We start from the raw sequence: 52,677 nt of genomic DNA on the forward strand, positions 1-52,677 counted from the left end.
TTCTTGTCTGTATGAGAGGATCTGATCCCACCGTGACAAAGATGCAATAAGTAATTCTGTATTAACCCACTCAAAGTAAATGTTCCTCTGACCCTCTGTTCATCATGCTCAGTCCTTGTAGTTCAAACCCAAACCCCCTCACTACTTTTCAACCCAATCGTGTGTTGGCAAAGTACAGGGGTTTTTAACCTTTTTTTTTAATTATCTTTCCCTAAGACAGCTTTGTCTGTTCAGTGAGTTTATTTGTGGATGAAGGGTACAAACCAGTACTGTTTCTGTATGAACATGCCAGCAAGTAATCATATTCAAACATTATTTAAAGTAAAGGGTTAATTAAGACCAGCCACGGCAGCAATCCCAATAAGTTCTGTGGTGATACTACTGATTTGCACAAATTATGTCCTGATCCAGTTTCATTGACTTCAGTATTGATTTTCATCTGGATGAGTGCACCATCCCAGATCTTTAGCTTTTCAGTTCTCCAGGGTGATTGAAATGTCACTGGAGAGCCAGTCCTGCCAAAAAGGGATTAAGTGAGCCAACTCTGAGCCAGTGTCTTTAGTTGTTCTCCTTGAGATGAAGAAATTCCATCATGAAAAGGGCCTGAAGGACAAAGGGTTTTCTGGTGAAGGGGATGAATGGCCAGCACCCCAATTGACTCACCAGGCAGAGCAAACTAAAGACTGTGAGAGATGAAAGCATCCACTGTCATGGCCTCAGAAAAGGAGTCAACTCTGCAGCTCCTCCAGGAATAGTGCCACAGCCTCTGATCCACTCTGAGAGGATCAGGGTGTCACTGCCACTGTGCTTCGTGTTCATTAGACAGACCTGGAAACTCCAGCTCTGCTCTCACAGTGGTCAGCTCTGATCATAACAAGTTCCTTGGCAAAGAGGAGAAAAAAACCCAACTGTATGATCAGAAAGATCACAGAATGCTGCTGTGGCTGTATTGCAGGCTGTGTAATGTAAACTCTATCAAATAAACACTCCCAGATATTTTCCTACTCTCCCATTACTGCACTAGAAATGCTCAATAATGTTCAACAAATGTACGAAAACAGCATATGTCAATCCAGCATTTTCTTCAAACTGTTCTATTTTCAGTCCCTGTTTTGTTCAATTAACACTGCTATCACTGACTCACTCTCATTACAGCTGATCCTCTTCAGGAGAACAGAAGGAGTTTTCTTAGCACTGAAAATCTACAGTTCACAGACTACTCTGAGTTGGATGGGACCCACAAGGAGCATCAAAGTCCACGTCTTGGCTCTGCACAGGAAATCCCAAGAATTCCACCCTGTGCCTGAGAGATTTCCAAACACTTGTTGAACTCTGTCAGGCTGTGCTGTGACCACTGCCCTGGGGATCCTGCTCAGTGCCCAGCCACCTTCTCCTGCTATCCAGCCTAAGCCTCTCCTGACACAATTTCAGGCCATTCCCTTGGGTCCTGCCACTGGTCACCAAGAGCAGAGATCTGTGCTGCCCCTGGTGAAGATATTGAAGACCCCAGTGAGGTCTCCCCTCCTCCAGGCTGAACTAACCAAGTGCCATCAACTGCTCCTCATTTGGCTTCCCCTCCAGACCCTTCACCATCCTCATGGCCCCCTTTGGGTGTTCCCTAATAGCTTAATGTCCTTCTTATATTATGGTGCCCAAAGCCTCAGGGTGAGGCTGTGCCAGGGCAGAGTAGATTGGGACTGTGTGCTTGAAATCATTTGTAAAATTATTTTTTCAGTCCTAAAGACAAATTCATTTTATACCAGCCTAGAAGACTCTCTTGCTATTAAATCATCATCACTGAAAACATCACTGAAAGGTCATTTTGTCAGTGTTCTCGTTCTATATTGCCAAATTTCCCTGTGCCTGCCTGGATCTCTCTGCCTGAGGCACTTTCTTTCCTTGTTGCTCAGGTGAAAGCAGCTGCTATGTGGATATACTTTACAATGTGTTTTGAAATTATTCTCTAAATAAAAATTGGATTCTGTAGGCTGCAATAGGCAAGTATAAATAAAGAATGTGTCTGGTTTAAATAGAGTGACTAAAATACACAACCCTAACATAGACTAAGAAACACTTCTGGATAGAGGCGGGAAGGTAAACCATAGTGTTTAAGTAAAAGCTAACACTAATGAGCACTTCTAAGATGGATTTATATTAAAATTATCCTGAAAAGATTTTTAAAACTAGTACATTAAAATGCTCATGTTAAATTGTTATGAATTTTTGTCTGAGGAGCAAGTTGTCTTAAAGGTTCCATTTTCTATCACAGAATTGTATTCACTCTATGAAATATTTTGCATTATATTTTAATTAAAGTTATAATTACAGAACTAAATATAATTAGCTTCTTTCTTCAAAAGAAATTGGAAGTGAACTTACTTTATTAAATTTTCAATTTGTTTCCTGCAGTGTTACATAGTTTATTCTAATTAATTGAATGAGATCTCATAAATATTTTATCAACATAGGATGTGATTAACAGCTCGAGTTTTGTGTAGTTTTCTTTTTTCTTTCCAGCTTTCTTCTTTGCATTACCATTTCCCCAGTTTTCACGTTGACTCTCCTGCCTTTGGTGATAATTTAAGTATGGGAGTCCTGCCAGAACACCCCTCTTCCACAGCAAAATGCTGCATTTGGGCTGTAAGAAGCCATTTTTACCTTCTCTTTGGGAGTGTTTGTTATCTAAGGAAGCCCTCATATAACACAGGCCACGGAAGTGACAGTCATTTCTTGGGTGATTTATGACTTCCACACTGAACAGCTTCCTGCAGAATCTTCTCTGCTTTTGGGGTGTGTGTGCAGCATATTTGTGTATTCCCTGAGCAGATAAAGCAGAAAGGAGTAAGAGAGACTGTAACCCCCCATTAGCACAGCCTACTCCAGAGATGACAAAATGAAGCAGAAGGTGCATTTCACACAGTTCCCTGGTGCCTGTTGTGTTGCAAAGGGCTCGATTTTCACATGGCACCAGAGATTTCGATGTGGGAGCTGAATGGAGTAATTGTGGTTTGAGCTCTGCCTCACCTGTTCAGCCTCCAGCCTGCATGGGGACATTGGGGACATTCAACAGGACAGAATATGTTGTACAAAACTGGGCAGTCTTCAAAAACTGGGCAGTCTTCATCTGTATGCACAGTAATGCTGCTTTTGAATTGTGAAATAAATGAATGGAAGTCATGTTGACAAGAACCTTTCACTGATGATTCAGGGATTCTGTTGTACTGTTAATGTTGTTTTCTAAAGTCTAACACTATTTCCCAATCAATCCAAATTTTGATTGATAGATGAAGTTAACCCTGATGTTTGCAGGCACTTCTTACAGAGGCTGGAGCTGTGACTGTTGATGCCAGACCCGGATTTGACCTGAGATTTACTCTACATTTATGTCTTGTAATGACTCCAAAGTAGCTTTATTGTGCTTGGATCTTCATCTTCTCTTAATTTACTTTGCTTGTCTGAAATCAAGTTGACTGTTACTTGCACAGCTGCAAAGGCAATAACAACAGCAAATGCAATTTTTATGTGGAGAAAGTCCACATTTCTCAGCTCCTAATATACCAGGAAAGATGAAAAGGCCAGAAAAGTTGTTCTGCTGTTAAAATGACAAGATTATGGATATTTTCCAAAACTATTACAAGACAGGGCTGGGATTCACATGTAATATTTAAAGCACATCCAACATACTTTAGGCAGCACATTATTAATGCCAAGTGAAGTATATTCTCCAAGTATTTATTTACAACTCTCAAGTGTTACAGCTCCAAGTGGGGATTCCTTCCCTGGCCTGTATATCCCACTGAGGCAAACATCTTGCTCCTCCTTAGAGTAATGCAACCTCCCACTTTCCTAATTCAGAATTTCTGGCCCTTTATTAGTTGGGTGCTCTCCTGGTCAGAATGACATTTATATGATTATTTGACATTTATATATTATTTATAATATATAAATATTACTTTATAATATTTATATGTTTATTTGATTATATGATTATTTTAATGTCATATATTTGACATTTATATGATTATTTGCTGATATTGTGTAATATCAGCACCAGCAAAGGCAGCTGGGCCAGGTTCCAAACTCTTAAAATTCCCTTACCACAATGCTTCAAACACACTGTGGTATCACAGTATTATCATTTTATCTGGTAAAAAGGTGTTTTATCTCCTTCTCTTGTTTCAGTTTGCTTTCACAGCTGTGGTCTCATCTTTGACCTTGTAACGTAACTTCAAATACTTTTCCCTTTACCAGATTCTTTATTGACTGCTGCAGATTTTTTTTTCTCAACATATGTGGGAAACACTTCACACGTTCCTTTCCATTCCACATCCTTGACATAACAGAGAGTTTGAACAGTTTGCATGTGTACACACAATGGAGAGGGGGATCTGTGCTGACAGAGATGGATGCTTCAAGCATTTTGTTGAAACAAATTTTAGAGAAGGTTCCACTTATCTTTTTTTTAAGGTTTGGACATGATTTGTCCAGATAATATTAATTTATTCATAAAGTTAACTCTCAGCCATTGTCAACAATGTAATATTTCGTTTCTTGCTTTTCACCCACTCATGAGGGAAATACCAGCAGAGATCACTGTGTTTGGCACGGGGCAGGCAGGTGCTGAGACCCCTCTGTGGCAGAGGCTCCCAGCTTTGTGGGCTCAGGTGATCCCTTTACCCACTCACAGCAGAGGGTCACAGAAGCTCCATGGATCTACAAAGCCACACTGAAAAGAGAATTACTGGTTCAGGGAGCTGCCACAGGGCACACCACACCAACTCTGCTGCATCCTAAAGAGATGTTGAATTATGAGATGGAGAATAACTCATGTCATACTTTTTGCTACCCATTTCTCCAGAATAGTTTCTATTTCATATCTCCCTTTTTTTTTTCACAGCAAATTTATCTATGATAGAAATACTATGAGCTGGGCTATGCCAAGTTGGAATATTCTAATAACAAAGAGTCCTTGGAACAACTGCAAGGACTTTGAAGCAAGATGTAATAAAAGTAGTTCTGAATGTTTCCAGGTTGTGAGCACTTTTGTAAGAGAAGATAAGGGAACAGATATTTTGATGCTGGAACTTAGATGAGTATCATTTTTAACTCTAGCTGTAACCAAACCACAATCTGGATTTTTCAGCCTTTGGGGTTTTGTCACAGCATTCACGTGGCATTTGTACCACAGTATCTTGATCAGCAGGTAGCATCTGTCTTGAGTTTTGTTCTATTTAATGTGATAAAAGTGGACCTCATGCAAAGACAACTAATTGGGGAACTGAATACACAACCTACCACCCACCATGTGTCGTTACTGGAAATAACTCCACAAAGAAGGCACATTTGGTGCTGAAAAGCTAAGACAGCTTTAACTTCTGAAAACATTCTCTATTTCATTATCTCTCTGTGACTTGGGATGCTTTGTTGTGACACCACCACCCACACACACACCCCCCGTGCAGCAGAAACTGGTCCCAGAGGCATTCTGAGTCAGGGACCACTGAAATCCTGTAACTGCCTTACCCCTGGCTTTACATTGACTTCAGGAGTAGGAAGATTGGCAACAAGATGCAGTCAGAGCAAAAATCGTCTTCCTCTGTATCATTTGGCACTATGGCACCAAGATGAGTATTGGACCAAAAATGTAGTGAAGAGAACCCCCTGGTCTGGTAAAACACAACCATTGTTTAATGCACACAGCAATTCCTGTGCTGGGGCCTACCTCTGTGGGACAGAAGACAGACATGACACTAGGACAGCAGCCAATAAAAAAAACCTGATGGCTCCAGGGTCACCTCTTATCTCCTTGGAGAATGATAGAGGGAGGCTCTTGTAACTGCTCCAAGCCAAGTTCCTTTCAAACTGTTGGGGAAAGTATTGGCTGGTCTTGTCCATCCTCCTGGGCCATCACAGACTTCTCCCACACCTCGGCAGGGGACTGCACGGCTCGGCAGGTTCCACTACAAGGATACACGAGGTCTTTACAGCACTCTTGAGAGAAATGAAAGAAGAAAGAATCCATATCTGGCTTTTTCAAAAAGCCTCTGCACAAGAGTGTGTCTGTGCTCATCCAGGACAGATCACCTGGGGCAGTTATCCCACCACAGTCAGTGTGTTGGCACAGTTGTGGCTTTAAACAAACTGCCAGGACCAGCCAATACTCTGTGCATCCATCCTGACTTTTCACCCAGGCACTCCTGAAATCCTTACTTTGTAGCTGTAATTCAGGTCATATCCCAGTTCTGTGTCTTTTTCCCAAATCAATTAATCTGAACAGTTCTGTCTCCACAAAGACACTCTCAGTGTGTTATTTCTCTTTGGGTTTCTAAATGGGATCAGTGTGGCAGTTTCAGAGTGATGCTGCGTTTTATTGTCACCTAGAGAATGCCACATCTCTTCTCCTCCTTCTGATTTACATAAAACAATATGGGATAAGTGGCAAGTGCAAAGGTTTTATTTTAGAGGCACTATCATTAAAATGTCTTTAGAAACTTCCAGAACCATAAGATGTCATCCATTTCTTTTGGGTTTAGAACTTCCCAGTTACAGAGCTAAAAGCTGTGGGTGAAGCCCATGCAAAAGAATATCCTTTTTTCTGCAGAGATTTGCTTCACTGAGGATCGGCACCCCTGGCCTTCCACACCTTGAATCATCAGTGATCTACTGCTGAAGAGCTAGACTCAGAAATAACTAGAATCACTTCAAAAAGGAGATTAAATCTTCAATGGATTATGTCCTTGACTCTTCACTGCCCACCCAAATTCTTGTAACTTTGTATTTAGGTATTTCTCAGGTGTCATATTGATTTTAAGAAAGAACTTCCTGAAAATTAAAAATATCTGCATATTTTTTTCACTGTTACCATGGAGATCCTTGAATGACCTGCTATCAATACAGGCTAGTTAAGCAGGAATTTCCATTCTTCACATTACTCACACATTTGGTCCAATTGTTTTGTCTCATGGAAGTTTCCCTAACTCTTAACATATTTTGCTCATTTGATGCAATTAGAATTCAACATAGGTCTCAGAAAGCAAGACAATAAAATCACATCTCTCTGTAACTTTAAAGCTGTCACAAAAGCTCAAATTCTTTTCCAAAATCTTTATTTTTCTCCAATTAACTATGATATACTTACTGCTTATTTTCCAACATTAAATACTTCAAAAATGCACTAAGCAAATAAGTAATGTGCAAGGCTTTTTAGCATAACTCAAAGGAAATCCTGAGAACCTGCAACACACTATTTCTCAGTAAGAAGAAAAACAGATGATTGTGGATAATTTAAATAAGACTACTTTGTAGATTTTTGAACACCACAATTCTAATTCTGTAGCCATAATTTTCACTTTACAATGTACTTTCCAGAAGCCAAAATGAAAATTTTAAGAGTTTTGAATACATGTGGGTGTGAAAATGCTATCAAGGGAAACATAACTTTTTTACTGATTTCTAGAAGCTGCATTGCCATATCAGAGTTGGATTTTTCCATCAACTTGCTTTCACCAAGCAGCTGAAGGCATGAAGTAAAAAGAAATGGAGGAGAGTAGTTTTGTAATCAAGTAGATTATGTGGGAATGTGTAAGTTCATAAATGAATTTGATTATTTTGCAATTAGTTGGTGTTAGACACAAAGAGACATTCATCACAATGACCATTGTGAAAACCCAGTATGGCCAGTGGCCTTCAATGCTTTGTGGGAAAGTGTTTGCAGTAGCTTTTAATGCCTTTTCTTTTGGATGTTTTCAGAAACCATATGATGTAACATTTTTTTACTGGCAAATGTCAGTTATGCAATATGAAAGAGTTCACAAGACAGGGTTAGTTTCAATATATTTCCCTCCACACATTTCTGACTCACACAAAATACCGAAATTAGCAAATACCTTGTTTGCCAAGAAGTTTCATTTCCTGGTCTAATAGACTGTCAGTGTTTTCAGAATTATTGAAACAAGGAACTTAAGGGAGACAGCATGAGATGATCAATCACTTTGGATTTTTCCATTTTCTATTTTATCCTTCAAAATTATTATTCCTAAAATTTTACAAACTGCTGCAGACTGGAAAACCCATTTCCCACTCCGGAGCAGTGTCAAATTCTTCTGCTTCCATCCAGGTGTTCCTGCAGAGGGAGATATTCTGATTCTGCTGCACACTCTCATTTGGAAAGGATTACAAATTGCTTGATGCTTTCTTCCTCTCACACTGGAAAATGTTGGTTATTTAGCACTGCACATTCAGATTCTTGTGGGCATGTTTGACCCATGCAGGTGTAACCCAAGGCTGAGACATTAGGGAACAGAGTTAGAAGATAAATGTTATAGTCTGCCCAGGGTTTGATGGAAATGACTCTAATGGACTCAGATATAACTTTGATATGAAAAAAGGAAGGGATGAACAGCAATGAACAAGTGATTGTACAAAGTTTAGGTAAAGTTATTATCACTTTACCATCCCTGATAAATCTGTGCCTGGGCTGTATTTGCTCACTTGCTCTCTTTTGACAGTGTGAGCTCTGACCTACCAGAAACAATCTGGTATATATGGAGCACCTGAGAGCCAAAGATATTTCACAGCAGCACAAAGTGAATAAGCACAAAGTGAATATACAATGGTAGCACTATTTCTGCTTGGAGGAATGGAGATGGAACAAGGGACACCACAGATCTATGAACATCCTTTAGGAACATCTCACATTTTTGTCATTTTGCAAAGGGGACATTTTCCAGAAAACCCAAGAGACCCTGATGACCATTAACAACTCTATAAAAGGAAAAGAAGTTCAGCTAGCAGCAATCAAAACTAAACATCAGATATTGTGATCTGGAATTCCAGCTCATCTTTATGGAGGACAAAGTCCCAGAACCATATCTGTCCTTTCCTCTACCCACCTACAACCTTTCCTGGGACTTTGCAATCAAAGGAAACAGAATTTTCCCCTACAAGGAACAAAACTGGACAGGGTAGAGCCTTGCAGAGCATATTTCCTTACTAGTTTGCTCCTTGCTCTTTGGTGAACACTCAGAGTAGCATCTCACTAGATATGCTCGCAGAACTGATGTTATTCTGGGGCTGGGGGTGGGAGCAGGAAGTTGGAGGCTCCTGCTAACCCCAAGAATGCTCTGAGCCATGCCCAGGAAATGCTTCTCATGCTTTCAGCTCCCTACTGCCTTGAGGGGAGGCTGAACATGGCACTGAGGAAGCACATGGCTTAGGAGTTTGCAGAGGGAATTGGAAGAGGGAGCTTTCTAAGTCCACATGAAGCACACTAGAAACATTATTCAAATATTCATAACAGATGCTGGAAATTTGGAAGAACCAGGCAACTCAAAAATGCCCTGTGCATCTGCCCATCTGTACCCATGTGCCCAACACATATTCTGCCTCTGCCAGGAGCAGAATTCCCTCTCTGCAAGGCAGCACAGTTGGCACAAGTGCACATCTGGATCAGAGCTGCAGTTGTTCTGTGCTCCCAAACCTCACCACACACACACTGAAACCCCTTCAGCACTGCCAGAGCACAGCTTGAGGGGCAAGAGAAGGTGGATTATTATTTTATCTTCCCTGGACAGAATAACACAAGGGACTGAAGAATTCTTACTATTTTTCTAGCACTTCTGGCTATAGATGTAAGTATGCAAGAGTAAATGTTCCAGAGAATTTAGCCCCTCATCAGCTACTGCATTTTTCTCCTGCAGTTAGTGCAAAGATAAAGTTGTGTAAAGGCCATCAGATCTCTGAATGGATTAGCTTCCTTTTGTTAAACCAGCTGGCTCAGGGAGCAAAAATGTGGCAGTCAGAAAAGCACCATCCATCTTAGTGGTTCTGGAACTGGGCTTGAAATAAACTCTGTTCTTGGGTTCCTGCAGTTCCTGTAGTGTGTCTCACCTACCTAGGTCTAAACCTTCCTTAGATAAGCTGATAAACTCTGCAATCATGGCAACATAGACACTCATGGAGATTAGGGCCATACAGAAGAGTTCACTGGCAGAAGGAGGGAGAGAAGTGTACCCCAGCAATAGGAATAACTCTGTTATTAACCCAGGATGTCGTGCCTGTCTGCTGTCCACTATCACTGTATTTACCTATTTTGTTGTTTGTTCAGAACTCAACAGTTCTGAAGGAAATTCTCTGTTTCAGCTCCACCCTACAGTCACAGAAGAGGAGACCTCAATTGTCCCAAAAAGGTTGGAAGTGAAACCTATCAGACAGATAAAAGAAGACAGGGAAACTGTTGGACATCAGTCACTGGCAGTGGAAGGCAGAAAGTGCCAAAAAGGCTGGAATTAATGTAGATTTCTTGAACCTTAGTCATAAAATCATTCTCCCTCTCCTCTCTTCATCTCTGAGAACTGTAAGCTGGGTTAGTGACCTTACAGCAGCAGACTCAGAACTGAAATCTCCTGGATGATCTTTCATTTGAATTTCTTTTATTGACATATAATTCTAAGAGTATCCATATGTATTAATCACACGTACCACAGCTTCTCTTGAATGACCAGGGTTTTTCAAACAGAAAGCATTACAGCGAAGAACTTTTCCACTTAAAAGCATTCTGCTCCAAAGAATCATAGCTGTCATTTCAAAGCTATTTGTTGTGTTAACAGCATTTTTCCAGGAGAATGTTTCATTTAGTAATTTGGAATGTAAGGACAATTGTGGGAAATAAAAACCCATGAAAGTCATATGATAAAAAATCCACAGAGATTTCAGAACATTTGAAAAGAAATATATTTTTTACAAATTCCAGACATGCAAAATAGAAGATTCATATTAAATTCTCATAGCCGTAGGGCTTTTGCTTGCTATTCATGAGAGCTACAGAATTTGATTCTACTTGACATCAGAAATGCAGATTCAGTGAATTAATTTAAGACAAAATTGAAATCTTATCTTTTTAGGCTGGCTCTTCCAGCCTCAAGTGCAGCTCAGTTTTTAAGCTCCTAGATATTATTTTATGTGAAGCTGTTTGAGATCCTTTGTATTTTCTGCACTATATACTTTTAGTTTTATTGTACTTAGTTTGTGTGTGTTACAATATAGTGTGATTAGCTGAAAAATGACAAACCAGGTAATGGGAAAGGCAAAGTAGTCACTTGTTAATGTAAAAAGATAAATACAACAGGCATGGAAGACCTCTAAACCATGTTCTTAAATGTGAAGAAATATTTAGTGAAGATTTCTCCACTTCCTATTTCTTTAGCTGTCACGCACAAATGTGTGCATATGGGGATGAATTAAGAATTGTTCTGCTCCACCATACCCCTATTTCTTTCTGTCCACACCACAGCACTTCCCAATGTTCCTCCTTTCCTCTCCTTTAATTGTGAAATCTCCATGTGTTCTCTCACTCAGTCCATACCACCTGTTCATGCACTATTGCACAAGCCAGAGGTGAAAATGGCTTTCCTTAGTTCCCAAAAGGTTAAACTATATGTTCCTCATATTGAGCTATCAACTCATGGTCAACAGAGGCAAACTTCAACCCAGCATCTTTCCTGAGGTTTCAGTAACTCCTTCATAAACCTATAGGGAACTGGTTGCCATTTGCTGTTTTTAAAGGTGAATTTGTTCAATGAACATTTGCTGCTTTAAGTGTTATAATCAAATACTGACTTCCCTGATATTTAGCACTGACAAACACATGACCCTGACAGGAGTTATTATGTAATCTCTCGGGAAAAAATCTGGGAGTGAATAAGGGTAAAAAAATCGTAGAAATCTGTTTCTAATTTGACCAAGTGATAACATACTTTAAATATCAGATGATTTCAGTGAAATCTGTTTTAAGAACTCAAATGTTCCTGCTTACTCCAAGTATCTGTCATTCTATCTTGCAGGCACCCTCTCACCCATTCAGGAGACAGTTAAGTATTTCTGCATTCCAGAGTGACAAAAGCCTTAGTTCCATTTCTGCCTTTAGCTCAGTAAGGGGAGCAGCTGCTGCTGCCCAGTCTGGGGCACTCATTTGCTGTTTATCCCCCACGTACCCCACCTTGCTGTAGTGCAAATCCAACTACAGAATTCCCTCAGAGTGCCCCTCTGGAGTGTTTGCCAGGAGCATGCAGCAAACAGCAAATGCAGGACTGCTGCACCCACCTGCCTGCAGAACTCCAACTCATCATGTCTTCCAACTGCTTCAATGAGCTGAAAGAAAGCTCATTTCCTAAGGAAACATTTTTTAGCTTTTTGGAAGAAATTTTTCTTACTAAGGACAGATGCAGGCTGAAACAAGAATGTCAGCTGCCCCATGTTCACCATCCCTGTCCCTGAGGAGCGTGTGTTTCCCAGGAGCACCCATTCATCCCTGACTGAGACAAGCACCAGGGCCAGCCTGCTGTTATCATCAGGAACATCACCTATATCCCCTCTTTACCAGCACTGAGAAAACAGACATGCACTACAAAGTATGGTCAGAGCAACCTGCTGGAGGCTTCTTTGCTCACAATGCCCATTTCCCCTTCTCCTAATTCCACAAAAATCTGCTGCAGAAAAAAAACAAAAAAAAATCAGATGAGATCTTTTCATGATGCTGCATGCTGCAATTAAAGATTCATGGGATGGAAATTGTCCCTGCACTCCTGTGCAGCAAGCACACTGCTCCAGGTACATGTTCTCATGTCAGCTGTACATACAGGCAGTTGACATGTGACATGGAGGGATCACTGTCTTTTCACTAAAATAAGAAGATGTAATATCTTCTGACAATGGATTCACAATACAATCCATGTTTTCTCTTTTGGAAAAACACTTCCTCTGGGTCTTCATTTGCAACAGTCCATCAGTTCTTATCAGTTCCCTTTGAGGGTGCAGGACCACTGAACAGGCTGCTTTGCCATTAAGAAATGACAGCAATGAGAGTCCTCAATTGGAAAAAAGGCCTATTTTCTAGATGAAGGCTTCGAACTTGTAGAAATGAAGTCTGGAAATGACAGTGGCATTAACAAAAATAATAATTTAAAAGTTATTTCTAATAAAATTATTATATTTAATTTTTATATAAAATATAAAAATATTTTAAATTAATATTTATATTTTGTTAAATTATTGTATATAATAATTCATTATAATAAAAATATTTTCTAGGAAAAATATACATGGTTTCAGTTATTTTATTTTAATCAGCCTCCTCTAACATGAAATTTGGCTTATAATTTATATAAAGCCCCAACATCTTCTGATATTTATAATTGATTTTGGTACAGAATCATCAAAGGAATGCAGAACAAAACTTGAACAACTTCCTTAAAACCATTAGCAGAGCTAAACTGTATCATGAATATGAAAAAAAAAGCACAGCACACAGGCAGCAAAAAATGAAAGGCAGCTGGGTACAGTAAGAAGAGAGATCAAGGTGCAAAAATATCAGTTCAAATATTTCAAACATTACTTTAATATTCATCAACTTGTTCTTCTATATTTTACAGTTCTTTCATCTGTGACTTAGGGGTCACATGATAGTAGCATGGATTGAACTAGGAAACCCATCTTTTCCAGCTTTAGACTCAGCTTTGAATGAGAATAAGTAGAATTTCCTCTCTCTCTGGGTTTCCCAAGCTATGCAACAGAAATAATGATATTTATCTCTCATTTTAAGATGCCTTGAGATGTGTGATGAAGAAGTGCTCTATCAGAGCTTAGATAATGTAATGTTGCAGGCAACTTTCTCCTTATTTGGCTCCATTTTTCTTTCCAAACTTTTTTGGGCAGCCTTTTGAAACCTATGTCTCTCTTAAAAGATTTGAAGTTGTTTTCAATTTGTGTCCTTTTCTTCAGTCCCTTGCACAGGTGACTCTGGGTGACACATGTTCCTGTGCAGTCACACTGCCCTTCTGCCACTGAACTGCTCAGACTCTCTACCATGATGCTTTTCACACATTTTTTTAGGGCAAGCCTTACATTGTAATCAATGATAATGACCCAAGTTGTGCCATCAGACTGGGAAATGTATTAGGTTTGTGATTCACATTTACTTTTGGAGTAGCTGAATGACCAGCACTGCAAGGGCTGGAACCACATAGTTTCTAGAACAAGCCAATTCTGACAATATCCTCTTTAAGCCAGGCAAACATCCTTCAGATTTTCTGGAGCCTGAGCACAGCCTGTCCACATTTGCATGGGCCTGAAACATAGTAAAAGTCATTCCCACTGGCATCCTCCAGTGTGGGCCACCTTCTGTTCTTGGCACACATAATAATCATTTCCACTGCATCCTTATCAGTTTGCTCTTTCAGGAAATGCAATTTATTTTCCATTAAGTCCTTTTTACATAAAGCAATGCTTACATCAAGCAGTCTGCCAGGTTTTCTTTATCCTTGACTGACCTTTGCTAGGGTAGTTTGGCTAATGCTTTGCCTACCAGTTCCATTATTCCCAGCCTGCCTGTTCATATTGAGGGCAGTGCTTTCCAGGAATTACAGATACAGCACTGCAAGCAGCCACTTTTCCCAGCTGATACTGTGATGAGGTCTATGCAGGGACAAAATCTTCAGGTTTCAACTTAATAAGAAACCACTTGCATATTTCTGTCCATGTGCAACACTTCAGTTTTTAAGCCAGATTCTCAGCCTAGGCATAGATCTGCCTCACTATGCCAAAATTACTTAACCCACTTGGGGCTGTGAAGGGTCTGTGGCACTACTCAGTATGGGAATAGTCACCTGGATCCAGCCCTAAGGAAGTGCATGCAAAGTTTAAAAGCTCTGCTGGCTGATGAATTAATGGGAACTCCACATGCTCCAGACAAAGATCAGAAAGGCTTCTTCTTTCTGTCAGGAAAAAGGACCAATTTCATCATCACTGTAGAATCTAAAAGATCCTGTCTAAAAGACTTCAGAATTTTATCCAGCTATTCATGTCCTGAGGCCATTACTGTAATTATGATGAAGGGTTAATATCCAGGCTGGCAATAGGCACTTCCAGTTTTACTCTTTTGCAATAAAAACAATACAAAGACATCTAAAAGAATGTAAATTGTATCACTGCTGAGAATCCGATAAGCAAAGTGATGATTTCTTGTCTTTGATCTGCCTTGTTGTGTGTTATTATATTTCTGAGCTGACAGAAAAGATGTTCATTTCAAGGCACCAAAATGTCTGAACCATTTAAGAATTGTCGCCTTGAATCAATTCTGGTTTCCTACACTGCATCTTTGTGAGCATTATTTCTTCCAGATCAATTCCATATCCAAACTAATTGTTTAAAAGCTGTTCCTTTAAGAGAATAACTGTGGCACTTGTAATTAAAACAAAAATATTTCCAATAGGGTACACAATTTACACAAAGGTATTGACAGCAATGAATATTTCCAAATACAGATCTTTTGCCTTCCCATATACAAAGGAATTTTTAAAGGCTGAAGGGCCTATGTTAGAAAAACATACAGTACCTACTTCAATGAGAGGATCAGACATCATTTATAATTCATGTAAGTATATTGAAGTTTTCCACTGCCATCCAAGAGAGATGGTTTCAAATCTATAGAGTGCAATAAGCCAATATTCTGTGTTGCAACTCTTATATATCTCACAAAGATTTTACTCAGGAGATCATTTCTATACCAAGGTCTTCACATCTACAATGTGCTATGTTCAAAACCCTCACTATCTGTGCATATCTATCACCATTAATATGTCAGCTTCTACCCCATGCTATTTCCATAAATGCTTTAGGGACATAGATTTGTTGAACAGATAGATGATAGGGTTAAATGTAATCTGAGAATAATCAGAAGCAAGAGGAATAGTTAGCTCAATAGACAACTTTTTTTTTTTTTTTTTATCCAGTATAAAAAATGAAAAGAAATGAATGATAGCTCTGGTCAGTTCCTTCTGCATTGATAAGCTGATGCAAAGCTGCTCACACAATTCAGCTATTTCCAACAACCATACAATTTAAATGCCCAAAAACTGAGCAGCTGAGCTAAGGGAAGTTTATTACAATTCAACCACAAACAGTTCAGTTCTGTTCAAAGACTTAGATACTATTTTCCAGTGAGAGAAATTTGCACTATGACTGCCTGCTAGGCATCTAACCTATCCAAGACTTCTTCCGATCACAAGGGCAACTCCATTGTCAGCTCTGTCTCTTAATTCCCTAAAGCTTGTAGTCTCTTAAATAATCCTCTGAAATTTTAGGACTTACATTAAATGATCACGTATCATTTATAAAATCCAGTTTTACAGTTTGGCAAAAAGTCCCAGAGAATTTGATTTCTAATAAAATTTTCTTCCATCTCTGCAGCTCACAGTAGTATTTAGCACAGAGCAGAGATAATGCATCACAAATGACTTTATCGGCTGTCATAGCTTAAAACAGCTTTGTTCTGCACTGATTAATTTGTGAGGCAGTTTATTCAGATATTGAAGCTGCTTGTTCTGCATGATTATTAAAACTAAACACAAGCAAGTATCCACTATTACCTAAAAATAATGAGTGTGGAAGAGGCAGGCACTTGGGACCCAGGGAGGTGACATTAATGTTCAACATCTTGAAAACAGCAACATTTCAAATTATCGATGCAAAGCATTTGACAACGGTCTTTAAAAAGCAGGGACAGAGGCTGTCTAGACATGATCAGATATCAAAGTCTATGGGTTTGGCAATCTGATCATCTATTTTTCCCTTTTACAAAGGTGAAGAGGCGCCTGTCAGTATCTGACAGACTGCAGACACAATGATTAAGACACAACAATAAGAACTCTCTGTAGTACTATTATCCTCTGAATAATTTTGTTGGAGGAGCGCTTTTCCAGTTTGTTTATTTATTTGTTTGGTGGCTTGGTTGGTTTTTATTTCTGATGCAGAGTAATGTCTGTATATTGTGACCTTTGCTGTAGTTCCCACTAGACAGGGTTTAGATAAAGATCCCAAATTGATCTCAAACCACTGTGAAGAGACAAAGTGGGATCATTTCTAGAAGGTGAATTGGAATATCTTCCAGAAAAAGCAAGCTGTTCGTTTTTGAATTGGACTTAGGGAGCAAAATCTGATTTAACCCTTTACATGCACTAGAAAATTTCTCCAAGCTCCTCATCTCATGATTATTTATCAGGCCACAGACACGGGAATAACAATTGCTGCTCTCTTTAGCAGCAGCTTATAATAACAGATTTTCAAGTGGTACACCATGTATTTAACATAACAGCAATTTTAGGAATTGATGTGTGCTTGGTTAATAACTGTTGCTTTGCTCCCTCAGACCTCACGACTGTGCTTTTGTCAACAGAAAATGGTAATGCTTTCCTCTAAGGGAACACTCCAGGTCAAATTAATGTTGAGATAGAAAACAGATAGTAGCAGAAACTGTGATTAGGGCATTTGGTTTAGTCTTTTCTTTGTACTAGAATGTATAGGCAGTCCTAGCTAAGATGTACCTAAGAAAAAGTTCCCAGCTCAGTATTAGTGCTGGATTTGATGCAGACAATGATGCTGATGAAGCTAAAACAGCTACTTAATGGGACATGATGTGATTCCATGTGAAATGTCACAAATGTAGTTCCAAGAGTTATAACATATTCTGATTCCTGAAACCTTGAAACCATACTCTATAATTTTATTTTCTATTATTTGTATATCTCTTCAGGAGTAACATCAAGTGATGCTGCACTATGGCATTTAAGCCTCGGGGTTAAAACACCAAGTCGGCATCATGTCATGCTCTCTTATCCCCTGATGTTAAGTCACATACAGAGATTCTCAAAGGCCTTAAATCCACACTGCTATTTATCATCACTAGGAAATGGATTTTTAAGTCACATGTCTATGAAGCCTGATCATCAGAAGAGTGAATCAATTACCAAATTGTAAAAATAAAACTGTTGCTTGTTATCAAAAGGATTTTAGACAATTGGTCAGTAACCATTTTTCATAACAGTCAGTTCAAACTCCTAGTAGAAAATCAGAAAATTAAGAGGAATAGGCTTGTCACAGCTCACCTATAGGAAGTATTTTCCATTTTGTGGCTTCAGAAGACTCTGGAGGTTAACAAGACAGTTTGTGCTTTGCTTTAGAAAATCAGCATCCTGTTGTGTTGAGCATTGCATGCACGTACAGTAGGAAAACGTTCTTGTCCTTACAAAGCAACTACATAGATAGATCAGAAAACATCTTATTGTCCTGTTTCAGAGCAGGGAAATCAAGGCCATTGTCTGAAAACTGCAGCAGAAGCATGAAGAAAATCTATGACTCCTAAATGTGCACAAATCATCTTTCTTTTGCATGAAGACAACAGTGAAGAAACAATGGGGGAAGTTCTGAAGACTGCAATTATTCAGGCAACTGGGGCAGCACTGGGGATGAGAGCAGGTGCCCTGTAAGCAGTCTCAGCACTCAGACTGGGCTGCATCTCCTTATCCCCATGGATGGTTCAGTGGATTGAGGTGAAGCTGGTTGCTGGGGCTGTGAAATGTAATGTGTTCAGTGATCCTGTGCTGCTGGTGAGTTGAATTTCTAAACCTCCAGGGCTGGCACTTGTCTGTGCAGAGGGTCCAGACAGATGTTGAGGTGCTTAAATGTGCGGGAGCTGTGTCTGATCGAGGACAGCGATGGAGCCCTGCCTCGCCCATGGTTCCTGCACCATGGCCTGGTGCACACAGAAACACAGGGCTCAAAGGGGCTCCAGCCCTCCTGGGAATTGAGAAATGGAAGCAGCAAAGCACAAGAGTGATGGGAAGGTCCAGAGAACCACAGTGAATCCAATCCTGAGTGATGCCTCAGCCACACAGTGCACTGGAGGGGCCACAGCACCACCTGTCCCCATCCACTGCTCCACTCCCATTGTGTTCTGTGCAGTTTATCCAGCTCTTGGCTGCACATCTAAACTCTCAAATGCTCTTGATTTCTGCCCCTAAAGTGCAGTGCTGTGTGCCCAGCCTTCAGGTAGCTGAGGTTGCTATTTAACCCCTATGTCAGCTATGTCAGTGCCTGATCTGCTTCTCCCCTTCTTCCTCCACAGACTGCATTCACTATGGATTTTGGGTATCTCCTGAACTCTTGATCTGCATTATGAATAATGACAGATAAGCAGATAACATTACCAGGCTGCCCTACATCCATCTCCAGAATCTGGTGAACTTTTACTTATGTTAGTAGAAATACTTACTGGAAAAAAAGCCTTTGTCCCTGTGGAAGTTTTCATCTATTAACCAATTTTTACTAAAAAATGCATGTCTAAACCCAAATGGGAGTGCTTGTCATACAAAGTTTACAAGAAAAATGAGTCATCACTTAAAAACTTATTTAATAACATTGCACACAAATGACCAGAAATGTCAATTACCAGGGAGAAGAGGGACAGGATACTTCATGTAATCGCAACTGTTGCTTAGGGGCACTCATGTTTGAGCCTTTCTGACAACATCTACAACACTCTAATTGAGCTGCCTGGGCATAGAGGAATTGCTTCTTGCTCCTGCAAAATAGCTAGCAGAATTAAAAAAATGGCGGCCCAGAAAAATTTAGTGTATTTTCAAGCTTTTGAAATGTCACACTCCTGGGCACCAATTTATCTGAGTTACATTGCAACATTACAAATAGCCAGCGAGTCTTACAGGGCCATTTTTCACAATAAAAATACTTTCCTAAGTGCTATTTTAGTTCAGTAATGATTGTATAGATCTGTTTATTATGCATTTATATTTTTCCCTAAATAACACCTTACTGTTGGCAACATACTGGAACAGAGGAAAGTGTGCAATATTAATGGGGCCAACCACTTGCTTCAGTATAAAAATATTTTTGACTCCAGGGGAAGAACAAAGAGAGAGAAAAAAAGAAAAACTCATGAGAAACCCATAAAAAAAACAAAGAAATCCTTCAGCTATTTTTCTAATTTAATATTGCTTCCACTTCTATCTGTTGTCTCCAGGATAATGGCCATTATGATCATAGTGAAAAGATTACATTGATTGCAGAGTGCCAGGGAAGCTATATTAAAGGTCAATAAGGAAAAGTGGGATATATCTCTGTTGGAGCTATGATTCAGCCTCTTGAGCCCACTTCTGAAGATATTTCCATTGTTTTTTCTTGTATGTAGAAACACGGATAAGCCGCCACTTTCAGAAAAGCACAGCCAAAACCAAGAGGTTCCAGTTCCCAAATGCTTTAGTGCACCTGTGTTGTACATCAAGGAAACTATTAGGTATGCAAGTCCCAATTCTTGGAGACTTCCTTCATTAGCCCTAAGATAGCTGTTCTCACTGATGGATGCCCTGCACCTGCCCAGGTTAGCTGGCTGTCAGGGCTTAACTTCCTACTCTGAGCCCACATGCATATGCTGCAGTGCTAGAATAAAAATATGTTGGATATCTGGCTGATCCTCAGCTCTCTGTGGCTTGTGCATCTCTTGGAGGCAGGCACTCATGAAAGGTACACATCTGAACTTGCCCACTGAGTATGTGCTCCCTGTGGTACCAGAGGCTGCAGTAGGGGCTTAATTCCAGACAAGAATGATATTGAACCTTTTACACTTCTTGCATTTGCCCTGGAGTTATTTAATTACAATTATTAATAGCAAATTAACATGCAGTTGGCAACAGCTAACTCATCAATTGTGTTAACAAAGTGCCTGCATAACCCCCTTAGCACTGAAAAAACTCTGACTCTGTAAGGTCAGGATTTGATTTCAATGGAACCTTAAAATTGAAATTAAAGGGTAAGAATACCCACCCACTATGTCTACAGACCGACTTTCACTTGTAAGAGAAAGGGAGGTTTGGAAAATCTTTCTCTTATGGTTTTAAGTGTGAGTAACTTTCTAACAGAAGGAGTTGCTAAAGGAACAGCTCTGCCACTTGAAGAAAATGGTTGCTTTTCAAAGAATTCATTGCTACCAGGTTGCTTGGCAGTGAGAGCAACGGAAAATAGTTGTGTGTTTCACAAAACAGCAAATGGAAATGTTTTAGCACCCCTTAGTTCCCCCTCTCCCACGACGTCATGCAGAGGTGAGCAGAGATAAGTATTTTTAACACTCTAATAAAAAATGCTTAAGTACTAGTAACTATTGTTCATTCCATTGGCAGGATTTTAGTACAGAACCCTTTGTCTTCAGTTTTTAGAATCATGATACTACAACCTGGAGAAAACAACATTTATACTTTATATGAACATAAAACAATTCCATGCATATATTCTAAACATATTCCTTAGCACAGGCTGCTGCACTGGGTGCATGTGTCTATAAACTGGACTCTTTAAAATAAGCTCTGGAAGCTTCCAGATTAATTAACAAATAAAACACACAGAAAGTTGTTCAGGCCACAGTTTCATATGTGAATAACATTCTCATAATAGTTTCATTTTATTTGTGCTTTTAAAGTTGTTTTCAAGTAGTTTAGGAGTGGTTTGAAGAATTACAGTTGTTACAGGGAAACAACTGGTCTTGAGAAGAATCTTGCCATGAGCAAAAGCAGTCTAGAAACCACAAAAACTGAAGGATGGCTATTTTGAAAGGTAATATGCTTGTGACTTCTACCACTTTCAGAAAGCCTACTAGAAGTATTTTCTGTCTTCCTAAACTATTTTCTCTGTATTTGTGTTTTCTCCTACCTGTCTTGCAGAGAGGGAACATCTCTGGGTCAGAATTAGGCCAAGAGCATGCAGAGAAGCTCTGGCCTGCTGGATCATCTCATGGCTTTGGTCTTCAGAGCAGCAAACTCAGATTATTCAGAGGGACGCTGAGACTGGGATTCAGCAACCACCAGCCTATCCACACTTGGGACAGTCAACAGGTCTTGATTTCAATGTCTGCTCATCTCTAGGGACAAAGTTTCTTCTCTGAGAGGCAGTACTGTGACTTTGCTTAAGTGATCATCTGACACAGAGGAAAAGCTGATTAAACAACCCTGCTTGGATTAAAAAAACCTAAAAGGAATTGCTTACACTTTGCTGCCTTTTTACCCACCAGCACTGAAGGTTAGTATATGTCTGTGAACAGCAGCATGCCAATCCTAACAGGAGAACACCCAGCATCACAGAAAATAGATAAACACTTCCTGTCCTGAACCAAAGCCTCAGCCTACAAAAGAGAATTCCTAAAGAAAGAGAAGCAACATAAGGGTGCCTTGAAAAAATCTCTTTGTGACATATGGACCAAGTTTAAACAGTCAAATTGCCTATGCCAGTTAAATCAGTGCCAATCAAACATCTAACCCATCTTCAACAAAGCATTCTTCCAAGTAAGAATATTGTAGAATATTAGAGGCTTCCTTCTTATTTTCAACATACATTTGAAATTCTTATTTTTCATTCAACTCACAAAACTAGAGGATGAGCTAAGAAAATGAGTCATGAGAGACACTGCATACTTTACCTATCATTTCACGGGAAAGATATTGTTATTTGTTTGATTAAACAGTGCATAATTAAAAGTCAATATGCAAAACCATAATAGAATCTGTGTAACTAGTCAAATTTTTGTCAATGACATTGTCTAATTTACAGCAAATCAGTAATAAAATGTTTGTTTCCTATATAATCTACAAAATTATTTGTATATAATGAAAATAAATCTATGGCTTTGGATCCACAGATAAACCTCCATGGATGTAGTTGATGGGATGGTGATCCAGCTTGGGCACTGAACTAAGAAGTGCTATTTGGAGAGGACAAATTATAGTTTACTTCTTCAGATCTCTAGCCCAGTGTGCAGAAATGAGTTTAGCTCCTTTGAGAATATCTGTCGTATCCAAGCAGGGAAGAATACCTTAACAGGCTTGTACCCATTTTATAATGCATACAAGTTAGATGTCTCCAGAGGAGAGAGAGAAGTTGTCTTATGTTTAAAAGTTTCAGAGTACAAACTTGTTGAGAAAGTTGGGAATCAATTATAGAAACTAATCCAGTCAATGAATTACTACTGTTAGCAAAGCACCACTGGTGAGAAATAATTTCATTAACTGTAACAATATACATGCTACACTGTGCCATAGTTCAGCCAGTTTTCTAAAGTCTGATGTGAATCAATGAGTGGCAACTACCCAAATCAAATGACAAACACAATTATCCTAAAGATTTTACTTCCAAAAGGATTTAAAAGGAAACAGTACTTATTAATGCTGGACAGGATCATGTAGGAGAATAAAGAAGGGAATCCACAGATTGAAATGGGATACTTCCAAACAGTTCTTCCAAATGCCTGAAAACATTTCCAAAAGGATTTGTTCATGCCAAGAAAAGCAATCTTTTTCCATTGTTGCTCAAGGTGCCAGGCATGGTAGGAGCTCACAGAGACAGAGCAGGAAGCCAGACTCAGCCAGCTCCTGTTGTGGATTGGAAACCAGCCAAAGAGCCAAGACCGATTTACAGAGCTCAGGCTGAGATCTTGATCTCAACCTTCCCACTGGCCTGGGTCAGTCTGAAATCAGGCTCCTTGCTCTGGAGCCTTTCCTGAGCTTGGCTTTGCTGGCTATTTTTTTTTCCTCTTTGGTCTTCTGAGCAGGAATATAGGGGTAATTTGACATGCAAACAGCACATCTCTGCAGCAACAAGGAGATGAAAGATAAGAGACATAGTGCTGTAAAGTAAGCCCCAGAATTGCTTTGGATTCTGAGCAAGGACACAGCTCCTGAGTGTGCAGTGTTACAGCACTGGACCAGACCTCCTGAGAGGGAGAGGCCAGAGTACTGACTAGGAACATGGACCTTTGATTCCATGATTCCTGCCATATTCATATTTACTCGGCAGAGGAAGGGATGCACTGATACTAAGCAGTGTAAATAATACTCAGAGCCTGAAGCCTGCCTATGTGACACAATGAACTTCATGCGTGGCAGTCAGGACAAGCAGTGCTGAAATTTTATATAACAAACATCCTAAACCTACTCCAAACAGTTTCCCTCTGTGACCATAGGTGGGAAGAATCCATTTCAGAGACAAGTTGAATCCACATTTAAGCTTCGAAAACTTCCTGCCTGAGGTTGAGGCATAAGGAGGGGCAGGCAGAGAGAGTCAAGAGATGCAAAGCATTGGTCTCAACATCTCACCTCCCTCTTTAGCCTCCTACATACCCTACAGAACTTTACATTGAGATTTAGTGTATTGCTCAAATCCTCCCTGTTCCCACTTCCCCCTGCCTCCTGCACTGGCTGCAGTCACACCATGCCTTGCAAAAATTCCCTTTGAAAATCTTCCAGTCATTATAAGAGAGTAATGACAATTTTCCTTCCCCAGCACACGAGCAGAGGAAGCACTGCTGGTTGGTTCTGTGGTGCTCTCATTAGTTACAGCAGAATTTCTACCCCTCTGAAGTCACCAGGAGTTTTGAAAAATGACTGCTACACTCTTGGAAAGTGCTGCCTTATATCTCAGCATCTCCAAACTAGTAGAAACTGCAGTTTCTAGTTTAGAGGAGATTATCTCACAAATGGATTAAGAGATGTGGGTAAACCCTCTGGATATTCCAGGAAGGAGAGGCTGGCAAAGTGTGTTCCCCATTAAATGAACAAGAGCCCCACAGTGACCACTTGTAGTCTGGTGCCCAAGAAGTGCCTTCACAAGACTTGCAGAAGCTCCTGAGAAAAGCTGTATCCTATCACCATAGTCTAGAGAGATTATTGTACTTCCCCACTGCATACAGTTTTCCTTGCAGCAACATTTGGAATAAACATTCTTTGAAATAATTCTTTGATGTCAGTGCTTCTTTCAAAGTTGAATTTCTGTTTTAAAGGTTCTCAGTACTGTATGTTCACTATTTTCTTATCCCATGTATTTTGGAGACACCAGACACTTTAAAACATGGGGGAAAATGGTGAATTTTTATGGAACATTCTTCTTATCTGCAAGCACTCAACTACTTAACAGAAAATGCATTTTTCAAATGTGTGCAGCATTGATTTGGCATCTTTATGTTAAAATTAACTAATTTTATGGTGTTACTTTCTGGCTGCTGCTCCTGACAATATAGAGTTTGCAGTTACATCCCATTATAAAGGGAAGGGCTGCAAGAGGGTGTTAACAGCCTATTTAGGATATAAAGCATTGTGCAGCACACAGATTTAAATTCAGGTGCAGTATAAGGTCAGCCTTGAATTGTATGTATAATATGTTTGTCAGGCACCCCATGTGTAAAACTGACAGCTCTAACCTAGTTGCCACAGGCTGTTTTATACAGTTGGGAATATTATGTCTCTTTGACTTCAGTGATGTACACTTGAAAAGAAAATTGTTTCATTTTGAGGAAACTTGGAAAGTCAGAACCTATTGCATTAATAAAATACAACATAAACTTTCTAGTTAAAAAGGCTGTTTGGAAGTAGTTAGCATCAGCTCATGCCACAATTAAATGCAATATATACGCATTAATAATAATAATAATAATAATTATAAAAGAATAATGAGGCTCACATAGTCTGGTCTTCTTGGGTAAATCTGACACCTGTAAAGTCTGGCTTTGCTCTGCTACATTGGAAACGTGAGTTGAATGCTTGGAACACTCTGGATTTCAGGAAGTGCTTGGTGCAAGGCTCTGAGAGGAGTGCACAGAGCCAGCAGTGCACTGTCCCTCCTGCAGGAAGGACTCGAACCTCATGGGAACCTCATGGGATACTTTAGGATGCTGTTTCCCACCACCACCACCATCTTGTGGAGCTGCAAAGCTGGGGCCCCACCTATTCCCAGATGATTTGGTAACAATTAACCTTTGCTGTCTCTGTTTTATGTTTAGCTGGTTCTTACCTGGACAGGATTGCTCTCGGTGAGAAGTTGTCTGGTGTTCAAATTCAATTGATTTGCACAGGAGCATTGCCTCTGCCATGGACTGCTCATGATTCACTCCTGCCCTTCAGAGAGAAAAGGACAGTGGGATGAGATAGGATAGCTTGGAAGGAGCACGTTGATGAAGAAATGCAGGCACACAGTAGCACAGTAGTTTTCCAAAGTCATGTAATGGCTCTGGAATAGAATTGTTTCTCAATCTCCTCCCTCAGCAGAAAGTCACCTTTTTAAGCAGCCACCAGAACAAAACAGAGGAGGGGACATTGTACAGCAACTGCAGCAATGTCAAAGGTGGAGGCTCTGACAGGACAAGGACTGACCAATATTTGGTTACCATCTCTTTGTTATGTCATACACCTTTCTTCCAGAAAACAGCACTGCTTCCAATCACTTCTTCACTTTCTCAGAAAAAATTGATGATGATTTATCAGGCCATTAAACACAGATCTAAAAAGTCCAGCTCTTCACAGAAAGGTTTGAAGGTACAAAAGTTTTTTATGAGCTCTCCTGGGAGGTAGCTCCTCAACTGGCATAAAACAACACTCAGTAATGTCAAATGGAAATAGCCCAATTTATATTGCCCAAGGATTTTGTAGCTTTATTTCTTATATAAGTGTTCCCAATATCTTTCAGTCACCTCTCTAAAAGGTACAATTCTGATCAAGTATTTATCATCCTTCTATATTTCTTATCTTCACTTTAAATTGGAAAAGAAAAGAACAAGCTGTCTGCAGAGTAATCAGTTGCTATAGTAAACATTACTTTAGCATACAATGCAGTACTTATCTCTGTTTTGTTTAATTAAATCTGCGGTATATGCTGTCATTTGCCTATGCAGATCAAGTGCTCTTCTCTCCAACCCGAAACTTAATTTCACTAAATAACCCTTTCTTTTAGAACAAATTCAGAAAGAGGTTAAATTAGCCTGATTTTCCTAATTTCCCACGTCACTCATATGTGCAGAATGTGCGTTACTGCTCTGAACTAGCGAACTTCAGCACCCAGTTGTAATGATGGAAAAAATACTTACACTGTGGAAGAAAAGGCACTTTTATAGGCCTTCTTTATCTTCTAATGATAATGGATGTTCCAAGGCTAGTGTATAACTGACTGTATGAATTTTTAAGTTGGTAGGATTGCATGCAGGCACTATTACTAGTGAAAGGCCAAAGTATGAAGGTACAAAATAGACACAAGGCTCACGATTTCAAGCATTTCATGAAGGAATGTTTGGGTCTGAATTGCTAATGTATGCATATATGTATAAACCAAGTGTTGGTGGTAAAATTATACATCATTTGTTCAGCTGGTCCAAATCCCTAAAGGGTACCTTTACATCAGACAAATGGTCAGAGTTATGTCAGCAGTGTCTGGCTCTACAGTCTGAAGAGAAAGGCATTGGGAAAGTCTTGGGAAAGTCTCTAGGACAAATGTAACCCAAAGCAAGTTTTACCACTGAGAAGAACCTAGAAAGACATTTTAACTGAAGACTCCAGCTGTTAAACCAAGGCATCACTTAGAAGGCAGCAATACCTAACAACTATCTTCAGTGAAGTCTTTGTGCCCCAGTTCACAACTCTGCAGTGACTGTAAATGACTGGTGCCTGTAGCCATCATTCACAGGTGTTTAGGACCCCACTCTGCACCAAGGTATGCACAGATCATGCCTCAATACAATAGAGAATCAGAGAACAACCTGAACTGGAAGGAACCCACGAGGACCATCAAAATCTGCACAGAACAGCCCCAAGAATCACAGCCTGTGCCTGAAGCACAAATACTCGAAGAACAGATTGCTTCTGAGGCTCCAAACACTGTGTTGGACCCTGAACAATCCAAACTGAACTATTAAAAACAATAAGAACATAGCACTGGCTGTAGAACATTGCCTGAATTTTTGGCAGTGCACTTTGCAGAGATGATGTTTTTTTTCTGGCTGAACACTTGTACCATTCAGTCACTCTGCAGAGTGAGTGCATATCCTTCGTACTGAGACACGGAACACTGCCTTGTTTCACAGCTCTGTGGTGGGGCCCATGGGCACTGATCTAATTTCCCTGCATCAAAACAAGGCATCTGTAATATTCCAGCACAACCCACAAGCAGGCTGGAGCCAGTGCAGCCTCCACACTGCTGGTACAACTGTGTCAGTTCAATTCTTCACGCTTTCTTCACCAGCAAGTTCTCATCTCCCCAGTCTAATTGTATCAGCTAATAACCAGTAACAGCCTCAGCAATGGAAAATCTATGGAAAGTCAAAGGAACAAACTGGAATGATGAAACAGCAGTTCCCATTCCTGATATTTAGTTATTTACTCTGAAAGTTGCAAAAAAGATTTTCATCTCAGCTACTGCACCTTGTCACACTGCGACAAGAAATAACTCACAGAAGCAGGCTAGATGTAAAAGGAAAGAAAAAGAACCCAAAAAAGCAAATTTTATTTTCTGACTCCGCTATATATACAACAGCAAAAGTGACAGTGGATTGGAGGGTGAAATTGCCACCTCTCCAACCACACTGGTCAGACCAACAGTCCATCAATTCTCTCCACCCACAAAGAAGAATGCAAAACACTCATTATTTACATGAACACGAGTGAGAAAACTCAGTTGAAATATGTAAATATCAGAAGGCATAGGATCTTTTAGAAGAACTTTAAAACTCTCAAAAGAACAGGGCAACAGCACCTCTTTTTCAGTGCCAGAACTCCAGCTTTGCACACTGGAAATGGTGATCAGTAGTTGACTGTTCAGACTGCCACTTGCTTATTGTCCAAATTATTCTTACACAGATTTTCTTCAGTAGTTAGGACATTGCAATAATCTGGAAAAGCCTTAACAAAACTAGGCTCTTTTATGAAGATTTAGACAATCCTCACACTATTAAATTTTTGCTACAGAAGGTGAAAAATTGTATGATCACTTTTATAAAAAGACATATTTAATTGGAAACTGTATTGAACACATAAAAACATGTTCTCCCTCTTCCAAAATTATTCTGCAATCATGTTTAATAATATTATCTATCATATTTACATAGACATTATATTAAAGAAATAAATTTGTTGTTGAAATATTGCATAATGAAAAAGGAAGTATGTTTATTTTTCTAATAAGTTCAATGTTTTTTAATCAGTTCAATGTAAATTCAATACAGCCAATCTTCTCTTGGTACTGCTTCCCTTATTGAAACCAATTCTTCAAAAGGGAAGGCAATGAAAAAAAAAAAGGGAATGCAAATATCTGAGTTACAGTAAATGGAAATAATCATAGAATCATAGAATGACTTGGTGTCATTGAAAGGACCTTAGAGATGATTTTTCTCCAAGCCCCCCTGCCATGAGCAGGGACACCTTCCATTAGACCAGGCTGCTCAGAGCCCCATCCAGCCTGGCCTTGGACACTTCCAGGGATGAGGATCCCATAGTCCCTTTCTATTTTTGAGAAACTGGCTGGAAGGGAGTTCTGCTTTTACACTTGTGCACAAGTAAAAGTTGTCTCCCAAACAAAGCACTCAGAAGTGATGCATCCTTGGTCCTGTGTGCAATTCTGAGCCCAGCCAGTTATCAAATCTGGCTCCTGCTTTTAGCAGAACAAACCACACAACTTCCCTCTGCATTTGAAAGCTTGTGCTCTGTGGCTACTTGAAGCACTTTGGATGATTTTTTTGTCCTCATGGTAGTATCTAAGTTGATGAAAACTTCCTACCTGAGTTCATAAAGAAAACACTACAAATTCTAGGACTTCTATTTGTGATTGAATTAAAAAACTATACAAAAGAGTGCCAAACAATATACAGAAGAAGCAACCAGCTTTCACGGTTCTTTATTTTTGGCAAAAACAATCAATTTAGCATCATGATGATGCACTACAAATTCCAAAGACCAAATAATGAGAGATCCTTTCAGCTGAGTGCAGGACTTGGTGCAAAGTCTGTCAAATCCTGAGTGATAGAAGTTGTGCTGCCAGACTTCACTGCCTGTCACTTACATCCCCTTTATTTTTACACAGCAATTTACACATAGCCACAAGTATTGTTGTAAAGATAATCCCACGCCACTGCAAAGAAATGAAAATGGAATTTCTCTGTGAGGTGGCATCAAATACTGTGATTGATGCTGTAGATGTGCAAGGCAACAAATTTTCTGGGCAAATATGACTGTTTAGGTTGAGTCCTGCCATAGGACTCATTCTGGAGGCTTTTGATTTTGTCCATGTGCATGGCCAGTTTCATACTCTACCACTTATCTCCATGGTAGAAGGAAATTTCATTTAATATACTGGGCAAATATTATTGTATACAATTGCAGATTCAGGATCTTGTCATTTTGGAAATATCCTGTTTGATGGTTTATTTTTAAATGTCCTCAAAAAGAAAACAATTGAATGTGTAGGAATTTAAATAGCAAGAGTTATCTAAAGAAAGTGGCTTACCTTGTGACAAACTATTCTGTCAACACTTGAGCTGAACTTTGTCATTTTTCATTCCTGTGAAGGACATAATATTCTGGCTCATTTTCAGACAGGATTTTTTTTTTCATTTTTCATTTTAAGAGCCAAGCAGAGTTAGGATTTTCTTTTCAACACAAGAAATCTACCTTCTTGTCCTCTTCCCAGTGCCTGGATCTCAAACACCATTTAGTAATTTACAACATCAGTTTGTCATATGCCTTTTCCACCAGGGAAAGGACATTAGCCCTTGTCTGTTCTTCACAACAATTAAGAAAAACAACAGTATCAAATAGTCTGGATGTATCACAGCCTTCATGGGTCAGGTATGATCATCAGAAGAGTGACTTGTAGGATCTGGATGTCTCTAGAGCTGTGGGAGTGTAAGCCTTGTGTCCCTGTCAGCCTATTTTGCTCATTGAGTATGGGGCATAGCAGAATAGTATTGATTCTCCTTCGACCCTTCCTTCATTTCCTATGGCCTCAGCCTGTTCCAAATCACCCAGAAAATATGGTTCCAGCAGCAAAAACTTCACAGGTGTCAAATCCAAAGCAAGAGATAACAGAATTAGCTGCATCAGCTTTTCACAGATGAAGATTCCCTCTAGCACAAAGTGTATTCTCCAGGTGTCAATCTGGCCAGTTAAGTTCATTTTGTACTGACTGAACTTAATGGGCTGTAAAATCTCTTTCACTATAAGCAATTCTTATTCAAACCAAGAAGCTAAAATAATTTGTTCTCTCTTTTTGAAGCCAAAACCAAAAATCCCATGAGCTTCCTTGCAAATTGACCACACTTTTCTTTCCCTGTGCAATGCTGCCTTGTCCACTGGAGAGAATGATATAGATAATTTCTGCAAAACAGTGTAAAACTATCATAATCAACTCTATTCCTTCTTCCTCTCCAGCATAACACTGCAATCGGGAAAGAACATTTATGGACTTCTTCTTCCATGGAGCCCTGAATTTGTTCTCTTCTTGTTGTCCTTAAATCCATTAGCAGGCCAGGAATGAGCTATGCCAGTATGTTCATCTATGAATTGCTGATTGAAAGAATTTTGAAGCTCAGAATACAAGCCCTGGATCAAAGATGCTTTTCTGAAGCAATCTGTCTGGGGAATAATGGGAAAGAATTCCTATCAGAATAGGGAAAATAAGGTGACTTAAACTCAAATCTAGAAGTAGTTACTACAGAGAAAGAGCAAAAACCACCATGAAGACAAGAAGAACCTTCCATGCACTATGGCATGTAAACATTGAGGTGCTGTGATGTTTGGCTGCTGTTTTCAATCCCCTTGGCAGGAAGGCTGCAGGTGATGGCATGGAGATACAAAAAAAACCCCACACAGAAACACAAATGCCTGTGCTTTAGTGTGTTCATGTGAGCAATGCACATACTTGCCTGCAATGCTGAAGTATCACCTTTAATAAAGCTGGTATCCATGAAAGAGCTTGCCTTCAGAATCCCTGCTTACTGATTAGCATTCCTTTTTTTTGTTGTTGTTGTTTTTAAAGTGTTGCAGGCATTCCTGACATTCGTGCCACCTGAAAGTTACAGCTGCCCTCCCAATCTTCACTTGAAGGCATCCTCACCACTGAGAGCTTTTCTGAGAAATGGCAACCTGTCTCCTCATCCAGAAGTGTGATTTTTGAATGGAGTGCAGGCAGATGATTTCTGAATGGGTTTCCTCTACAGTAAGACTCTTACATCTTATTTTCTTTGTGTGATAGCAAAAGCCTGAGTCTATTTATTCAATTACCATGTGTTTCAGCCTACAGGCTTTGCATGCTTCTGCCTAGCTGAAATAACTTGCTCCACTGCTGCAATCTAATTGAAAGAGTTCTGTGCAGTCTCATTATGAATTATTCTGTGTTATGCTAGGAAGGCTAGAGGTTGTGAAAGTAGTTACACCAGCAAAGCTGGCATCTGATTTCATTAGCTGGCACTGTAATTGCCTTACATTTGATGGGCCTCATACTACCACTCCTGCTCAGAGAAAATTTCCCTTGCCTTTGTTTTGAGATGTCAGTTCTACTTTGGGAGCTTCTGGCTCTGTTATCTGGCACTTCATACCACAATGAGCATCTGGCTGCCAAAATATCCCCAGCAGTCAGGGTGCAAGGAGCGTGGAGATGCCATGAATTCAGGAAAATGCTTGTACTAGTCCGTCAACTCTAGAATTAGACCACTCCATTTTAGAGCCCTCTGAATCATTACAGTCCTTTCACACCTTTGCCCCACAGAAACATTGTCATGTCCAACAATGCTCCAGGAAAAGCAAGGCCAGGAGGTCTCCAGGACAATATCTAGTGCCAGATAAGGACAGTCCTGAGAGAGAACTGGGTCAGTGCTGACACATGAGTAGTGACAAGGTACAAGCGTTTCCAATGCCATCCTCTTCTAGACACATTGACCAGTGTGGAGTTTTCCAGCAGGATTTTGGGAAGTGGCCAGGCCACTATTAGTGTCTCTTTCCCCTAGTTTGTTTTTGTTGTTTTTGTTGGGTTTTTTTCTCTTTTTTTTTTTTATTTTTAGCATTTATCTCGATCACTGCAGTACTCAAATAGTTAATCAACAGGTTTTGTTTCTCTGCCACTGGGAAAGTAAGTGGAAATGGGATCCTCTGTCTCTGCCATTCACAGGAAGAAAGATGTCATATACCAATTATTAAGTTTCACCTAGATTTATGGCATGTGTTTGCCATGCAAAATGAAGACATTATCCACAAAGATTCTATGATTTATAACCTGGAGAGGTGATGCATCACTGAAGAAAAGGAAATGGTGGACGACTAATAGAGCTAAACACAGGCAGCAGAAAGGTGGCAAATGTTTTCTTCTTTTGCCTACAGAAATTATGCATCCTAATCCATGTACCTCTTTTAGCTCAAGGAAAGGAATTGGAATTCACAAAGATTTCTGCAAGCAACCTCAAATTGCAGCTGGAGGTCACATTCTATCAGTTTCTTATCACTGTTCTGTAGTTCAATGTAATATTTGCAACTGCCTTTGCCTCCTTTGAAATTCTCTGGGTCTCTGGAGAAAGTATATGAAGCAAACTAATATACCCACCATTTTTGGAAGAGTTGTGAACTTTAGTCTGTCGTTTTCTTCCACAGCCAAGGAGCATTTCTTCACATTCCATTCACAGTGTTCCTTCTTCAGGAGCTGCAGGAGATGTGAGCTTGGGCTCTTCCCCTGCCAGAAGGAGCAGGAACAGCTCCTGGGCCAGAGACCATTAGACCACTACACCACCAAGAATCACACCAAGAGTCACTGTCAAACACTTCCCAACAAATCAAATTCAATCCTCTCCAAATGCCGAGGTAAGAATAGTACAATTGGCCAAAATACATCACATTCTGTAGGAGCTCTCCAGCTCCTTTAAAATCCTTTTTATATGGAAGTATGCATGAAAACTTAAAGCTACTGTCACATTTAGCAGAATGTCACTCAGTTTTTTCTGTCTGCTCTTAAATATTTCATCAGCTAGCTTGATGTGATGAAAATACCATGGTTTCTGTACAAATTAACTGTAAAACATGAATGGCTTTTAGAGGAAAGCTATAAACCAGTTTGTCCTAAGCAAGCTGCCTTGCTGCAGGACACAGGGTGCTTCCAATACACACCCTACAAAAAGGTGAAATGGATGAAGCCCCTGAGAAGTTTAATACAATATCTGCCCTTGTTTCTACTGTAGGGGTGGAAGATACCAATATAGTTTGGGTACATTTTACATAATGCTATATACTGTTGGCATACTACTTGAATTTGTATAGAGTTTCCAGCAAGATTTGGATTAATCAGCTTTTTAATATGTTTTACTGTGGAGTTTTATGGCAGTAAAGTCTTACGTAACACACAGTAAAACTGAGCTGGTCAAGTAACTGTGATTTCCTAGAGAAATACATCCTAGTGGGGTATAAATTACTGAGTGATCTTGAGGAAGAAGGTGCAATTATATACACAATGCAATATTTCCAATGAAATGTCAGAGCAGGCTTGAAAAACTGAATTTTCCAGCCATCATCGAGTTCACAATGTGGAAGAATGAATGTGAAAAAGAAATCGAGACAGAGCTGCATAAAATAAAATAAAATAAAATAAAATAAAATAAAATAAAATAAATTCAACATTCACACATATACATCACTAAAGAAATAAGTGCATCTGATCAGATCAGATCAGGTGGAAAGCAGTTGAAACCACACAGGCTGGGGTACACCTGAGAAGATTCAGCAGTTCAGACACAACAGGAAGGCTGACAGTACTTCTTTATAAGAAAAACATCTTTGCTCCAGAGTCCCTGGCAAGCAAAACGGATCAGAAACATTCCCCTCACATTGTGTGGACAAGGGAGTGAGAAATGAAGCTGAGCCATCTATTAAACAGTTCTGTGATGGAGCCGTCACATCATAAGGTGAAAGGAAAGTGAAGCAGAATCTGTGATAAACCTAAGGAACTGGCAGAATTTGCTAGATAAATGGAAGCAAGTGACAATAGACAACAAGCCAGGCTGTCTGGGCAAAGACTTTGTAGTTCTGTATTTTCAAGTGTCAGAAAACCACACCAAGATTTTTAAAGGTTTTTGTTCCCAGAACCAGACATGTCACTAGGGAATGTCAGCAAATAAAGAAATAACACAATTTTTTATTGCCAAAGGATACATAGTGCAAAAGAAAGAAAAGAAGGTTGTTATGAATATTCAGTCACTGGCTTACCTAACATTTCTGAGGTGTTGGAATTGACAATTTCTATCCTGTTTTAGTGCCCAAAATGCATTTTGGGCACAGAATTATAGGAAGCAGGCTTTACAAAGAATATTAATAGGAGTGCCAGAAAGACTGTTGGCCTGAGACAACCTCATATGACTTCACTTGAAGAGGGGCACTGGGGTAACATCTCTAAGATGCAGTTTTCCTCCCAAATTCATGGATTCCAGAAGTGCCAGAAAACAGGCCTTGCATAACAACTATGAGGAATGAAATGAGGGCAGTTCACAGCCCTCTCTTGAGTAGAAAATACCAATTAAACACTGCATTAATTTAGTGTTCACCCAGAGTTATCTAATTAGCTCCAATCAAATCAGATATATGCTCTATATTAGTTGTAAGCTATGTTTAACTAAAAGGGTGGAACAAAGGTGAATGGGTTACAGTTTTCTTTATATTTTTGTGCATTACATAAGTATCAGCTATGGCTATTTCCTCTAGCCAGGGTAGATCTGGTTTGTAGCTTCTAACATGAAACTCTATACTATTCTCTCCCCAGAGAATATAAAATCCTCAGTGAAATTAAGATCTTGATACTGCATCATGAAATCAGACATAATGAGACAAGCACCAGCACTGCTGATGTCAGGGGCTGAAAAAGAAGTTGAATATTCTCTGAATGATGCCCACATGCTTCATTCCAGAGAGACTTCTTGCTATATTGCAAGGCATTGATAGCAGTACCATCAACTCAAGTAGAATCAGAACCTAGCAAAATATTGATCTGCAGGATCTGAAAGCACTCTTAAGAACCTTGGCCACCTTAATATCAAGCAGGAGCAAACCACAAAATATGTCTATTGCTCCTTAGTACATCTGCTATCAAATTTTTCCACACCTCAGAAACTTTTTACTGAGTTTATATAGCTTATTGTGGGAGTAATAGAATGAGTGAATAAAATAAAAGTATTCTATCTTCTCTGTCATTGAAATGCAATCAGATTTGCTCAAAGAAAAAGTGCCATACCATCTCCATCCTCAGTGTTAACATTCAGGACTTTCTCCCAGGTTTGTTTATCTGATAAAAAGCCTCTCCACCTGAAGCCCGATATTAATGCATAAATCCCAGAAACGTGTCTAGAAAAGTTCACACTATTCAACTAAAAAAACATTAAGGAGAACATGAAGGGAGGATAAAACCCTTTCACGTTAAAATATGATTTCTATATTTCCTTTGGAAAGAATAACAGCAGACCACAATCTCGGGGGAAATTGTAAATTCCCCAAGGAACAAATAAAAGAACTGAAAACTTCAGAGATTTAAGATACTTGAATAAAGTGGTTTTGCAAATTAAATATTCAGAACTCTTGTTTATTTAGGCCTCAGTATTGTAATGATGTCAGACTGCAGCATGGTGATAAACCAGCAATGAACTGGAGACCTCTGGTCCTAAATATATCAGCTCCTTGTGCTTGAGTTTAACGACCAACCCTGGAGCTAAAAGTGGTAACAGCATATCATCTGTGGATTGGGACCTAAGAGGATAGGAAAAGGCACTGACTGCTGGCCAATAAACACTTAATCATGTCTATCCATCTCTCCCAGGGTTTTACTGTGCTGTCCATCACTGTAGCATCCCAGAGACTTCATGTAAAATCAATAGCAGTGGTGCAATCCCTGGAGGTGTCACAGAAACTCCTGCACTTCTCCTCTTCTGGGTGTTTGCACAGCCACAGAATCTTTGATTTTAATGAGACTGTTCATGAGCACTGTGTTAATAAAACTTCCTGTAATCACACTAACATTGAACTATTCCTCCAAATATTGGTGCTAACAAAAAGAACCAGACTCAGACACTACATCCTGTAGCTCAGTTTGATCATTTGATGAACAAATGATCATTTGATGGACAAATGATGGATTGTTTATCCATCAGCTGCACTCCTTTCATCATTTAAAAAAGGCAGTAGGCAAATTGACAAACACTCTCAGGAAGGACTGCCTCATTTCATAAGATAAGTAGTTTACTGTCTCCCCCATTTACAGCCTTTGTCCCTGACAATCCTCTATTATTGTTATCATCCTGTTCTGGTATCATTATGCTGATGCCTGCACTTCATTTTTTAGCATACTCAATACACCAGATCAGTTAGAAATAGATATATTTACATATTCATATTAATTCCATTCCATTTGCTACCCCATACAAGACTAAGTTTCAGTTGTGGTAACTCCAAAACAGGTAATATTTAAATACAATTCTGATTTTTGGGCACTAAAACAAATAAAATGTTATTTCATTTCTCTGATTCTCCAAGTTTTAGTCAATTCCTTAGGAAATGGATAAGAATGCACCTCAGAAAGAAAGAAGGCAAATAAATAGGCCCAAAAGTTTGTACATAAACCTCCCTCTCTTCTCAGTTCACTGAGAGGTGGCAGCAAAGTGCTCCTCTCCTCAGTTTCAGAGCTGCCACAGTTGCAAACAAGCATTTTGTGAACACATGAGCTAAATATCCTTTCAGATGGATGACTGAAAGCTTCATTAACAAGAGCAGATTTTCTTCAAGGGAGAGGACTTGTCTCTTTCTATTGCCACATTCAAGGAGCAGAAAAGTACAACCACTGATGGATCAAAAACCCCCATGAGCTGCCTATGACTGGAATGAGGACAGGCCAAGGTCAGTGGTAAAGTATCCAAAGGAGAATTGTGCAGCATCCCACAAGGAGCTGCCTTTCACATTCTGACCTGTAAAACAAGGGATAATGTATGGATGGCTTGGCCAGTGAATCACTCCAGACTTAGGAAGAATCACCACAAACACAACAATGCTCTGAATATTTTCTCTACACACTACCATACACTGATATTTATATAGGAGAAATGCAATGGGAAAAAGCATTAGGAATCCAAGCTTCCTACTGCCCACTTTGAAAACATGCTGACCCAGAAAGCTGGACAGAAGCAATTTTTCCAATTCCATGTGATTCTACAGTTAAGAATTGAAGTAACAGATGTATTTTATTAATATGTTCTTTCTTTTTTCTTTCTTTTTTTTTTTTTTTTTTTTTAATATAGACTATTGGACTGTTGCTTTCTTGCCATTCAATATCCTGACTAAAAATATGCTGGACTTAATTGCTAAAGACATCAAGAAGAAAAAAAAGTAATGGAATGTCAGTATATTGCCATGAATATTAGATTTTCATTGACAATAAAGGGTAATACATATGCCACTAAGGCCATGGGAAGTTCATAGCTGAAAGGACCAGGAGAATTTACTGTGGACAGCTACATATTATACACATTATTTCAAGAATAATCTAGTAAAGTCTAATTGGTTGAATAATATCAGGGCATTGAACAGCAACTACTTTAAACTCACTCTCTCCAAGAAAAAAACCCAAGTTTGCAATAAACCTTAGAGCAAAAGCTCTCAAACATGGCTCTGGAGCTTTCAGGCTATTTCATCACCCTGTTCCAATAGCCAAGATTTCCATCTCTCATAGATCCTCCTCAGTCTGAGCACAGAGTTAGTCCTTCCTTCTGTTATCCTCTCTGTCATCCTGCTGAAGTCACAAGATACTGGGGGAAAAAAAAGGTTTGAGGTTGCTGCCACTGCAGCATCAGCAAAGGCAGATGGGATTTGCATGCAGGCTGACTTTGGACAGCCCACAGAGGCTGCAGGTGTGGACACAAAGTGATTTCTGAGCAGCTGCTGCTCCTGGGGCTGGACACCTCGGTTACCCAGCAGAGAGGAACAATGTTCTTTATTGCTGTGTTGAGCAGAGAGAGGCTTTTCCTTAGCATTCATTTTATTCAATAAAATTAATCCTCCTAATAAATTATTGTATGGGAATTGACAACACCTCACAGTTTAGTTTCGCTTGTTTTATGGTATGTACAATTATCTGGGTATCATTTCTCTAACAAAATATTTTACAGGTTTCTATTACAGCTATTTTCTGAATACTTGCAAGGGCAACTGACGGGTTATATTTCCATTTCCTGGGCACACAGGAATGCCAGATATGGGAGGAGGAATCTTTGCTGGGTTTGTCTCTTAAAACTGCCACTAACCTATAGCAGTATTTTCTCACCCTCCTCTTCCCTCCCTTTGGGCAAAATGGTACCTCAAAGGCTCCTAGTTTTATGCAATGCTCCCTAAGCCTCCTCTTCCCCAACTCCACACTCCCAAAATAGAGAGCTACAGCTGCCCCTATTTTCATTTCTTCCTAAAAAGTTTTTTAAAAATTTTTCTTTACAGTATATTTCAAAACTGCAGAAGGAATGACAGAAACCAGTAAAAACTTCACAGCATTTCCCCTTCTCCCCCACATCACACTCTATAATCTCTGTAATTAGAAAGAAATTGTATTGCTTTATGTTTTTCTCAGGCTTTCCAGAATAATTCAACTTTCAGCAAAAACCATATCTGGAAATACACTTATGTCCTAACCATAGAAATAAAAATGTTCTAATGAAAGTTAAGTTGCACTCTTACCTACAGCATTCCCTACTGTGAAGGTTACTGTTTAAAAAGTCTGATTATAATGCACCATCTGCTTGGCTTCTTTACACTCGCTTTATTCTTTATTGTGTGCTGTAATTAATGAGGCTTTCTGTATTATTACCATAATAGCTGATGTTTTTCTTTATAAATGAGAAGCAACAGCTCCCTGATGAAAATTTCAGCTTACTTCAACAATTGAGAGGAACTGCCTTAAGACTGGATGGTTGTTTGGGTGTCACTGCAGTAGCAGAACTCTCAGCCACACTGCAGCACCAGTGCTTTGAAACCCTGTGGCCATGAGACAATAGATGAGCTGGATGAAGTCAGGATGGCAACCTTGTCTGTAAAGGACTGTTGTCATATGTGACTACTGTCCACTTTGGCAGATAAGGAAAGAAATTAGACAAAATAATTGAATATCAGATCTCTTTGAGTTTTTGCTTCATCTTTGTTCCATGGCTATGAAGTATATCATGAAGATAAGGACATGTTGCTGATGCCTTTTGACTAGGAGGACAATTTCTATGTTCTACTGCTGCCTCCTTTGTGTTTTTGTTTTTTTTTTCTCTAAGTTGCAGACCATCTTATCTTCATGGAGAATGATGGAGTTTTCTAGACATGCAAACTCAGCATTCTTTACAAAAAAAGGAGAAATTGCATGGCAAACAGGACCTCTGTCCCATAGACAAGGGAGCAAAATGCCACACAACATAAGCAATCCCTGGCTTTCAGTTCCTGGATCAGCACAATGTCCTCAAAGGTCCTTTTTGTGGTTTTTGATTTTGTCTCTTTTCTTCAGCTTTTTATAAACACCTCTCACTCATCAGACCACAGCTGTACATATAAGCCTTAAGACTTTGCTATTTAGTATTAGCTAAAGTCTAAGAGATAATCAGCTGAGGCTGAAATGACCTCTGATAGTTACCTTTCAAACACTTAACAACCTACCTTCAAAAGCACATTTCTCCATCTGCTCATCAAGAAAAATGATTTCTGATGGTCTGTACTCACCGTTCATTTAGGACTGATTTTCTCATTTGGGTGGAATTTTATGGAGCTGATTTTCACTCTCTCAACCTCTCTCAGGTTATTAAGACAGACCTGTTCAGTCTGACAGCACAGATGCAACAGGGCATGACTGGGCTATATTAACAATTCTATGCAATTTGATCTGTGCTATATGCAATTAATCTGTTCATGCTGGTTAGAAATCCCTGGAATACTAGGTATACTGAAACTTCCTCACCATTTTGACTAAACCGGAGGAAGCCTGGGGAATTATGAAAGAAAGTATTGCAAAATTCCTAATGTCACAGAAACCAGCAGAAGAAAGATCTTAAAAATATTTAGCATATATTTTAATATAAATCTTCTATCAGTAAAGGTCTCCACTAAATACACACACACACACACACACACACACACACACACACAATATATATATACACATATATATACACGTACTGACACACACAGATATATATGTATTTTCTGTGCTTTAAATGGTGCAAGAAATATTTGACTTAACACTTCCACTGGCCTCAAAAGAATGAGACACTTCTGCAGAATATAGTGGTGACAAGTTTCCATTAGGCACAGTGCCACAGCTGAAGTCAGTGCTTCTGATGTAAGACAGCATGAACTGAACTGCTCCTTCCAATGAGAGGTTAAAATAAAAAGTCATTGCTATTCTCCAGGAACTCTGGACAAGAGATGAATCCCTTCCCAAGACTATTCATTGTCTGCTTATTGACTGGCACTCATATTTTTATGCTGCATCACAAGATCATACTTAGCATTAAAGCTAAGTGATTAATTCATAACAATTACTGCCTAATAAAGTCTTCCCTTCTTCACAGAAGACTGATGTATTTTGCAAATTCCTCAGTTATTTGTTGTTCTGAAGTAATGAATTAATTGCAATAATTTTCTGTTTTATAGGCTGGCAACAGTCATGCTCTCAGTTGAAACATGGCATGTGTCATACCAGGCATACATTATTGTTTTTCTTCCCCTGCTGGCAATATTAGATGCAATTATTGAATGAAACACACACAAACTCTTACATAGCTATAAATTTTATTGGAATTTGGGGGAGTATTCATTGGCAATATTAAAATTCTTTTAAATTCTCTCAGTTATAAATAAGACTTCGTGACTTGAGCATTCCTACATTATGCACTCACATTAATGTCTGCAGGATGATTAGCAGTGAAGTTCTCTTCTTTGTAGAGAACTGAACCATAGACACTGTAATAACTGTGCTCCCAGAAACCAGCAGAGATAAGGAACTTTACTCTCAGCATTTATCCCTTCAAACTCTGTTATTTGTTATGAATCCTACCCCGAATCCCATCAAGTATTCCACATGTAGCCCTGAGTAACAAAGGGATTCATTCCAGTATACAGTTCAACATTCATTGAAATTCTAAGGAAGCCAAACCCAAAGTGAATAAATAGTGATTTGCTCAGGATACTACACTTAAGGTCATGTTATCTCAAACATAAAATCACCACAGGTATTACATGAGCTGTCCATGTAGATTTTCTGTTGTTTCCCTGAATTTTTATTACAGTACACAGGATTTTGATCCTAAATGACTCTCAAAACAAAATCACATACCTCCTATGGCACTTGTTAATGAACTGGTCTTCACTGGTTTTCTAAGGAAAAAAATTGGCATTTTCTGAAGCACAGATTGGTAGCCTAAAAATGCTTCTTGGGGTAGAATTTTGATTGCAAAGTTGCTTGTATGCAGTAAAACATTCCCAGTGTTCCTAGAGAAACAAAAATCATCAAAACACATTTATTAAGGACAAACAATGTACAAAGCAGAAGCTGTACCTCACAGTGCTATATTTAACAGCAAAGCTTGCAAATGCTACTTTACTAAATCAGATGGATACTAGAACTTGTTGCTTAGAGAAATTTTATTCCAATTTCTTTGTGAGGCAGAATGCAAAATAATTTTTTTAGGCGCTGATACAGCCAAGCTGATGGCTAAGACATTCCCATTTTGATCTTTATAACAAATGCATATTAATTAAAATTATGGTAATTCCTACATACTTCTGTAAAGGCTATGAAAGGAATAGGCCATGGGGAAGTTGTTTTTGATTGCTCCTAGCTCTACTGATAGAAGAGAGCTTTATATTATGATTTACCAAACCATGAAAAAAATGTAATGTTTATGTGTACACACACATAAGACTTGCAGGTGAGATAATCTATGTCCATTTCCAAAAGTTTATGAAGATAGATAGTTTCCTGTATGTTGTAACAATCTTCGTAAGCAAAATATTTTTGAGTTATTCTGCTTACAGGCTAAAGAAAATTTTACAGAAATGAAATCAATAAATTATATGGGCTTCTTTTACTGGATAAAATGCATCTATATAGCAGGTAAGCATGAGGCTTTACCCTCCCTACTCATCTGTTCATATAGATACTGTCCCCTGAGGATATAGACTTTGCTCTTTGCCCATTTTCTCTTTGAATTTCCATAAAATTTGCAAACACCATCCAAAGAGCAAATATTAATGCAGCTGATTTAAAAATCTCTGTTTAGGGGAGGTGATGCTTGCAAATGTAGTTGAAATTCTGTTAAAGTATTTAGGCTATATGGTCAGAAAACTACAGTTTAACATGGGTATGATCAGCTGCTAGTCAATTATATTTAATGTTTTCATCAGGCTCCTAAAGGCTCCCTGTGTGTAATTTGAAGAGATCTCAGAAAGTCACTGTTTTTTCTACTCTATGAACTGACATTTTGACTACAATTTTGAAGAATTGACACATTAGCTGGTTATTGATACATTAAGTAGCGAAAGAGAGCCTGGAAGCACTCCTTGCTGTTTGCTGGTAGTTTTATTCTAAAGGGAACAGATTACAGAACAAATCAGCACAGTCTCATCTGTGCGAATGCATTTGTAGGTATTCTCCTTGTTCTCACAGCTGGTCTGAGAGATGACACCATAAAACATAAGAAAACCAGAAAAAAATTTACAAACTTTGGCATTTTTTTATCGAATAACTGAGATCTTTTCAAAGCAGTGGTGATGAAGTCTGCCTGCACTTGTGACAGCCTGGCTCCATCAGCTGTAACTGCTCTTGCCACCAGCTAAGGTAAAATAATCCTCCTTTATTTTACACACTTGTAAATGTCCAAATATGCTGTCTAGACAACAAAGCAGTGAGCATATGCACCAAATGCCATAGTAACTGTTGTCACCCTGCTTTATGTTTAGGCAGTTCAGTTTCCTCTGGTGGTGCATTCAGGTTTTGTTACAAGCTTTTTCACACTGTGCTGCATTTCTTTGTTAGGCTCCTCAGAAAGGTTAGAGTTTTTATAAACTTCCATGATCACCGAACCACTTGCTGGTGTCCAACCAATTGTAATGAAAGTGAAACCTGCCTCCATGACAAAAGATTTTATTGAAATAGGAAAACACAGCAAGCAATCAACAGAATCCACAGAAATAGTACCCTATGACCCCAAACTAGGTAGCATAGTAAGCTTCTTAAAGATCAATACTTCATTTGGCAAAAAAATCAATTTCCCTGCCTCTGCAATCCATAAAATTCATCAGGAAAAAATTACCCCTCACATATTAGCAGCCCTTTCACCTTACTGGTTTGGAAATTAATTACAAGAGACAATTTCAAACCCTGTAACAGGCTGAGGCAACAAGGTATTTTGCAACCTGTGAATTAAAACATGGATTAGCTGTGATGGGAACACCTATAGCTTTCCTGATTTTCTCATTCTTCCTTTGGTAGGGGCAAACAATGCTTTTTCAGCTACAGCCTTCAACAGTCTCAAACAGTAACCAGGTTTCATTCCTGGAAAATGCTCACCTGTTTGCAGATAACTGTGCAGGACACACAGAACACCATAAAACAAAGTTTTTTCTATCAGCATCCAAGTAATTTCTCTAATGGCAGTGTCATCTTGCCTTTATTCTTCATTGTGGGAATTGCAGCCCTGCTGGAAAGAGTTAAAGAACTTTACTGCATGGTTCATGTGGAATTCACAGATTCCTATCAGCCACCATGGTGGATGTGGAGGTTCCACATTTGACTTTTTCAGCAAACACTTCATCTGGGAACTTTCCTGTACACTCCAGAGGGCTTGCTGATAGGAATGTTTCTAAATATAATGGCTTGCTACTAAATATGTTTTTAAAAACAATGTACAGAAGATTATTGATCTAGTCAAGATTTTTCTTCATATTTAATAAATCTAATTTTTTTAGAATCTTTCCCTAGATAATAACCTGTGTTGCTCAGCAGACACAACAGAGGCTGTCTTTTCATTACATCACTGTTTTGCTGCTAATCTAACCTCTATTCCTTCCCCTAAGTAAATTTAGCTTTCTTTTTTTAAAGACTGTTAGACATTTCTTTCCTGAATTTAGATTCACTGTATTTTTTAGAGAATTCAAAGTCTTTGTAAAGATACAGTGACATCTTATCAAAGAGGTCCAGACTCTGAGAGGTTGTTTTCACCATATCCCACAGCTCAGATCTTTACACTTTTTGTGTTCACAGTCCTGTATCGTCTCTGACAGAAGTTCAATAAAATTGTCTTTCTACCCTCAATATAAGGGTTCTCAGTGCTGTTGGAATTGAGTGTTATAGACCTACAGTCTATCTCTGCTGAGAAACCTGAACTCCCCTGTCTGCCTCATTATACAGCAGGCCACTGGCAAGAGGTAGCAGTAGCTCTCCTGTAAACTGATGCATCACTTCAATTGTTTTCAGCTTATAAATTTATGTCTTAATTCCTGAAAGATTTGTTTTTACACAGTCAGGTGGATAGATATCAAAAAAGGTGGAGCATTATTGTTACTATTGCTAAGCCTGGTGTTGCTTCTCTTTGCTATAAATCTTTTTAAAGTTGGTTATTCCACTACTTTCTCTCTTTATTCCATGTTATTATTTAAAGTTTTCCCTGTTTTAGACGCTTATTTTTACTTTTCAAGTCACAGTTATCCCACAGTGTTAAAATGCAATGCTCTGGCTTCCCACAGCATTGAGCAGAAGATGCAAAGACTGTTTTAAGGCTTCACTTGGTTCCTTCATTCTGAGCCACACACAAGTTCCACTATGTACAGCAGAAATGCAGACAATCTGAAAATGAAAAGGGCAGACTGATGTTTACATACACAGCCTGCTGATGCAGCAGCAGCACACAAAGCTCCTGTGTCACTGCAGACAGAGAAACCAAGATGTTTGATCCTACCCAGCCAAAACCACCCCATCCTGCTTCCTTCCAGGATACCTTCCAGTATATTTCAATAATGTTCTGATGAGTGGGAAATTTGTGGCTGGATGCAATGACTGAACTCAGTGACCTAGGGCACAATTTACAATTCTAATACACTATTTTTCAATCCTTAATTTCACCTTTCTTTTTAGATGCAAATGTTATTTTAATCCTCTGTTATCCTTCCTCCACCAATTGGTGTATTTACCACTTACCACATGTTTTTTCTTTTTGGTTTAATATTTGAACAGAGAAAGGGAATGAGAAATAGTGAATGACTGGGAGAAGATCATAATCTGAGAGGTGCTTGAGCATCAGGACTCATGCTCTGCAGTGGCACTGTCAGACTCACACCATGATCTTGTTTCCTGTTCCTCAGCCACCTACAGTGGGACTATTTTAGGGAGTTTGCTGCAGCTTTATTATCCTCACTTTTTATTTTTGGGGATGCTGTGTAAGGGGTGTATTTTAAATAAACTTATTATGAACTTATTCCCGGTGAAATCCATGTGAATATGAAGCTCAAGTTCTGTAGTTAACATAAGAACAATTACAAGGCCATGTGCAGATGAGGAAATGCCTTTCAGCACACTGGTTCCAGTACTCTGAAATGAAACTACAACCCATCAAAACCCAGCTAGATCAACACATTATAAAATTAAAAAAAAAAAAAAAAACAAAACAAAACAAAACCCCAATCAAACAAAAAAAAAACCAACAAAAAAACCAGTGGTTTGGGAGGTAATCTGCACAGGTAAGAAAATGAATATACAATGTCATTGCAAAAGCACTTAAAATTGTGCTTTACCTTTGATAAGGTGATTTCTTTTGTCTTTAAATGTTTTCACTTGAACACTAATAACCATTTAGCCTTAAGGATAACTCCTAAAGAGGTATAAACCTTACACAATGTTCTTTTTTAAACTTAATTGCAAAACCATTACTGGTTGTTTTGCATTAAATAGACCACTTCAAAAACTTATCTAGCCTTTTGTGTATCCTGGGGAAGACAGAACAGAATCACACTCAAATGCTGCATATCCATGAGAGATACAGGGAGGAATGTCTGGAAGTCTAGAAGGAATGACCTTTGAAACCAGCCTCTCCCTCTAACCTTTTTCATTTTGCACTTCACTTCCCTCCTTATTTGTGAGGATGGTGTGTTGAGACTACTCCACTGCTGTTCCCAAATTCCTGCATTTGAAGCGTGTTCCCCAAAAATAATTAATAATTTGTCCATCCTCTCACACACCAACACGTCTTGTACTCCACGTTCCAAAAATTCTGGCTCTTGCTTGCTCTAATTTCTTCAGAGACCTGTTTCATCTAAATTTTCTTTGGTTCACACATATATAGAAGGCAACTGGATGTGAAGACAATGAATCTATCTTTTCTCCTCATACTTGAAAGGTCAGGTATGTTCTGCAACAGAGATACAAAAAAAACCCCAAAAATTATGTCTTGGTGACTACTCCACACTGTGCAGTGGTTTTCCACTAAATCTAAACAATAAAAAAATATAGTAAAGCAGGTTCTGCATTATTTATATTAAGCAGTGAAAATGCTCCTCATAGCATTAAATGATAGCCTTGCATGCAATTCACAGACATTATCTGAAAGCGTATATACCTGCTATATATATAAACCTAATGCAGACAGCCATAATAGTCTGTATGAATAGGGAACACTGTGCTTACTGAACCACAGTCATGAAACTAAAAATGAAATTATAGTTCCTCCATCATGATACCTAAGTCAGTATATAATATTCTGAAAGAACAAGCACACAGTAATACCTGGGTTAATTCTGGTACCATACACTATTGCTCAATGCTATCAAAAATAGCATCTCCAGATTCTTTATTGAAACATATTACATTACTTAAATTGTTATGACAAAGACAAAAGTGTTCAATTTCAGACTTTTCTAGCACCTCAGTTTTTATGAAATTGCAGATTTTTTTCTATATTAGACGTATAATTTTTATTTGCTGATTAAATTTCAATAAAAGAGTTGTTCAGTCCTGATTTTTTAAAAAACATGTTTGGGAGTGCAAGTTCTAAGCCCTGACAGGAGCATTTTCCTTTGTTTCCACTCACATCCTGGATTGGAAGATGAAGATTTAAGTGTTTATCCAACTATTTCATCATAAACCACTGAATAAATAATGTTCAGCATAAATAATGCCTCCATATAATGCTAACTCTGCATGCTTCAATATAGGTGAATTTAATATGAGCTGTTGTAAAATTGCAATGGTATCTCAGCCACCACTCAATTTTAGCTTTTTTTTTTTAAACTGTGATTGTAAATGGACAATTTGCGTGAGCTATTTGGTTCATTCTCTGTTACTCATAGGTGGATTATCCAAAGTATGCACTAAACAGAAACAGACAAAGAAATGCTCATGTGATTGCAGAGACCAAACTTACTTCTTCCACTCCCACTCACAAAGGGTGTTCTAGGGCAACAGAGGAAATTGTGATAGTACGTAGGGTAATATTTTAGAAAACAAGAATACTTATCAAACTAGCTAGCTGAATTGCAGTTTGAATGCACAACTCCTTACACGTTGGTGGGATGATTTGAGGTCAGCACTTGTCAGAAGGAAGAGATGTGCTCCTGTTCTCTTGGCACAAAAAGCATATGTTGCCAGCATGGGAAACAGCTTTCCTGGCCTAAAGCCCACGCTGGAGTCCCACAAGATAAAAGGCTGGAAATGTCCCTTCTCTCCCACTCCTTTACACGTGCAGAACCAGACTCCAGATCAGATTTTGTGCTAAGCTAAATTCTGTTGATATTCATCCTAACACTTTGAAACTAATAAATGCAGAACTGTGTTTTGACTGACTTTCATCTCAGTCCACAGCTACTTTCAGCAAGCTAAAGCACAGCACGCTGGCATGGCTGGCTCCATGGACACTGACATTAATCGGCCCACAGAGCCTGCAAGTGCCCAGCTGCAGGCACTGGCATATAATCACCATACAGATGATTATATGTTTAGCACCATCTAATTAAGCCCTATTTTCCTGGCCTTAGAGACAGCTACATGGTAGCTCCCCTATTCCAGCTTCACCTCATTAATTACAGACCTTTTCTTTCAAACAAGACAGGTGCTGTAGCCAGTACCACAACTACTTTGGGACAAGTAATGTCATATATATAAGAACTTCACCCAGCTTCTTAACGTTTTTTCATGTAAACATGAAAAAATGAATAGCTGCTAGTTTTCTCCCTTATTATTCAACAGAGGATGTGTATATAATAATAAATAAGGAAATTGCTATGACGTTTGCCATTTACATCACAGCTTGCTCACTGCATTCTCCTGCAATATACAATAAATTTTCACCTTCTTTTTATCTTCTGTATATACTAAAAGTATAAACTACTTACAAGTGTCATTTTAATGCACTACAGCTTTAAGTACCCTTTCTTTCTACCTTTTCAAAAATGCATTTTACTCACATTGTATTTATACGCAATATCTTAACAGTAAAAATATCGCATGGCCCCCCATAATATCGCATGGGCCAGCTTCATATAGCAGGGCCCCCATATCGCATGGCCCCCCATAATATCGCATGGGCCCCCATAATATCGCATGGGCCCCCATAATATCGCATGGGCCAGCTTCATATAGCATGGCCCCCCATAATATCGCATGGGCCCCCATAATATCGCATGGCCCCCCATAATATCGCATGGGCCGGCTTCATATAGCATGGCCCCCCATAATATCGCATGGGCCCCCATAATATCGCATGGGCCGGCTTCATATAGCATGGCCCCCCATAATATCGCATGGGCCGGCTTCATATAGCATGGGCCCCCATAATATCGCATGGCCCCCCATATTATCGCATGGCCCCCCATAATATCGCATGGGCCCCCATAATATCGCATGGCCCCCCATAATATCACATGGGCCCCCATAATATCGCATGGGCCCCCATAATATCAAATGGGCCCCCATAATATCGCATGGGCCCCCATAATATCGAATGGGACCCCATAATATCACGCGCTACAGCTTTAAGTATCCTTTCTTTCTACCTTTTCAAAAATGCATTTTGCTCACATTGTATTTATACGCAATATCTTAACAGTAAAAAGAAGAAAAAAAGCTTTAAAACTCAACACAGCTGTGACAACAGTGCCACATGAATTTGCTGCCTCACTGAACCACAGAAGCAACCCCATGTGTCTGCATCAGACCACAAGTGAGCAGCAACTTCATCTTGGTACAATAGTGCTGACTGCCTCAATTAAAGCATTGGATTCTTTATTTAGATATCTCCTGCAGCCCAACCAGCACAGCAGATGAGCACTTTTGACAGTTGCTACTCATATCCCAACACTTTTTCCCAGCTTATGGGGAGGTGTATAGCGAGTGGAACATGATTTTAATCCAGATATATATCTCCTATATATATTCCACTTCTTTTTCTAGAACAGTGAAAACAAGAAGCTTTCCTGAACATTCACTTTGTCTGAGAAAATACTGTAGCGGTAGCGCAGGTGGATTAGTCAATAACGGTGCAATGCTTAGAGAAATTTACATTAAAATGGCATTAAAATCCCATAGCAACGCTCAGAATTTAGCCCCTCCCCATCGCAGTGCTGCAAGTTATCACCTGGGTCACTGCTATGTGCAGGTTTCAGGTACCTTTATGGTTGACTCGCTCAGCTGCGAACAGCAGAAGGACGCGCTGCGCCCCGGTCCTCACGGAGCCCCGGCCCCGCGGCCACGGCCGGCTCGGGGCCCGAGCTCAGTGCCCAGCCCCGGGAAAGGCTCCCGGACCCCGCTGCTCGCCCCTGCGTCCTCCGCCCACACCAACCGGCGGCGCCCGGGCCTGTCCCGGGAAAACCCTTGATTGCTCTAAGTAACCCCTCGGGAGCCTTGGCTTCGGCAAAGCAACCCCTACCCCGAGGGCGCAAGCAGTATTTCCTCTCCTCCACCTCCTCCTCCCCAGCTGCTGCTGCACCCAAACTAAGAGCAGCAGCCTTTTGTAATAACAACTCTCTAATCCGCTTAGAACATGGAAATTCAAAATACAAATCAGTTTGTGCAATACATCTTTATTTTAATTTTATTTTTTTAATCTTTGCAGTCATCTTGGAGTAATCATCGTGTAAACAGTAGGATGGGATTACATTATGTCATATGCAAATAGTTCTAGAACACCTCAACGATTATTACAAGGCATTATAAATAACTTCTCTTAACAATATATATTTGCCATTTTCAGTACGTTAAAGAGCTGCCACTTATCTAGGATTAACTAGGAAGTAGTTTAAAGTGTAACCTCTGAGAAACACATCTCCAAATGTGGAAGTCTTTCTAAGGTTCCCTAGCTCCATAACACCTATGTCACAGGTTAAGCAGAGGACTACTTGGGTCAAACTATTTTCTTTGTAACAGAGTTTTACTTGATCATTGCACAAAGCCCTATTATTTTCACTCAACCTTGGTATTTAGCAGAACTTCAAATAAAGTTTCAGTTCCATTCTTCAAGTTTTTATTCACCTGTATGAAACTGGTTTCTATCATTAAGGGTAAGTCAGATCAGAGATGGGCACAGTAAGTGTTCTACCTTAACAACAGTTCACAGTAGTTCTAGCTCATAGACTCCCCAGTAAAGCATAGTCAAAATACTCTTAACACCTTTGCTACTGCATATCCCCCCTCCTTGCTCATATAACTATATATATTTATATTTATTGTACCATATGTATGGTACTTCTAGAAAATGGAGATTATTTATATAAGCAGCCTCAGGCACATTCTTAAAACATTAATATCTGCAAGGCACCTCCCACTCCCTTGAGGATCAGTTTGTGGACTGTTTTTTGACACAAAACCAACAAAAGCTTGCTAATACCGGATCGAATTATTTCAAAAAACCCCTAGAAATTACCAAATTACCAACTCAAGAGCAGTTCTGGTTTATCCAAATCTCTGTAAACCATATCTTAAAAACAAACAAACAAAAAAAAAAACCAAAAAAACAACACAAAAAAAACACCAACAACACTCCAGCTAGTGTTGAGTTTACTTCAGACTGTAGACCTGGTACACAGCAGCCCCTAAGTCACTCCTGATGGATGGAACAATTTTCACAGAGCTGGCTGCTGGGACTAACTTTCATGAAACCTCTGCTCAGATGTGAACTCATGTCAGATTTTAAGTCCACGTGATGGACATAAAGCTACCAGGGCTCAGCTCTTCTGCTCCATCCCCCAAGAGGACCTGAGTTTGGTGTGTCAGGTTTGGCACTAACTCATAGTTTTCACAGAATTGTTTAGGTTGGAACAGACCACTGAGATTCAAGTCCAACCTGTGATCAATCACCACCTTGTCAAACAGACCAGAGCACCAAGTGCCACATCCAGTCCTTTGTTAAAAACCTCCAGGGATGGTGATTCCACCACTAACCTGAGCAACTGATTCTAATGCCTGACAACCCTTTCTGAGAAAAAAATTCCTCCTAACGTTCAGCCTGACACTGATACATTTTACCAGTGGATGAAGAACAGAGGTATTTTTTGGAGTTCAGATTACAGGTTTATTAGCTTGGTATTTCCTAATAAAAACCAAAAGACCTTTTAATTAGGAAAAAAGAAGTTGGATCAGCCTCCAGCAGTTCAAGGCTGGGACCTTACACTTCCCAGCCTCTCCACTCATTGCTGCCTGCATGTTCCCTGCACGCTCCTTCTCCACAGAGCTCTGGTCACTGCACTGGACCCCAGTCCCAAACCTGGCTGTGCTGGGCACACTCATCTCCAACACACTGTCTTGGTTTGAAAAGACAGGAGTCTGTGAAGGAAGGCAAGAGCCTCCTGTGAAATGGAAAAGATAAATCCCCTCCCTCCGAATTACTATAATTTTAAAATTAAAAGGCTCTCAGGTAAAGATATGGAAATGAGAATAACAGTTCTTTACTAGGGAAAAGAAAAAACTAAAAAAAAAAATGTAATTAGTATAAACGAAACTACTGATAGAGTCAGAAACCTGACA

At 39.3% G+C, this 52,677-nt stretch overlaps 1 long non-coding RNA gene across 1 annotated transcript; it reads right to left on the reverse strand.

The window, feature by feature from the left end:
* Positions 1–25,797: 25,797 nt before the first annotated feature.
* LOC146766234 (uncharacterized) lies at positions 25,798–51,790 on the reverse strand. Its single transcript, XR_014958105.1, has 3 exons — positions 50,294–51,790; positions 44,242–47,074; positions 25,798–42,161 (listed from the first exon to the last, which is right to left on the reverse strand). It is a non-coding gene; the product is annotated as an uncharacterized LOC146766234 (long non-coding RNA).
* Positions 51,791–52,677: the final 887 nt, after the last annotated feature.

Source organism: Lonchura striata, chromosome 12 (assembly GCF_050655825.1).
Source record: "Lonchura striata isolate lonStrDom1 chromosome 12, ASM5065582v1, whole genome shotgun sequence".
Taxonomy (NCBI): Eukaryota; Metazoa; Chordata; class Aves; order Passeriformes; family Estrildidae; genus Lonchura; species Lonchura striata.